General features: G+C 38.0%; 3 protein-coding genes and 1 long non-coding RNA gene across 4 annotated transcripts; 2 read left to right on the top strand and 2 right to left on the bottom strand.

Annotated features, from left to right (window-relative positions):
* Positions 1-28,743: 28,743 nt before the first annotated feature.
* Positions 28,744-29,948, bottom strand: LOC104092284 (uncharacterized). The gene is made up of 2 exons (XM_070181919.1): positions 29,825-29,948; positions 28,744-29,444 (listed from the first exon to the last, which is right to left on the bottom strand). Exons 1-2 carry the CDS (start codon positions 29,852-29,854, stop codon positions 28,776-28,778), a joined length of 699 nt encoding a protein of 232 aa, XP_070038020.1. The 5' UTR covers positions 29,855-29,948; the 3' UTR covers positions 28,744-28,775.
* Positions 29,949-38,234: 8,286 nt separating this feature from the next.
* LOC104092283 (uncharacterized) lies at positions 38,235-40,743 on the top strand. Its single transcript, XR_685411.4, has 8 exons — positions 38,235-38,415; positions 38,530-38,969; positions 39,052-39,296; positions 39,432-39,641; positions 39,728-39,820; positions 39,914-40,014; positions 40,104-40,502; positions 40,648-40,743. It is a non-coding gene; the product is annotated as an uncharacterized lncRNA (long non-coding RNA).
* A 2,454-nt stretch (positions 40,744-43,197) lies between these two features.
* LOC104092282 (bark storage protein A) lies at positions 43,198-46,707 on the bottom strand. The gene is made up of 5 exons (XM_009597827.4): positions 46,327-46,707; positions 46,129-46,196; positions 45,837-45,992; positions 44,684-44,935; positions 43,198-43,702 (listed from the first exon to the last, which is right to left on the bottom strand). Exons 1-5 carry the CDS (start codon positions 46,544-46,546, stop codon positions 43,346-43,348), a joined length of 1,053 nt encoding a protein of 350 aa, XP_009596122.1. The 5' UTR covers positions 46,547-46,707; the 3' UTR covers positions 43,198-43,345.
* A 13,317-nt stretch (positions 46,708-60,024) lies between these two features.
* LOC138897798 (uncharacterized) lies at positions 60,025-60,435 on the top strand. The gene has a single exon (XM_070183813.1). The coding sequence runs from the start codon at positions 60,025-60,027 to the stop codon at positions 60,433-60,435; it is 411 nt and encodes a 136-aa protein (XP_070039914.1).
* Positions 60,436-72,089: the final 11,654 nt, after the last annotated feature.

The raw sequence follows: 72,089 nt of genomic DNA, 5'->3' as shown, positions 1-72,089 counted from the left end.
AAATGGGAGAAATAGTAAAAGAAGGGCTTAAGTCAAGCAAGATCGTGAGATATTCTGCCTTAAAAGACACTACACAAGCAATTCAGAACGACACATGAAAAATGCTGGGTAGGAAGAAAAAGGATGATGCTGCCATGGTTTTCTCAGGACCACTACATGGCCCGAAAGGTCCACCTCACCAGTACACTCAGTCTCGACCCCAAATCCAAACCTACTCCTGAGTTTCACATAATCTACCCCCAATATTATTCTCCGTACAATGTCCAGTCCCAGTCGCCGAGTCACTTTCTATGGAGAGCGCCTATACCGCAAAAATTCTTGTTCTCCTTTACAACAATTTCAAGCACCCAATAATCCTAAAATATAGGGACATAGTGGGGAACAAAGTCAGAAAGATAATTTCACACCAATCGGGGAGTCCTACATAAGCTTTTTTGAAAAGTTAAAACATTCTAGCCTAATTGATCCGCTACTCAGCTATACTCCTGACCCATATGCAAAGGATTTTTATCCTACTATATGGTGCATGTACCACTCTAATATCCAAGGGCATAGCACGGAAGATTGTCATGCTTTGAAGAGGGAAATAGAAAGGATGATTCAAGAAGAGATAATTGTGGTCCAAGGTAGTAATACTCCAAGTGTCACACAGAATCCTCTACCAGCACATGATCACATTATTGGGATAATTTGGGACGACAAAGAATATGGGGATTCTTATAATTCCTTTGGTGAGTCATTTACTACAAAATCTCTCAGACGGCAAATTTTGAATATGACAGTCAGTACTGAGGAGGGGTTGGTCAAAGGAGTCAATAAGCCATTTGTGGAAGACAATATGATTGAAGTTGGTGAAGGTCCCAGTAATTTTGATGTGCAACTTAGTGGCTAAGATCTCGAGATTGGTAATTGGAAAGCACCTCCTTTACTCGCCGTGAGACAGCTGCATACCCTGGAGCCTGAGCGGTGGGGGTCTGTGCTCCCCTCTCCCGCCTGAGATGTGGCTAGGTCTGCTGGAAATAAACCAGCCTGAGTCATAGAATCCATGAACTGTAGCACACGGCCCATGACCTCTTGGAATCCCGGTGCAGACATGAAATCCACTGCGGCTAGCTCTGCTGCAAGAACTTCGCCCTGCTCCTCAATAATAGGATCCTCTATTGGATCCACTGGTGGAATAACTAGAGCAACACTAGGACATCCTCGTCCTCTACCACGAGCTGGTGCACTGCCTCAGCCTCTAGCGACGGGGGGAGCAGTTCCTCCATTATTGGGTACATCTGTTGCGCGCGTTCTCACCATCTGTGAGAGAATAAGAGAGAGATACTTAACACAACATCAACTGCATGATAGGAGATGAAGAAAGAGTAGTTTCCTTACACCCTATATCCTCTCGAAAATAAGTACGGACGTCTCCGCACCGATCTACAAGACTCTATGAGGCCTGCTCATAACTTGTGAGACCTACGTGAACCTAGTGCTCTGATACTATATTGTCACGGCCCAATTTTCTATAGGCCGTGATGGCGCCCAACGTCACCGCTAGGCAAGCCAACAGTGAACTAACCGTGTATCTACTCTTTTAACATTTTTGAAATAGTTGATTTTTAATTATTACATAAGTAAGAGATGAGATAATTTAATAAAATAGAATGCAACAAATTGTAATATCAAGTGTAGTGAAATAAATACTCAAAATTCATTAAGTGTCTGCTAGAAAATTTACAAGACCCGGTGTCATAAGTGTATGAGCTACTAGTAAACTACACAAAACACTAACCTGCTGTCTAAAATAAAGTAGACAGAAAGTAAATACAAAAGAAAGACTTCGGGTGCTGCAGAACGGCTCGGAAGGAAGCTCACAACTAAGTCTCATGTATCAGGAGTGCGCTCCGGGATGATGTATCAGGAGTGTAGCGTGAGTTCATAAACAATATGTACCCAGTAAGTATCTAGTCTAACCTCAAAGAAGTAGTGACGAGGGGTCGACTTCGATACTTACTATGGGCTAACAATAAAATATCGAAATTCTAAATAAGCACGAGTTATGTAAACAACCATAAATCTCCATAACAAGCGACAAACAAATATTTTTTTCACTAATCATAAATCCCAAGTCAATTTCCATCATTTAAATAATTGTAACCTCTCAAGCCAATAAAATCATAGCAAGAAGATTAGGCTCCAAGTATTATTACGCACGATTTATGCCGAGGTCGTATGACCCAATCCAAAATATATGTATATACTGTGTGCACTGCCGATGGTCGAATGGCACAAACCATAGATGTAACTATTAACCTGCCGAGGTGAATGACCCGCTCCCATGAGAGTAGATGAAATTTACCTCGCTCGCGAAAATACTTGCGACGCGAGTGAACATAGATTTCTCAAAGTTATTATAAAATTCTTCCATTTTTCCACCACACATAAGAAATTTAAACGGGAGACTTTAAATCTTAAAATCCTTACTCTCAGCTCTAATTAAGACAATTAATATGTATGACCAACATAATAGAGTGAACAAAGTATGATGTAAGCCTAAGACTACCCGGACATCACATAGAATATAACTACGCACAGACTCTCATCGCCTAGTGCGTATGTAGCTCCCCACACATATAATTCACAACAAAAATACGCCTAAGGGGATTAGTTCCCTCTTATAAGGTTAGGCAAGAGACTTACCTCATTCTCAAGCTCACTCCTGATCAAAAAATATGCTTTAAATCCTCAACTCATTGCCAAACTACCCGAAACTAGTCAAATGTTATATAAATTAATCAATACATGTTCAAAAGTTCATAATTTAATTATTAGAGTAATTACCCAACCAAAATGGGAAGAGTCCTAAAATTCACCCCTGACCCACGTGCCCAGATTTCAATAAATTTCGAAGAAAGTTGTTACCCATAACCTCACGTACTAAAATATATAGTTTTCACTCATTCCATAACCATTTTCATGGTGTGGTTAAATCTTATTTTTATCAAAATCTAGTTTTTTTATTTAAACCCATGATTTTTACAATATTTACATGTTAAAACCTACCCATAATCTATGTATTTAACTCATATTGTATAGAAATTACTTACCTCAAAGTGCTAAGTGAAAACCCCTCTCCAAGATCTCCAAAATCGCCCAAGAGATGAAATAAAGTGAGCCAAAATAGCCTAAGTCCCGCATTAAATGGAGCATTCTGCCTCCAGCGATTTCGCACCTGCGGTCACTGGGCCGTATCTGCGGTACCGCTTCTGTGGAACTAGGTCCCTTCTGCGGAATTCCCCAATCCAACACTGGCCGCTTCTACGGACGTGATCCCACTTCTACGGTCAGGGAACCGCATTTGCGGCCTTCTCGGCACATGCGACTCCTCATCACAGAAGCGAGTCCGCTTCTGCGCGCTCCCCTTCGCTTCTGTGGACCACTGGACAAATTTTCCCAAGCCACTTCTGCGGCCAAAATCACACACCTGCGGGCTCGCAGGGCACAGCAGAACTGGTGCACTAGCAGCCCTTTTTGAGTCCAAGTCCAATCCGTGCATCGCCCGGATTGCACCCGAGGCCCCCAAAGCCTCGCCCAAACATACCAACAAATCCGTAAACTTGATACGAACTTGCTCAAACCCTCAAAATGCGAAAAACAATATCAAAACTAAGAATCACACCCCAAACCAAATTGAATCAACTTATGAACTTCAAGTTCTTCCAACTTACTCCGAACGTGCCGAAACATACTTAAACTACTCGAAATGACTCCGAATTTTGTGTGCAAGTCTTAAATCACCATACGGAACTATTTCCAGGCTCGAAATACTAAACGAGCCTCGATAACACCAAAACCTACTCTAAACTAAATTTAAAGAACATTAAAACCTTCAAGGTGCCAACTATCAATATTAAGTGTCGAAACGCTCCCAGGTCATCCAAAACCCGATCCGGACATACGCCCAAGTCTAAAATTATCATACGAACCTATTAGAACTGTCAAATCCCAGTTACGAGGTTGTTTACTCAAAATGTTGACTCAAATAAAACTTAGCCATTTTTAGACAACCTTAAGGAACCAAGTATTTCGATTTTAACCCGAACCCTTCTAAATCCCGAACTAACCATCCCCGCAAGTCATAAAACAATAAAAGTACATACAAAGAGTCTTATTTAGGGAAATAGGGATCTAGAAAGTAAAACGACCGGTCGGGTTGTTACAGAAAAGATTCAGGCACTCTCGGGAGAGTGCTTGTTGAACAATGCCATACACAATGCCGCAGCGGTACATTCCTTTCTTCATTTGTTGTTTCTTCTATTTTTGCCTGAAAATATCCTGAGTTTTGACTTTCTTGCTTTGTAGACCAACTTTCTTGCTTTCGAGGGCCTTCAGAGGTTGATTCATGCGAAGGAAGAAATTACCTCCACACGGAATCAACTTTTGGCAGATCGGGAGCAAAGTGTCGCTCGTCTCTCAGAAATGGAAGCCAAAAACACTGAGGTCGTTGTATTGGAGGCTCGTTTGTAGGAAAACGGGAAAGAAGTGGAGACCCTTATCCAAGAGATTTCCCCACTAAGGGTTCAATTTGAAGAGGCTAAGGACAAATGGATTGAAGTTGATAACGTCGTTCTTGTTGCATCCGATCGTGAGTCTGCTTCCGCTGAAAGATTGACTAACTTAGGGCTAGTCTTGAACTCCAAAATTGAAGAACTTGCTATTGTAGGGGTGAAACATACCCAACTAGAAGAGAAGTAAAGGAAAACCATCGAGCATAATAGGCTCTTTGGTTCAACCGTCTGCGACCTTGATGTTAGCCTCAGATCCGTTAGATCCACCCGGGAAAGCCTTTCTACCGAGGTAACCTAACTCAAAGAAAATCTTAAGTGCCGAACGACTTCCCTCGTTGTTGAGAAAACTTACGCTATGTACATCATGAGGAGAAAAACCTTGGAAGAGGCCAAAGCTGGTATAATTGACTTTGATGCTGAAATTGCTAAGGCCCGTAAGCTTGAGTTGGCTGCTAAAAACGGTCTCCCGGCAGAGCCTGCTACTTCCGATTCTTCCAGTTCTGGTTCCAAAACTTTGGGAACTGAAGAGGAAACGGAAGACGAAGATGTTGAAGGTCGAACTGGCGAATGCCAAAATATTGAGCCATCGGCGGATCTATCCACTTCCCCTGGGGGTGCGGACACTTCTCTTCCTCTGGGTTCCGGAGATGCTGCAGTTTAGCTTTTCTTTTCTTTTTCCAATTCTTGTATCTATGCCATTTTGGCATGTTATTATAAATAAAAACATCTTTTTTCTCAAGTAGTGTTTGAGTCTTTCCTTCGTTTGAACATTTATGCAAGTTTTAATCTTCGCATTATCTTCTTTTTACTTAAGAGTTTTGCGCAAGTTTTATTGTTTGAGTCTTATTATGTGAAGCCTTGGGTGTATTTTTCCCGAAAGCATTTTGATTCCGGGCATGAGTTCTTCCAAAATCAACCCTTTAACGAGAGGGTTTTTATAAGAGATGGCCCTCTTATGTTTATGGTGATCTAGAAGAGGACGTCTCATGTTCATTACGGCACTAGCATTTGAAGTACTTGTTTAACTTTCAAATGACAAAGTTAATTTATCGTTCAGACAATAAACAAGATAAAAACAAAAGGACTTCATTTTATTCCTTCTATTTTCAAAAAGTACATAAGCTTTTGTTATGCTGAAAAATGAAATTGCCATTACTTGTGGCTAACTTGTACAACTTGTTTCTATGGCTGGTCGCGCAGTCCTCGATCCCGATGATACAACTATGTTTCCGGTTTTCGCTTCCTGGTCGACGTGGCATTCATTGTTGCCGTATCCTTATATCGTCCCCCCCCCCCCATCCAATGTTCAAATGCGAAGAATGCGAATTGGAACACTAGAAGCCTTGTGCCTTTGAGGATCCCACTAATGAATTGCTAGATAATCCTTAACTCGGTAACACACTTTACTTCCCCTCATGAATTCATTCTATCGAGCGAAGGACTATCTAACAACCTCCAGTGGTTTATACTTGTGAACGGTCGGGTAACATTTGCTCGATCGCAAATGTAGCTTCCCGGTGGGAATTTTGCTATAGAACAAAAAATTATCTAAACGTCCTAGAGTGGATCTTTTCTTTTGTGCCTTGCTATTAAATGTCTTATTGTTGCTGTTAGAGCTTTCTTCGTAGTATGCTTTCTGTTGATGCCTCGTTAAAAACCTTTCCAAAAAACCCAATTAGGACAAAAACTGGACGAAGGAAAAAGGAGTGCAGCACATACTTTCAGTTCAGGTGATGTTCATCAGCAATAATATTTTTTGAAGTGTGCCACGTTCCAGTTGTTGGGCAACTTTTCTCCATCTTGGTTTTCTAATTCATATGAACCATTCCTGGTGATAGCTGAAACCTGGTAGGGGCCTTCCCATGTTAGACCTAGCTTACCTGCGTTGAGCTCCCGGGTGCTTTGAGTTACTTTCCTTAAGACCAAGTCTCCTACTTTTAAATAACGGAGGTTAGTTCTTCGATTATAATACCACTCCATTCTCTGCTTTTGGGCTGCCATTCTTACATGCGCCAAGTCCCTGCGCTCATCGAGTATCTCCAAGTTGACTAACATTGCTTCATTATTTGATTCTTCATCTGCTTGGAAACATCTCAAGGTGGGTTCCCCTACTTCCACCGGGATTAAATCTTATGCCTCGTACACAAGAGAAAAGGGAGTTTCTCCTCTGCTCGATTTGGCCGTTGTTCGGTATGCCCATAAAACTCCGGGTAATACCTCGGGCCAATTACCTTTAGTCGCTTTCATCCTTTTCTTGAGGTTTTGTATAATCACTTTGTTCGTTGACTCCGCTTGACCATTTGCTCTCAGATGGTAGGGTGAAGATGTGATCCTTTTTATTTTTAAATATTCATGGAACTTTGTGATTTTTGCACCGATAAATTGTGGCCCATTATCGCATGCAATCTCTTTTGGTATTCCGAACCTGCAAATTATATTTTCCCATAAGAAATCCACAGCTCCGCGCTCGCCGATCTTTTGATAAGGACCTGCTTCCACCCACCTAGAAAACTAGTCAGTCAAAATCAAAAGAAATCTTACCTTTTCGAGGGCCGGCGGCAATGGCCCGACGATGTCCATCCCCCATTTTATGAACGGCCACGGGGACAGAACCGAATGCAACGGTTCTTCCGGTTGATGTACCAGTGGTGTGTAGCGTTGGCACTTATCACACTTTCGTACGAAGTCTTTGACATCTTGTTCTATGCGGGGCCAATAATATCCTGCCCTTACTAGTTTCAGCACTAAGGAATCTGCGCCCGAATGATTGCCGCATATCCCTTTATAGACTTCTCGCATAACATAGTTAGCTTCGGATTCCCCTAAGAATCCGACCAACAGGCCTTGGAAAGATTTTCTGTACAGTTGGCCTATCTTGAAGCTATATTGCGCTACTTTGGCGCGCAGCACTCGGGACACTTTGGAGTCTTTTGGCAACTTCCCGTGCTCGAGATAATCTATGATTTCATTCCTCCTGTCCCAGACCAAATTAGTCGCATTTACCTCATAGTAGCTATCTGTATCCAGGACCAAGTTCATCAGTTGTACTACCGTCCCAAACTCCAATCCCTTTATTTCTGTCAATGATCCAAGGTTAGCCAATGGGTACGCTTCTGTGTTATCTTCCCTCGGGATATGAGTAATCGACCACTCTTAAAATCGCGCCAACAGAGCTTAGACCTTTACCACATATTGTTTCATGCACTCCTCTTTGGTTTCGAATATCCCGTAGACCTTATTTATCACTAGTTGTGAGTCGCATTTGATTTCGATGACCTCAGAATCAAGTCCCCAGGCCAATTCGAGCCCCGCAATCAAAGACACATACTCTGCTTCATTGTTAGTTAAAGGGACCATTCTAATGGCTTGCCTTAGGGTTTCCCTCGAAGGCATGATTAATACTATATACCAAGCTTGGACACTTTTACGTTGGAATCTCCATCCGTAAATAAGGTTCAAACCCCCGATGTCGATTCCGACACCATTACTGCTTCTTTGGTTGCCAGAGGCAGTAATCCCGGACTAAAACCAGCCATATAGTCAGCCAAGACTTGTGACTTAATTACAGTCCTTGGTTTATATTCTATGCTGAAATCACTCATTTTGACGACCCATTTGTCCAATATTCCCGAGAGCTTGGGTTTGTGAAGGATGTTCCGCAAAGGGAAAGTGGTCACTACAACTATCGAGTGACATTGGAAGTAGGGTCTCAGCTTCCGAGCGGCGACTACGAGAGCTAAGGCCAGTTTCTCCAAGTGGGGGTAGCGAGTTTTCGCTCCCATTAAAATTTTACTTACGTAATAAATGGAAGATTGCATACCTTCGTCCTCACAGACTAAAACTGCACCTACTGTGACTTGCAAGACTACGAGGTAGACTAATAGTGTTTCACCTTCTTTTGGTTTCGAAATTGACGGAGTGCTTGACAAGTACTTTTTCAAATCTCTCAAAGCCTGCTGGCACTCTTGGGTCCATTCGAAATTATTTTTCTTTTTGATCAGTGCGAAGAAACGGTGACATTTTTCTGATGACTGGGAAATAAACTTGCTTAAAGCTGCCAATCTCCCCGTGAGCCTTTGTACTTCCTTCATGCTTGACAATTGGTCCGGGATGTCTTCGATGGCCTTGATCTTATCGGGGTTTACCTCAATTCCCCTTTGCGATACCAGAAATCCTAGAAACTTACCAGAGCTAACCCCAAACGCGCATTTCTCGGGGTTAAGTTTCATATTATGCTTCCTTAGGATGTCAAAAGTTTCTTGCAGATATTTAAGATCACCTACATTTAAATACTTAACTATCATATCGTCTATATAAACTTGCATAGTTTTTCCTATTTGTTTTCAAACATCTTATTCACGAGTCGTTGATAAGTGGCTCCGACGTTTTTAAATCTGAATGGCATCATATTATAGAAATATGTACCGAAATTCATTATAAACGAAGTCTTTTCCTGATCCTCTGGGTTTATCTTAATTTGATTGTACCCAGAATAAGCATCCACTAAACTCATTAACTCGTGCCCGGCCGTAGCATCAATCATTTGATCGATGTTTAGCAATGGGAACGAGTCTTTCGGGCATGCCTCATTCAAATCTTGATAATCTACACACATGCAAAATCTATTGTTCTTCTTAGGAACTACTACTACATTAGTTAGCCAGTCTGGACACTTTACCTTTCGGATCGAACCGATATTAAGTAAGCGAGTTACCTCTTCCTTGACAAATTTATTCCTGTCTTCGATAATAGGGCATTTCTTTTGTCTTACCGGAGGTACGTTGGGATCCAAACTTAACTTGTGTACGGCTTTCTCCGTCGGGATACCTGTCATATCCGCATGTGACCATGCAAAACAATCAGCATTATATTTAAGAAATTTAATAAAGCCAGACCTGAGCTAGGGATACAGTCTTGTCCCTAAGTGGAAATTCCTTTCTAAGAATTCTTTGAACAACGCAAATTGTTCAAGCTCTTTCGCTGTGGAATTTGTTGCATCCGTCTCTTCTGGAACCTAGAAATATCTTGGCACCTGATAAAATTCCGACATTTTTGCACCCGGGCTAACTTCATCTAGTTCGGGAGTGGACGTCGGTTCTTGTAATTGCTATGCCATATGTTCCTTTCCTTTGCTACTGGAGATCGAAATTGCATTCATCTCCCTTGTTGCCGGTTAGTCACACTTTATCTGTTTAACTCCTTCAGCATTGGAAACTTCAGCAATTGATAATATATTAATGGTACAACTTTTATTTCGTGTAACCATGGCCTTTCTAGAATAATGTTATATCCTATATCACCATCTACCACTTCGAAAAGAGTTGTTTTCATTACTCTTTCGGCATTTATGTGTAACAAAATTTCTCCTCGGGTTGTCATGTTCACGAGGTTGAACCAGTGCGCCGTTGTTCGGTAGCAGAAATCCATATGTGTCCTCCTCCGTGAAAGTGATATCGTCTTCGGTAACTTCTTGGAGCCTTTTGCAATGGGTTATTGATATTTTTGTCTTTTTGCTGCCGAAAAGGTGACCCCGTTGATCTCGTTCCCCCCGAAGATCATGTTGATCATTTGGCACGGGGGATCTTTTCCTGCTTTCGAGGGTTCTGCATTGTCCCGGTTACGACCATAATTGTTCTTGGCTCGGTCACTCAAGAATTCTCTGAGATGACCATTATTCAACAGTGTTGCCACTTCTTCCCGGAGGTGTCGGCACTACTCTGTTCAGTGGCCATTCGTCCCGTGGTATTCACACCATAAGTTGGAATCCCTCTGGTTGGGATCAGATCTCATTGGTTTCGGGAACCGTGCTTCTTTATTGTTTCTTATGGCTGAAACCAACTCCATTACACTAACGTTGAAATTGTATTCTGACACCTTGGGGTAGGAAAGATCTCGCGCCCCTAACGCTTCTTTATCCTGCAATGATCTATTGTTCCGACCGCGATTAGTCCTTTTATCGATGGTAAACTTGTCTGCTGACCAGAAACCTCTGTCGCGCCCTTCGGTCTGTTCGTAGGGCAAAAACCGGCCCCTCAAAGATTATTCGACCATGTCGAAGTCGTCTTTTGATTTTTCTCCATTATTTTCCCGTCCTTTTTTCGACGATGGAAAGCCAACCTGGTCATCTTCGATCCTTATCTTTGATTTGTACCGGTTGTGGACATCCGCCCAAGTCATTGCTTGAAACTCAGGCAGGCTTTCCTTCAATTTCTGGGAAGCGTCTGAACTTCTCGGATTCAGTCCCTTTGTGAATGCTTCGGCCGCCCATTCATCCGAAACATCCGGGACTAATATTCTCTCCTTCTGGAATCGGGTAACGAACTCTCGTAGCAACTCAGACTCTCATTGCGCAATCCTGAATTTGTCGGCCTTTAGAGCCTGTACTTTTCTAGCCCCGGTATGAGCCTTGATGAAAGAGTCCGCGAGCATCTCAAAGGAGTCTATGGAATGCTCGGGTAACAGTGAATACCACGTCAAGGTTCCCCTCATGAGAGTCTCTCTACATTTCTTCAGCAAAACAGATTCTATTTCGTGAGGAGTTAAATCATTTCCCTTCACTGCCGTTGTATAGGTGGTAATATGCTCATGAGGGTCCGATGTTCCGTCACACTTTGGCACATCAGGAATTTTAAACCACTTCGGGATTAATTCTGGTACCGCACTTGCCTTGTATGGAAATTGAGTATACTTCTTCGAGTCTGGAACTTTCAGCACTGGTGATGCATCCGGGATTTGGTCCATGTGGGCATTCACTTCCCTCATAAACCATAAGAGTTCATTCTTGAAGGGATCGTTTTCATTATTGGGGCCAGATCCGCTTCCCCCAGCCCCATTGGAGCCAACTTCGCCCCTCGGGGTGTTGTTGTCGACCCTTTGCGTTGTTTGATTCGCGGGAGCAATGGGAGGAACCAGACCTCGTCTATTCGCATTATTTGAAGCCCTTGACAATGCCTGCTTCAACTCCATCATAACCTTATCCTGTCGCATGAGGTAGCCTAGAATGATCATCTGTTATTCTTGTAGGACCCTTACCGCGTCAACGATATGTTCCTCCTCAGCAGCATCGGGAGTTTTCTCCCGAACATGTCGAGGATATTGCCTGTCATGCACCGGCATGGCATCATTCCCCTCATTGTGGGTGTCACTGATTGAATCCTCGAAATGAGGTCGATCCCCTCGAATCTTGGGATTGTGCATATTGTTAACACCGTTATCTGCCATTTCTTATGATTTCTTCTAAGACAAAATAATCAAAATACATTAGTAAAAACTGTAAGGATCAACTTAAAATATATACGTGGTTTCTAGACAAGTGGATTAATTTAATCCTGAAATAACAAGATAATTGAAGAAATATATCACATTTAGCCTTGATAGGAAGATGAAATGACAGAAATAAAGACTCCAATAGTGAAGCCTCCAGGCGCAATAGTAATAAGAACAAGAACAGAAAATAAGAAGGTAAAATTGCTTAAAGTTTTTAGTAGATTGTAGTATTAGTTTGCCAGAAAATTCATATCCTTACAATGATAACAGAGCTCAATATTTATAGCTATGTCTAGGAAAGGAGGTCCTAGGATCGTGCCCTTCTTTAATGTCAATTATGAGGACCATTGATGAAGATGTAACGGTGAGCACAAATACCAAATTTCTTGTAACGGGCAACATACTTAATGTTGTGAAATATTATCCATTAAATGCTACCGGGCGAAGAGTATTTATTGCATCCTTATGAGCGTTATTCTTTCCGGCGACAGACAGGACCGTTGCCTTAAGTTTTGGCTATCCCCCGTCTTAGGTTCCACGTGTCCCTCTTTTGGGCAGCCACGTAGCATAGCATATTTTACTCTATATAGTTTCCATTTCAGTCGCACGTCGAGGTACTATCGTTGGTTTCCGATTCGAGTTCCGTCCAGGGTTCTATCGGTTGTTAAGCTTCAGACGATCAAAGTTACATTCATTTGAGGTCCATTCTTTCCTCTGTTTCTTTTTAGATTTATCGCACATTTGGTACTTGTGTTTGGTTTGCAATTCATGCTTTAATTGTTATTTTATGAATGGTTTGCAATTTGTTTATTTCTGATCTGTTTGAGTTGGAATCTTTCATTGAGTGTCAAATAGTAGAAGAATGTTAAAATTTATAATTGTACTGGGTTGTGGGGTTAATTGATTAAAAATGATCTGAGCTTCAATCATGAACTTTGAATATAAATTTGGTTTAAAGACGATTTTGGGCTAATTAACATTTTTAATTCGATCGAGATTTGGTTTAGAAAGTTTGATTTATTTGACTATTTTGATTTTGCGTTTATAATGATATTTTGGGACCGCTAGGAGCATGCTTAGGCTGTCCTCACTTGGGTAGATAAATAGTAGGATATTTTCTTATTTTTAGTTTTAAGGCAAGAGGTTGTTTCCCTTAGTTTATTATTTTATCCGGAGAATGCCCCGAGGAACTTATAAATATTTTCAGGGGAATGCCCCGTAGTGAATGTAATTGGAGATCGTAATGGACATCGTGGAAGAAGCATTAGAATAAGCTAGCATATGACTTTTAGAACTTTTCTTTTTTCTTTTTCTTTTCTTTTCTTTTAATTTTCTTTTATTAGGTGGAGATAACCTCAAACCTCTTTTGTGTCTATTTTTATTTGTTGTGTGTTTACTTTAATTTGAGTATTCTTTAAAGCTAACTAGATCATGTATACAATCGTGACTTTCACGGGACTTGAGGAATGCCTAATACCTTCTCCCCGAGTCAAATGAACCCCCTTACTTGAAATTTTTGGTGCAAACTAGTTTGGAATCTAAATGTATTTTAGAAGGAAAAATCATTTTTAAAAACGGTTACTTAGCACATCAAAACCAAATGTCAAGTGGCGACTCTGAAAAATGCTTTGAAACACAACTTTTGTCACTTTTAAAATTAAAAAACCTTTGCTCTTAAAAATACTTTATCTTTTAAAGGGTAAGGTAAAACAAAAGGATGTGACTGTACTATTGCGTTGCAAGTTTCCCATTCCTCATGAAGAGAATCCTTGAACGATTCCTTAGCACACGTTCATGTAACAAACCCCAGATTTCGCTTAGCTTTGAGGGAATGTCACATCGATCTGCTCCACAATCCATTATATTCCGAACCGTTGAGCTAATTGGAATTAGAACCAAGCCAGACGTATCTGAAGGTTGAAAGAAAAGCATATGAATATGACCGATTTTCTCTGCCTCCATTGTCGCACAAATTCAAGCAAATGATCTTCATAATTGAAACAGAATTCTTTGAATTGAAGACTGGATAATCAAATTGAGTAAGAAATCAGTTGAGTTAGAATAGAAATCCTCATGAATCAGTCTCCATAGCTTTGATACCATGTTAGAATTCAACCATGGATGTCAGCTGGAAGCGTGAAGAAGACAAGTATTTTGGGAATTTTCTCTTCTGTTATTAACAACTATAATCACCCACATAAATACAAAATGGTTAAGAGAGAAACTAAAATAATAATAATAATAATAATAAGGACCGCTAACTTCTAGTAATTATATTTTAACCCCAATAACTGACTATGAACTAACTAACTTCCAATAAATGTAGAAATGATGTATGAGTTTTTAATGAATTTATATCTTTACGTTCATTTGGTCTGTTTTCCTCTGTATACCTTCTTCTTAAACTCTCACCACATTTTGTTTATTTTATAAATAGTCTAACATCGTTTCATTAATTTTTTACTAAATATGTTAGATAATAAGAAAAATAAAATATTGTATAAAATATAAAAATAATACTGCTTATCATTATAATTAATTTATTCATTTGATCAATTTTTCAAATGGTGATACCACTTACAAAATTTCATGCGTACACCACTGGTCTAACACAAGTCAACAGTGGCAATCCTTTTTGCGCTACTAATCATGATACCTATACTTCAATCTCCAATACTTGTATTAGTATTTTGAATTGAGTGGGATAAATAACACAATAACTAGGAGTGTGCTTTTTTCCACGTAGAAGGTAGAAATGATGTATGAGTTTCTGATGAATTTATTTCTTTATATTCATTTGCTCTGTGTTCCTCCATATACTTTCTCCTTGAACTCTCATCACATTTTGTTTCTTTTATAAAAATAGTCTAACACAAGTCAAAAATGTCAATCCTTTTGCACTATTGATCAAGTCAGCGTAATGTCTGTACTTCAATATCTAATACTTGCATTAGTATTTTGATTTGAGTAGAATAAATCTCATAATTACTAGGAACACGGTCTATAACTTTAGTTGTCAAGGTTGTAAAAGCTTAAACTCCACTATTTTGTATTGGGCTTGAAAAAGAGCGAAAAAGATGAAAAGTTGGGTCTCGGACACTTTTAAGGTTGGAAAAATTTATTTAAATATTACTTTCGCAAGAAAAAGTAGCTAAATTTTGATTACTTTTTGAATTGGGGTGATTTTCTGATTAGAACTCTATGAAATGGCTATTTTCGAATTTCATCCTAGAAACAAATCAAATTGAAGCCAAGATTATGAGGACTGAAAGCTAATTCATATTTGGTCTATTTCTCAGAGCACTATAAGCTTCAATCAATCTTATGATTTTATTGTTCATCTAGCCCAATAGAAAGATTCAAATTTGAGCCTAAGACTGTCTTCCTAAGCGGATTACAAATATTTATGGAAATGACACCAGGTAGTCATTTTTAAGTATACTGTTTAAAATATATTCATATTTTATAATATAGTTAAAGATTAGTCAATTTTTCTCAAACTTCAGGACACGACGTTCTAGAGTTTAAACTCAAAATTCAAACTTCAGGACATCGTATCCTAAAGTTTGAAAATTGTGTCTAGAAGTTCGAATCTTATGTCCTGAATTTTAAATTAGTAGTTCGAAAATTTAAGACACTTAGTCCTGAGTTTCAAATTAGCAGTTCAAAAATTCAGGACACTAAGTCCTGATTTTTCAAATTCAGAATACTTATTAGTCCTGAAGTTTGGGCGAATTGACTAATCTTTAAATATATTATAAATTGTGGATATATTTTAAATAGCAGGCTTAAAAGTGACTATTGCAGAACTTCGCCCTAAATATTTTATGTTCATAAATCATTTGGAATCGAAAAGTATTTATACATGTATTTTCTTAAAAATGATCTAATGTGAAAGTTTGACCTAATTGTAAAAGAAAATCTTATATGTGAACTTTCTATAGTATACTAACAATAAGATGTTAGATCTTTCCAACTACAAGGATCACTCTTTTAATGGGTCCCAAATATTTCATATTTATTATCGTGGAATATATCTTATCAAAACAAATTGATGCATGGCAGTTTTATAAAATTGGACATAATTATTAAAATCTTTGTACATGTAATTTTTTTTATATATATTATCGTATTGATATGTAGGTTTATGCAACTATACAACAACTGATCAGAATCATGTTGAGATAAAAAGGAAAAGGATTGAATAATTGTTTTAAGAAAAAAGTAAAGCAACAAAAACTGATCCTACGTCTTACTGATTTGAATATAAAATTTAGCAAATCGATATAATTAGTTTCAATTAAAAAATTAGGAAACGACTCAAACCAATAATAGAACCATCTCTACTAATAGCTAACGATTATTTATACACGTGAGCCATAGACACGTACAAAAGCTTTCACAAATACATTTGATTAGTTGATCCCAATATCAGCAGGAGAATATAAGGCCAATCCTTACTTATTAGAATAAAAGGATGACAGGATAAAGTTAGTACTCCATCCGTTTCAAATCTTTTCTTTTTAGTCGGTTCCAAATAAAAGATACGTTTCTAAATTTAAAAATAATTTAATTTTAAACTCTTCATTTTACCCAATTTATCCTTAATGAGAAGCTTTTATAACCACACAAATATCATGATCACACAAATATTTTACCCATTAAACTTTTAAGACCACAAATTTCAAGCTACCTCATCTAAATTGAAACGGATGGAGTAATTAATTTCAATTAAGAATATAATAAAAGCAAAGATTAATAATCTTGGTGACTTCAGGTTGCACTTTTAGAATTAATAACGACAAGAGGGGAAGTTCTGTATCCTATATTCATCTTCAAAAAATTTCTCGGTAAAGAAAAATTATTATATATAATTTTATATTGTAGAGTTACTACAATATAAGACTTTTCTTCTTAAGAATTTAATCCCATACCAACTAGGGACTCCTCTTGATTAATGTACCAACAATATATATTCATGCTAATTTGTGTAACGATCCGGCTGGTTTGTAGGAATTGACCGTAGGTTGATTTGTGTGAAGACGACTCCATGATGGAGTTATGACGGTTTCAATAGCACTGCAGGGTGATTGTGGTCTTAGGAGCGTGTCCGGATGTTGATTTGGAAGTTTGTAGGACATTTCGGCGTTAATTGGCGAAAGTTGGAAAATTGGATGATTTTAGGAAAGTTTGACCGGGAGTACTGGACTTTTTGATATCGGGGTCGGATTCCGATTCCGGAAGTTGGAGTAGGCACGTAATGTCAATTATGACATGTGTGTAAAATTTGAATTCAATCAAACTTGATTTGATAGGTTTCGGCATCGGATGTGGAAGTTTGAAGTTTTAAAGTTCATTAGGCTTGAATCGATGTGCAATTCATGTTGTCAGCATTGTTTGATGTGATTTAAAGGCTCGACTAAGTCCACATAATATTTTATGATTTATTGGTATATTCAAACGAGGTCCCGGGGGCCTCGGGATAGTTTCGAATGGTTAACAGATCGAGTTGAGGCTTACAGAATGGTTGAGGTGCACTAGTTCTAGTGCAGTCGCACCTGCGCAAGTTTGAACGCAGGTGCGAGCTCACAGAAGCGAGAGGGTGAACACAGATGCGGGGCTGGAGAAGGTGGCCAGTAGTCGCAGGTGCGACGAGGAGGTCGCAGAAGTGGTGTCGCTTCTATGGAAGGATGAGTGCAGAAACGGAAAGGCCAGGAAGGCCTAGTGATCACAAAAGCAGACTTGGTCCGCAGGAGAGCGTGTGCAGAAGCGGAAGCGCATATGCGCTTTTGGGTCCGCAGAAGCGGACATGTCTGGACTAAGTGAGAACCACACCTGCGATGGAGATTCCGCAGGTGTGGAGCCGCAGAAGCGGCTATGGGTTCGTAGGTGCAAATTCACTTGGCAGAAAAGACCTAAGTTCGAGAGTTTGAATTCATTCTCCACTTTTGGAACTAGAGAGCTCGTATGGAGGCGCAATTTCGAAGGTTTTTCAGATGAAACATTTGGGTAAGGATTTCTCACTTGTTTTTGATTAATTTTCACTAAGATATCATTTATTCTTCCTTTAATTAAGAATTTGGGTTGAGAAATTTGTGAAAAGGGTGGAAAAATCCTTAGGCCAAAATTTGAGGTTTTGATCGAGAATTTTGTATCGTATTTGACTAATTTTGGTATGGGTGAACTCGATATCGAATGGGTATTCGTATTTTGTGACTTTTACCTGATTCCGAGATGTGGACCTGGTCAATCTTTTGGGGTAATTTTTCGATTCGTTGCTAAAGTCGTAGATTTATTATTTAAATTAGTTTCTTATAGTTGTATTTATAGTATGTAGTTGCTTTTGGCTAGATTTGGGTCGTTCGGAGTCGTAAAGTCGAGGGAAAGGCAATCTTATAGATTGATTGAGCGAGATTTGAGGTAAGTGACTTGTCTAACCTTGCGTGTGGGAAACTCCCCTTAGGTTTTCGTACTGTTATGATATTTGAAATACGTGAAGGCCACGTACGCGAGGTGACGAGTGCATACTCGGGTTAAATGTTAAAATATCCGGTTCTTGCTGAGTAGTTTTCTTTTAATTCCTTAACTGAGTTGTTCTAGCCTGTGTAGTCATCATGTTTAGCCTAATGTCGCATGCATACGTATCTTAACTCTTACTTGCAACCTGTGCAACATGATTAGTTGAATTACTTGCTTCCTTGATCTTGTATTCAGTCCTTAACTGTATGATTCCTTGCTGTAAGTTCATTGTTCCATAGGTTATGAGGTGTGTATTTACTTTTGGGACTACGAGATGGTACCTCGGGAGCGCCCCTGTTGCATATTTTTACTTTTGGGACTATGAGGTGGTAGCTTGGGAGCTCCCCCTGTTATGTATTTACTTTTGGGACTATGAGACGATACATCGGGAGCTCCCCTGTTACATATTTACTTTTGGGACTATGAGGCGGTACCTCGGGAGTGCCCCTGCTGTTTACCTCTATTTGTTGTGTTGTACCTTTCGATAATTTCTCATTGTTCAATTCTCAGCCATTTCATTATATTATTATATCTTCCGCCTTGTTTTCTTTTTATTACAGTAGGGCCTTGACCTAACCTCGTCACTACTCTACCGAGATTAGGCTTGACACTTACTGGGTACCGTTGTGGTGTACTCATGCTACACTTCTGCACATCTTTTGTGTAGATTTAGGTACTGCTTACCAGACCGAGTATCAGTGAGCTAGCCGTACGTGAAGACTTCAAGGTACATTTGCCAGCGTCTGCAGACCTAGGAGTCTCCCTCTATCCTTACTATGTTATTTTCTTCTTTATTTTCCTTATACTCTAATGTATAGAGACACTTAATATTTCTCTTAGAACTTGTGACTTATTTCTACCGGATTTTGGGAGTTGTAATTATTTGAATCGTAATTTATATTTATATTTCATGTGTTGAGGTTTAAGTTCAGTTTATATTCTGTTATTCCATACAAACGTTAAGCTTACCTAGTCATAGAGACTAGGTGTCGTCACGACATCTTACAGAGGGAAATTTGGGTCGTGACAAGTTGGTATTAGAGCACTAGGTTCATAAGTGTTATGTGTCACAAGAAGGTTTAGTAGAGTCTTCGAGAGGCTATGGAACTGTTAGGAAAAGCTTCACTTATTTGATTCCTTATCGTGTGATATTTTGACTTCAGATTCTAAAGTTTTGTCTTTTTATTCTCTCACAGATTATGAGGACACGTATAGCGGGATCAGATGACTAGACACCCGCACTCCCTGCTAGAGCAGCGAGAGATCGGGGCTGGGGTAGAGGCCGAGGACGTCCTCGTGGTGCAGCCAGAGCACCCGCACGAGCTGAGATGCATGTTACTGCACCAGCCCTCTAGGAGACTCTCGCCCAGTTTCGGAGCATGTTCAGCACCTTGACTCAGGCAGGATTGATACCACTTGCTCCTGCCACATCTCAGGTCGGGGGAGGAGCACAGACTCCCACCGCCCGTACCCCAGAGCAGCGGGTCCAGGTCGAGCAGGTTCCTAAGGTCATACCGATGCAGCCGGTAGCTCTAGTTCAGCCCGAGGTTAGGGTAGCCGTTTCTGAGGGGGAGTGGCTTAGGCTCGAAAGGTACAAGAAGTACTACCCTCCTACTTTTAGGGGCTTGGCGTCAGAGGATGCCCAGGGTATTCATGAGAAGTGCCACCGTATCGTCCGTACTATGTGTGTTGCGGATTCTAGTGGGGTTTCTTTCACTACGTTCCAGCTTAGAGAAGTGGCCTATCAGTGGTGGCGAGCATATGATTTGGGTAGTCTGACCGAGGCAGCTTCACTCACTTGGGCTTAGTTCTCAGATATGTTATTGAGGGAGTATGTTCCCTAGAGTCTCAGAAATGCATGGCGCACAGAGTTTGACTAGTTGCGCCAGGGTTCTATGACCATGTCAGAGTATGCGGTCTGGTTCAGTGATTTGTCCAGGCATGCACCATCCTTGGTTGCTACTGTTCGGGAGCGGGTTCATCAATTTATTGAGAGGATCAACCCGAGTATCAGAATTAGCATAGCCCGAGAGTTAGATATGGACATCTCATACCAACAGGTGGTGGGGATCGCCAGGAGATTAGAGGGTATGTTGACTCGGAGAGAGAGGAGAGGGAGGCCAAGAGGTCTCGAGAGTCTGGCACTTATAGTGGTACTCGTTCCCCAGCTGCAACTCGTCAGAGTAGGGGCTATGTGGGTCGCCCTATTCATTCAACACTTCCAGTCGCCAGCGGTGCTCCGGCCACTCCTAGCCCCCAGGCTCCTTATTAAGAACCGCCATTATTTAGTGAACCTCTTGCATGGGGTGCTTTCAGCTGCTAGTCTAGCCGATCAGGCCTGAGCCAGTCGCAGTAGCCACGTCCTCCGAGAGCTTGTTTTGAGTGTGGTGACACTCGTCATGTGGTGAGGTATTGACCCAGATTCAGGAGGGGTGCACCTCCACATACCACTCAAGCACCGCGTACCCCACCGGGTCCGCAAGCTATGGTTACAACACCAGTTACCACTCCACCTACATAGCCAGCTCGAGGTGGAGGTCGCTCTAGAGGGGGAGGCCAGGCTGGATATTATGCCCTTCTTGCTAGGAAGGAGGCAGTTGCATCCGATTCTATCATCACATGTATTGTTCCAGTCTATCATAGAGATACATCAGTTTTATTTAATCCAGGATCCACTTATTCCGATGTGTCATCTTATTTTACCCCGTATTTAGGTGTATCTCGTGATTCTCTGAGTTCTCCTGTCTATGTGTCTACACCCTGGGTAATTCTATTGTTGTTGACCATGTATATCGTTCATGTTTGATTGATCTTAGTGGTTTTGAGACCAGAGCCGATTTATTATTACTCAGTATGGTGGATTTCAATGTTATTTTGGGCATGGACTAGTTATCGCCCTATCACACTATCCTTGATTGTCACTCCAAGATGGTGACGTTGGCTATGTCAGGTCTACCGTGGCTAGAGTGGAGAGGTACCTTAGATTATGGTCCTAGCAGATTTGTCTCATTTCTAAAGGCTCAGAGAATGGTTGAGAAGGTGTGTGATGCGTATATGGCATTTATGAGGGATGTTAGTGTTGATACTCCTACCGTCGAGTCAGTTCCGATAGTGAGGGACTATTCAGATGTATTTTCGACGGATCTTCCGGGCATACCGCCCGATAGGGATATTGATTTTGGCATTGATTTGTTATCGGGCACTCAGCCCATTTCTATTCCACCTTATCGTATGGCCCCAGTATAGTTGAAAGAATTATAGGAACAATTGCAAGAGTTCCTCGATAAGGGCTTCATTCGGCCCAGTGTCGCCTTGGGGTGCTCCTGTCTTATTTGTAAAGAAGAGTGATAGTTCTATGCGAATGTGTATTGATTATCGCCAGTTAAACAAGGTTATAGTGAACAAGTACCCATTGCCACGTATTGATGGCCTATTTGATCAACTTCAGGGTGCCAGAGTGTTCTCTAAGATCGACTTGCATTCAGGCTATCATCAGTTGAAGATTCAGGATCCAGATATCCTGAAGACTGCTTTCAGGACTCAGTATGGTCATTACGAGTTCCTTGTGATGCCTTTTGGGCTGACCAACGCCCCAACAACATTCATGCACTTGATGAACAGTGTATTTCAGCCCTATCTTGACTCTTTCGTCATTGTGTTTATTGACGACATTCTGGTGTACGCCTGGAGTCGGGAGAATCATGAGCAACACCTGAGGACTGTGCTTCAGACTTTGAGGGAAAAGAAGTTATATGTAAAATTTTCGAAGTGTGAATTCTAGCTAGAGTTAGTGGCATTTTTGGGTCATGTAGTATCGAGTGAGGGGATCAAGGTAGATCCGAAGAATATTAAAGCATTGCAGAGTTGGCCCAAACCGTCCGCAACTACAGAGATCTAGAGTTTTCTTGGCCTACCGTCGATTTATAGAGGGTTGCTCGTCTATTGATGCACCTATGACCAGATTGACCCAGAAGGGTGCTCCGTTTAGGTGGACCGAGGAGTGTGAGGGGAGCTTTCAAAAGCTCAAGACTGTTTTGACTACAGCCTAGTGTTAGTGTTGCCTACTGGATCGGGGTCCTATACGGTGTATTATGATGTGTCGCACTTTGGTCTCGGCGTGGTGTTAATGCATGACGGTAGGGTGATTACCTACGTGTCTAGACACCTGAAGGTGCATGAGAATAACTATCATGTCCACGACCTCGAGTTAGCAGCTATTGTTCATGACTTGAAGATCTGGCGGCACTATTTGTATGGTGTCCCTTGTAAGGTCTACACCGATCACCGGAGTCTACAACATCTGTTTAAACAGAAGGATCTTTACTTGCGGCAGCGGAGGTGGTTGGAATTGCTTAAGGATTATGATATCACCATCCTCTATCATCCCGGGAAACCCAATGTGGTGGCTGATGCCTTGAGTCGCAAGGCGGAGAGTTTGGGCAGTTTAGCATATCTACCAGTAGCGGAGAGGCCTTTAGCCTTAGATGTTCAGGCCTTGGCCAACCAGTTTGTCAGATTAGATATTTCCGAGCCGAGCATAGTTTTGGCTTGTGTGGTTTCTCAGTCCTCTCTTTATTATCATATCAGAGGGCGTTAATATGATGACCCCCATCTGCTTGTCCTTAAGGACATGGTTCAACACAGTGATGCGAAGGAGGTCACTATTGGAGATGACGGTGTATTACGGATGCATAGTAGGCTATGTGTGCCTAATGTAGATGGCTTGCATGAGTTGATTCTCCAGGAGGCTCACATTTTATGGTACTCTATTCATCCAAGTGCCGCGAAATGTATCAGGACCTGAGGCAACACTATTGGTGGAGGCAGATGAAGAAGGATATAGTGGAATATGTAGCTCGGTGCCTAAATTGTCAGCAGGTGAAGTATGAACATTAGCGACCAGGTGGATTGCTTCAGAAGCTAGAGATTCCGGAGTGGAAATGGTAGCGGTTCACTATGGATTTCGTTGTTGGGATCCCATAGACTCAGTGGAAGTTCGATGGAGTTTGGGTGATTGTGGATAGATTGACCAAGTCAACTCATTTCATTCTTGTGGTTACTACTTACTCTTAGGAGCAACTGGCTCAGGTTTACATTCGCGAGATTGTAAATCTGCATGGCGTACCGGTATCTATCATCTCTGATCAGGGTACGCAGTTTACATCGCGGTTCTGGAGAGCCGGTACATCATAAGTTGGGTACTCGGTTGGAGTTGAGCACAACATTTCACCCTCAGACGGACGAACAGTCTGAGCGCACTATTCAGATATTTGAGGATATACTTCGTGCGTGTGTGATGGATTTTGGGAGTGCTTGGGATTAGTTCTTGCCACTTACGGAGTTTGCCTATAACAACAGTAATCAGTCGAGCATTCAGATAGCACCGTATGAGGATTTTTATGGTAGGCGGTGTCGGTCTCCAGTGGGTTGGTTTGAGCCAGGTAAGGCTAGACTATTGGGTACAGATATGGTTCAAGATGCTTTAGAAAAGGTTAAATTGATTCAGGATCAACTTCGTACAGCTCAATCCAGGTAGAAGAGTTATACGAATCGGAAGGTTTGCAACGTTGCATTCATGGTTGAGGAGCGGGTCTTGCTCCGGGTTTCACCCATGAAGGGTGTTATGAGGTTCGGAAGGAAGGGCAAATTGAGCCCTAGGTATATCGGTCCTTTTGAGATTCTCAAGAGGGTTGGAGAGGTGGCTTACAGACTTGCAGTACCACCTAGCCTCTCTGTAGTTCATCCAATATTCCATGTTTCCATGCTCCGGAAGTATCACGAAGATCCGTCTCATGTGTTAGACTTCAGCTCAGTCTAGTTGGACAATGATCTATCTTATATTGAGGAGTCGGTGGCCATTTTGGACAGGCATGTCCGAAAGTTAAGGTTAAAGAACACCGCGTCAGTGAAGGTGCAGTGGAGGGGTGATCCTGTCGAGGAGGCGACTTGGGAGACCGATCATGATATGCGCATCCATTATCCTCATCTTTTAACCACTTAAGGTATGTCTCTATACCCGTTTGAGGATGAACATTTGTTTTAAGAGGGGGAGAATGTAACGACCCGACCAGTCTTTTTGAGAGTATAAGCCTTGAACCCCTATTTATTGCTCCCTCTATTGAATTATGTGGTTACATGACTCGCCAGGAGGTTTGATTTTTGGTTTCAGAGTGAAATGGGACATATAGTTCCTAAAATGGAACTTTAAGTTGTAGGAATTGACTGTAGATTGATTTGTATGAAGACGACTCCAGAATAGAGTTTTGATGGCTCCAATAGCTCCGTAGGATAATTTTGGTCTTAGGAGCCTATCTGGATGTTTATTTGGAGGTCCGTAGGTCATTTCGGCGTTAATTGGCGAAAGTTGAAAAATTGGATAATTTTTGGAAAGTTTGATCGGGAGTGAACCTTTTGATATCGGGGTTGGATTTTGATTCCGAAAGTTGGAGTGGGTCCGTAATATCACTTATGTCTTGTGTGAAAATTTGAGGTCAATCGGATTTGATTTGATAGATTTCGGCATCAGATGTTGAAGTTTGAAGTTTTAAAGTTCATTAGGCTTGAATTGATGTGCAAATTCGTGTTGGTAGCGTTGTTTGATGTGATTTAATGACTCAACTAAGTCCGTATAATATTTTAGGACTTGTTGGTATATTCGGACGCGGTTCCGGGAGCCTCGGGGTGGTTTCGGATAGTTAAAGGATCGAGTTGAGGCTTAGAGAATGGCTGAGGTGCACCAGTTCTGGTGCAATCGCACCTGCGGAAGTTTGACCGCAGGTGCGAGCTCGTAGAAGCGAGAGGGTGAACGCAGATGTGGGGATGGAGAAGGTGGCCAGTGAACGCAGTTGCGACAAGGAGGTCGCAGAAGCGGTGTCGCTTCTGCGGAAGGATGAGCACAGAAGCGGAAAGGCCAGGAAGGCCTGGTGATCGTAGAAGCCGACTTGGTCCGTAGGAGAATGTGCGCAGAAGCGCTCCTTGTCCGTAAGAGCGGAAGCGAAGATGCGCATTTGGGTCCGTAGAAGCGTACGTGTCTGGACTAAGTGAGAATCTCACATGCGATGGAAATTTAGGTGCGGAACTGCAGAAGTGGTTGTGGGTTCGCAGGTGCGAATTCACTGGGAAGAAAAGGACTAAGTTCGAGTGTTTGATTTCATTCTCCGCTTTTGGACCTACAGAGCTCGGATTGAGACAAAATTTTGAGGGTTTTTCAGCGGAAACATTTGGGTAAGGATTTCTCACTTGTTTTTGATTAATTTCTACTAAGATATCATTTATTCTTCCTTTAATTAAGAATTTGGGTTGAGAAATTTGTGAAAAGGGTGGAAAATTCCTTAGGCCGAATTTTGAGGTTTTGACTGAGAATTTTGTATCGGATTTGAGTAATTTTAGTATGGGTGAACTCGATATCGAATGTGTGTTCGTATTTTGTGATTTTTACCCGATTCTGAGATGTGGGCCTAGGTCAACGTTTTGGGGAGATTTTTCGATTCTTTGCTAAAGTCGTAGATTTATTATTTAAATTAGTTTCTTGTAGTTGTATTTATAGTATGTAATTATTTTTGGCTATATTTGGGCCGCTCGGAGTCGGAAAGTCGAGGGAAAGGCATTCTTATCGATGATTGAGCGAGATTTGAGGTACTTGACTTGTCTAACCTTGTGTGGGAAAAACTCCCCTTATAGGTTTTGGTACTGCTATGATACTTGAAATACGTGAAGGTCGCGTGCGCGAGGTGACGAGTGCGTACTCGGGTTAAATGTTGAAAAATCCGGTTCTTGCTGAATAGTTTTCTTTTAATTCCTTAACTGAGTTGCTCTAGCCTGTGTAGTCATCATGTTTAGCCTAATGTCGCATGCCTACGTGTCTTAACTCTTACTTGCAACTTGTGCAATATGCTTAGTTGAATTATTTGCTTCTTTGATCATGTATTCAGTCCTTAACTGTAGGATTCCTTGCTCTAAACTCGTTGTTCCATAGGTTATGAGTTGTGTATTTACTTTTGGGACTACGAGGCGGTACCTCGGGAGCGTTCCTATTGCATATTTACTTTTGGGACTACGAGGTGGTACCTCGGGAGAGTCCCCTGTTGTATATTTACTTTTGGGACTACAAGGCGGTAACTCGGGAGCTTCTCTTGTTGCATATTTACTTTTGGGACTACGTTGCGGTACCTCGAGAGCTTCCCCCGTTGTGTATTTACATTTGGAACTACAAAGCGGTACCTCGGGAGTGCCCCTGTTGTTTACATCTATTTGTTGTGTTGTACCTTTTCCGTAATTTCTCATTGTTCAATTCTCACTCATTTGATTATATTATTATATCTTTTACCTTGTTTCCTTTTTATTCCTGTAGGGCCCTAACCTTACCTCGTCACTACTCTACCATGGTTCGGCTTGGCACCTACTGGGTACCGTTGTGGTGTACTTATGTTATACTTTTGCACATCTTTTTATGCAGATCCAGGTACTGCTTACTAGACCGGGTACCAGTGAGCTAGCCGTACGTGGAGACTTCAAGGTACATCTACCAGTGTCCGCAGACCTCGGAGTCCCCCTCTATCGTTACTATGTTGTTTTCTTCCTTATTTTCCTTAGACTCTAATGTATAGAGACACTTAGTATTTCTTTTAGAGCTTGTGACTTATTTCTACCGGGTTTTGGGAGTTGTAATTATTTGAATCCACTACAACATTATGCATTTATAGCTACAGATTCTTAGCTACGAATTTAAAAAAAAGTGGCAAATTATCGAATATTAGCCACAAAAATTATAATTTGGTAGCTATTCACAATTTCATAAAATTTCTTAGCTACAAAAGTTAAACTGACAAAGCTAATTTTTTATTTTTGCTATAGTGTCTAACTTTCGTGGCAATAGCTGTCAAAATAGCTACAATAGCTATAAATTTATTGCTACACTAAAGATTTGTAGCTAATTGTTAGTTTTTGCCATGTGTTTGAAGTTGTTATAGCAACAAAGTATCTTTTGCCACAATAATTTATGTCAATCAAAATCTTGTAGCTAAATGAACATTTTTGCTTCAATTTATAAAATCTGTGGCAGCAGTTAGCTCAATAGCTACAACTAACTATAGTGACAAAATGATAAAGCCACGAATTTAAATAGCTAAAATAAGTGGTGTAGCTAATTCTAAGCTTTAACTATGAATTTAAAATCACTGTAGCAATTGTAACTTTTTAGCCATGATACATGTGTTTGAACATAATTTTATAGCTAAAAGAATGATGTTGCTTTAAAATGATATAACTACCAACTTTGAGACAAAAAAACTTTAGTAGAAAAGTATAAATTTTATCATGCACTTGCAGTAACTATAAAAATAGTACTAACATAACTAAAGTTTCATAGTTGGATGAATAATTGTGGCAATATTCATGTATATATGCTTCCCAAAAGATTTCTACTTTCATCAAATCAATACGGAACTTGTTTCGATAGTCTATTGATCTAACAAAAAAGAAATATAAGTTTCTCATAGATTTGGTTGAAACTTGAAAAATGAGTTTTTGAAATTCTATTGAAAAATAATTTGTGAAAGTTGAAATTGTATCTAGACATGCATTTTACTTAAAAATAATATTAAAGTTTTGTAAGTGGAGAAAAGTTCCACACAAAAATTGGTCAAAACTAGTTTTTGGAACTTTTCCTTCAATTCTTTTTTTCAAAAATTAATTAAATTTCATGAACAAATAATATTTTTAATTTTTTTTTGAAAAAGATTAATTATAATCTATGAAAACGAGAGTCTAATATTTAGAATGAAAATAAAATTTTCTGGTGATGCAGAAGTAGAAAAAGAAAGGAAATCACAATAACCAATTGTGTTGACTATGAAGAAGAAAGAAGTGTAAGGACAAGAGAGTGCACTCCTTCCCATTTCTCACGCGAAAAGTGTGCAGTTGTCGAATTATTTAGAGTATAAAATAATGGCCGTATACGGCCGAATTAACTGAGCGACAGTTTGGTTGCAAGGGAACACTCTAGGTCAAGTTTTCTCTCTTTTTTATCTCTATTCACCTCCCCAATCCTATTAAAAGATTTTCTAATAAGAAGCTATATAATGTAGAAAATACTGTTGAATGATGTTATCTCTCCGCTTATTAAGAGCACTCTTCCTAATAATACTTCATAAATAGTAGCGTATCACCATAATTTCATCAACCTTGTAAGTTGTAACTAGATAATCCATCAACATACACCCTATAGAAGAGAACATTTGAACTCATTCAAACTATAATTATCAACATAACACTATTAAATACTAATTCATATTCAATCAAAATAATTCAGTATATTGACGTAATTCATAAATTTAGTAAAATAATAAAGAATTAAACATCATCTCTTAAGTAAATAAGTAAGAGTTTTAACATTAACTGAGTATAAACAAATATGCATATAAGACTTCTAAATATTTAGAGTAACAAATCTTCATCATCAGTTTCAGGTTCTGATTCGATGTCTTCAATAATATCATCAGCTAAGGTAACATCAGTGCCGATAACACCAAGATCATTTCTTCTCCAATACATAAAGTCTTCATCTTCCTCAAATGTACAGGAGAAATCTTGAGCATCTTGTTGAAACATTTCTTCATTGACAGTACCATCAGTAAAATAAGCCGAATGACCATTCAAGACAACTGACCAATTGGAATGAAGATTATCCTTGACATAAAAAACTTGTTCTGCTTGAGATGCAAGCACAAATGGCTCATTTGTTGCTAACTTTCGGTTAGTATTGACACTAACAAAGTCATGCTTGTCTATTTTTACTCCTTTTCCAATGTGATCAACATCCCACCAATCACATTTAAATAATACAATTTGTTTACCTTCGAAGTATTGAAGTTCTACTATTTCGGTTAGAACACCATAGTAATTTGTATTTTGACCATTCGTTACTCCTCTTACTAAAGCACCACTATTTTGCCTCACCCTATTACCTTCGAGTTGTTTAGTATGAAATCGAAAACCATTTATTTCATACCCCTTGAATCTTTGAATTCCATCAAAAGGACCTCTAGCCAAAGAATACAACCCGCAACTTGCATGTAAATTTCCTTCCTTGTGCATTTGCATGATCTATACAAAAATAAATAATTAAATAATCTAATGATGCTAAAGTGGGATAGAGAAGATAACAAGAGGGATAATTTTGGCAAAGAACTTCCTAAAACTGACGGATTCAGTAACAAACACAACACTTAATATTAATAGGATAGTTTGGACTATGTAATGCAATGCCCATACAACTAAAGAAATGAGACTAGAGACAATCCAACATTAACGAAAAATTACCAATTTGATTCAGGTTATCACATAAAACAGTTAGGACTACAAAGATGGGAAGAACAATAAAATTCTTGCAGCAGCACCCACCATACAACCATAAACACTCAAAAGATAAACTAAATTAAATTATAAGTATGACAAATTGAATAAAGAATACAATAAAAACTTACTCGATGAAAAAACCAATCATCAAAGTTCATGTCACTATTACTCTGCTCGTACTCCCTGTTTAAAAATTAAAATAATAATTGAGAAAAAGCTAACAAAATCAAATTGCTATATACAATACCATAAGAAAGTATACCATAAAAATGGTTGAACTTCTTCACAATTTCTCAAAACATAAAGATGAGACTGTTTTTGCTCAAGCTCTTCAAGATTTCTAGATGTATCTCTTAACAAAGGGCCACCTTTTTGTTCAAATATTGACAATCCACAGTATGACTCAACATGATCATCTTCATCATTCTTTTCCACTCGATTATACCATTTTCCACTTTCATGTAAATATCTTGAACAAAATATTAGACTTTCTTCAATAATATACCCTTCTGCAATAGATCCTTCAGGTCGACTTCTATTGCGAACATAACATTTCAGTTTCCGCAAGAATCTACATAATATAACATTCAGTTAAATGCTTAGCATGAAAAATTAACAAGCCACATAAAATTAAATTGAAATTATAAAATACAAAAACATACCGCTTTATTAGGTACATCTATCTGTATTGTACAGGTCCAGCAAGCTTAGCCTCTCTTGAAAGATGAATGACCAAGTGCACCACAATATCAAAAAATGTTGGCAAAAATATTTTTTCTATTTTGCTCAACGTAATTGGAATTTGAGTTGCAAGTTGATCTAACACATCAACTCTTACAGATTTTGAACATAACTCTCTGAAGAAAATACTTAACTCGGTAATAGCATCATAGTCATGGTTCGGCAGGACTCCGCGGATTGCAAAAGGGAGCAGTTGTTCCAAAAGAACATGAGAGTCATGACTCTTTATTCCATAAATTTTACGATCCTCTAACTTTACACACCGTGATAAATTGGAAGAATATCTATCTGGAACCTTAATAGTTTTCAAGAACTTGCATACTTTAGACTTCTCATCTGGTGATAAAGTATAGCGTGCTGCTGGATAATACCACTTTCTATCTCTTTGAGTTGGATGCAAATCTTTTCTTATACCCATTTCCCTCAAATCACGACGAGCATTCAAATTATCTTTCATTTTTCCTTCCATATCTAATAACGTCCCAATAATATTGTCACACACATTTTTTTCAATATGCATGATGTCTAAATTGTGGCGTATTAGATTATTTTTCCAATAAGGAAGTTTGAAAAAGATGCTTTTCTTCCTCCAATTATGAATGTCTTTACTTTTTTTGTGTCTTTTTCTCTTTTGGGTCTTACCAAATTTATTATCTTCCAAGCTATCCAACTGGTTTAAAATATCATCTCCAGAGAGAATTTTTGGAGTAGGTCTTCTTTCTACTTCCCCATTAAAATTACGTTTATTTTCCCGCCACTTATGATTAGACGATAAAAACCTACGAGCACCCATGTAAGAGAACTTACGGCCATACTTTAATCGAGTAGACGGAGTCTCTTTGTTGCATGAAGGGCAAGCCAAAGCTCCATTTGTGCTCCATCCAGACAAGTAGGCATAGGCAGAAAAATCATTTAAAGTCCATAAGAGTGCTGCCCGCATACAGAAGTTCTCCTTTCTCGATGCATCATATGTATTGACTCCATTATACCACAATTCTTGCAACTCATCAACCAAAGGTTCTAAGTATACATCGATATCATTTCCAGGAGCTTTAGGACCAGGTATCAACAAAGACAAGAAGCAATATGGTTGTTTCATGCACATCCAAGGGGGTAGGTTATACACAGTAATAATTACTGGCCATGTGCTATAAGAAACACTTAAATTGCCGAAAGGATTTATCCCATCAGATTCTAATCCAAGTCTAACATTATGAGGATCTCTGGCAAAGCCCGGATTACATGTATCAAAATATTTCCATGCATCTGAGTCGGCTGGATGTCTAAGAACCCCATCTTTCAAACGTTGATCATGATGCCATGTCATGTCTGAAGCTATTCCAAATGACGTAAACAACCTTTGCAATCTTGGTTTCAAAGGAAAGTAACATAAAACTTTCCGAGGAATTTTGCTCCCACTCTTTTCTGTATTAGCCCCATTAGCTTTTTGACCTTCTCTTAATTTCCACCTAGACTCGCCACAAACCAAGCAAGATTCAGCTTTTGCATTATGTTTCCAAAATAGGCGGGCAACCCGGATCCACACTCATCCTCACAAATCAGGCAATCGGCCTCACTCAGCCATAAATATACTGCAAGCGAGCAGCCCCGATCCACACTCATCCTCACAAATAAGGCCCTCGGCTTCACTCAGTCATAAATCTCTCAAGCCACTCGGGCATTTCAGTAAAATAGGGCATTCAGTCCAAAATATTTATATGCATCAAAATAGAGTCATAAAACTGAGTTATGCGGTAAACAAGTATAAACATGACTGAGTATAGATTTTCAATCAAAAATAATGAGAGGATGGCAAGAAATAACCCCTAAGGGTCCAAACAGCATTGGTGCAAGGCCCAAACATGGCATTCAGCCCAATTTAAAGAAATTCTTTCTAAAATATATAAGTATCAAATGGTTTCAACAAAGTATGAAACTTTACAGTTGCTACGGGGCAGACCAAGTCATAATTTTCTAACAGTGCACTCCCACACGCCCGTCACCTAGCATGTGCGTCACTAAAAATAGTAGAATGATACAAAATCCGGGGTTTCATACCCTCAGGACCAGATTTACAATCGTTACTTACCTCAAAACGTGAAACTTTTTACTCTGCTATGCCTTTGCCTCGCAAATCAGCCTCTGAATGCCTCGAATCTAGTCACAAATAATTCGTTTCAGTCAATAAAATTTATTGAAAGTAATTCCATAAGAAAATATTAATTTTTCATAAAAATCCAAAATTTAGCTCAAAAATTGCCCGTGGGGCCCATATCTCGGAACCCGACGAAATTTATAAAATCCGAAAGCCCATTCAACCACGAGTCTAGCCATATCAATTTTACCAAAATCTGACCTCAACTCGACCCTCAAATCTACAAATCTTATTTCCAAATTTCTTAGTTCCAATCTCTGATTTACACCTCAAAATCATGTAATCTAGTCGGATTATTCGATGATAATTCAATATTATGGAGTATAAATGATCATAAGGGACTTACCTCAAGTTTTTCCTTGAAAATATATCAAAAATCGCCTCTCCTCAAGCTCCAATTTGTCAAAAATGGCAAATGGGACGAAGTCCCTGTTTTTATAATTCTGCCTAGACAACCTCGGTTCTACCTCGATCTTGGCCTTCGATCCTGGCCCTCGATCGAGGTCCTCGATCCTGGTCCTCGATCTTAGGCTTCGATCCTGGCCCTCGATCTTAGGCCTTCGATCCTGATTCTCGATCCTAGGCCTTCGATCCTGGCCCTCGATCCTGGTTCTCGATCCTAGGTCTTCGATCCTGGCCCTCGATCCTAGGCCTTCGATCATGTCTTTGACCCGGCCTTCGACCGTGACCCTCGACCCTGGGCTCGATCATGGCTTCGATCATGGTCCTCGACTCTGGCTCGATCATGGCTTCGATCGTGGCCCTCGACTCTGGGTTCGATTCTAAGAGATTTCTGGGCTCGAATCTGGCAGAAGAAATTTCCAACAGAAGGAAATTGCAGCAGCTGTTGTAGTTCAATTTTTGATCCGTTAACCATCCGAAACTCACCCGAGGCCCTCGGGACCTCAACCAAATATACCAACAAGTCCTAAAACATCATACGAACTTAGTCGAATCCTCAAATCATCTCAAACAATGCTAATACCATGAATTACGCCTCAATTCAAGCCTAATGAACTTTGAAATTTCTAATTTCTACAAACAACTCCGGAACCTATCAAATCACGTCCGATTGACCTCAAATTTTGTACACAAGTCCTAAATGACATAACAGAGGTATTTCAATTTTCAGAATAAGATTCTGACCCCGATATCAAAAAGTCAACCCCCCGGTCAAACTTCTCAAAAATAAAACTTTCGTCATTTCAAGCCTAATTCCTCTACGGACTTCCAAATAATATTCCGGACACGCATGTGCGTCACCTCAAAACCAATCATATAACACATAATTCAGGGTTTCATACCCTCAGGACCAAATTTAGAACTGTTACTTACCTCAACCCGTGTAATTCTTTATTCCGCTATGCCCTTGCCACGAGAATTGGTATCCGAAAGCCTCATGTCTAGCCACAATTAATTTGATTCAGTCATTACCAATTATTGTAATTAATTCCATAAGAAAATACAAATTATTTTCCAATAAAATCCAAAATTTAACTAAAAAATCGCATGTGGACCCCACATCTCGGAACCTGACAAAATTACAAAATATGAACTCCCATCCCACCACGAGTCCAATCATATAAATTTCACCAAAATTCGACATCAACTCGACCCTCAAATCTTCAATTAAAATCTTTGAAAATTTATACCATTTTCAACCAAATATTTACCCATTTGAACTCATAAATTTTTTCACAAACCTTATTGGTACAATAATATATAATTAATACTCTTACACCCAAGAATCATACTCATAATCAACCATCTTCTACCCAAATCCGAAATTGAAAAACTAGGGTATGAAACCTTACCTCTTAGATGAAGAACTTGAGAGATTTCTTGTTGGATTTCAAGGCTTGAGCAAGATTTGATGAACAAGACACTTGAGTTTCTTCCTCTCTCTAGAACACTCTCACTTCTCTCTAAAAATATTAGGTTTTAGCTCAAAAATAATTTAACCCCTCTCTCTACCCGGCCTTGGGGTATTAAATAAGCTCCTACGTGCGCGACCGCGCACCCGGGCAAGTGGCCGCACATCCGGCCACGCACACAAGGCAGAAACTCCCAAATATGCACGGCCGCACATCTGGGAGCGCATATGACATAGGTCCAGTAAAATGGCCATAACTTTCTGTATACATATCCAAATGACAAACGGCTTGATGCGTTGAAAACTAGACTCAAAGTTATTTAATTTGATAGGTTATACACCATATGATCATCTCTAGTTAATATTTATTAACTCCTATATCGAATTTAAATAAAACTTCTCTAAGTATCACTCAAGATTTATCCTGACAAATGCTCCGAGAATAGTTATTTTACTCGGACCTTTTATTTTATTTTATAAAAATAATACCTTTTAGCGTAATTAGAGGTGTTCATCATTCTATTCGGCTTAATTTCGCAGGAGCTTAATAACTTATTAGTAAATTTCACATATAACTAAAATAAATAGGGTGATCATTTCTAATTAATATTGATTAACTAATCTACCAAATTTTAATAAAACTTCACTAAGTATCTGTCACGACCCGAAATTCCCTCCTTCGGACCATGATGGCGCCTAACATTTCACTTGCTAGACAAGCCAACGTTAGAATAATATTAACCAATTTTTAAATAACTTTTAAATTATTAATAATCAAGGAAACAAAAGCGGAAGCAAAGTTTGAAATATAGTGAAATAATATATTAAAAAAAAACAGTGTCTAAATACAAATAGCATGTAACAATTAATGCAGAAATTCAATAATTAATATTTGACAAAGAATATGAGAGAAACAATTATTATAATAATTAATTTATGATTTAAAATAATTTATGATTTTTCAAGTAAGCATGCAAACAATTAATTTCACGACGTATAAACAATCGTCACCTCGCCTATACGTCGTTCACATGCTTTTTACATAACAAATAATTTAAGAGTTCTATTCCCTCAAGTCAAGGTTAACCACGACACTTACCTTGCTTTGCAAATTCCAATCAATTATTCAACTACAACTTTTTCTTTTAATTTTATCTCCGAAAGCTTCAAATCTATTCACAAACAATTTGATATATTTAATACTAATCATAGGAATTAATTTCATATGAATTTACAAATTTTCTGGATAAAAATCTGAAATTCATTAAAATATTTGACAGTGGAACCCACATCTCAAATCCTGAAAAAACTCGTGAAATCCGAATACCCGTTCCGATACGAGTTCAACCATACAAAAATTATCCAATTCCGATATCAAATGGACCTTCAAATCTTAATTTTTCGTTTTTGGAAGAATTTATAAAAATCTGATTTTTCTTTCATAAATTCACGGATTCATGATATAAATGAGTATGAAATCATGAAATATAATCAATATAGGATAAGGAACACTTATCCCAATATTTTTCCGTGAAAATTGCCCAAGAATCGCCTTACCCGAGCTCAAAAATGGAAAAGAGTTAAAAATGGGTCGAAACCCCATTTCCAGAACTTAAGTTCTGTTTCTGGGATTTTTACTCATCGCGATCGCGGAAATTCATTTGCGATCGCGTAGAACAACTTTTGCCCAGGTTCATTTTACTCTTCGTGATCGCGGGAATGGCTTCGCGATCGCGAAGCACATTTTGGCTGCCCAGACTTTTAACTTTACGCGATCGCGGAGTACATTTTTCCAGCCTTACGCGATCGCGTAAATGCTCATGCGATCGCGGGGCACAATTGACGTGCCTAGCTCTTGCCTTCCTTCCTTCCACGCGATCGCATCTGGTCCCTTGAGTTCGCAGTGCACTAGGAGTTTACCTTCCGCGATCGCGTGCCTATCTTCGCAAACGCGAAGGGTAAAACTCACTACTTACAATTTACTCTTCGCGATCGCAGGAATAGCTTTGCGATCGCGGAGCACAATGCACTAGATGACAACAGAAGCTCAAAAATCAGATTTTCTAAGTTCAAAATTATCCCGTAGCCTATCCGAAACTCACCCGAGCCTTCGGGGATCCAAACCAAACATGTACACAAGTCCTAAAATATCATACGAACTTGCTCGCGCAATCAAATCACCAAAATAACACCTAGAACTACGAATCGAACACCAAATCAAAGAAAATTTTTAAGAAAACTTTAAAACTTATATTTTTACAGTCGGACGTCCGAATCACGTCAAATCAACTCCGATTCACACTAAATTCGGCAGACAAGTCATAAATATTATAGTGGACCTATACCGGGCTCCTGAACCAAAATACGGACCCGAGGTCAATAAATCCAACATCAGTAATTTCTTAAAAATCATTAAGTTTTCAAGCTTTTAATTTTTCATCAAAATTCTATATCTCGGGCTAGGGACCTCGGAATTTGATTCCGGGCATACGCCCAAGTCCCAAATCATAATACGGACCTACCGAAATTGTCAAAACACTGATCCGGGTCCGTTTGGTAAAAATATTGACCAAAGTCAACTCAATTGAGTTTTAAAGCTCTATTTCACATTTTAATCCGTTTTTCACATGAGAACTTTCCGGGAAAAAATTCGGACTGTGCACATAAGTCGAGGAATGATAAATGATACTTTTTGAGGTCTTAGAACACAGAATTATTTATTAAATTTAAAGATAACATTTTGGGTCATCACAGTATCACTCAAGCTTTATCCTGATCAAGCGCTTCAAGAATAGTTATGTTAATAAAATATAATTATATTAATAAATTATATAACATATAAATATAATTAGATTATATGGAATAACAATGTGTTTATATTAATAATATTCTTATCTAACTTCTTTTGGACTGATTTTTACGAGGAGGGAAACATGAATTCACAATTTGAAAAATAAAATATGAGTTACCAAAAGAAACAAGTTCCCTCCAAAATATTTCCCTCTAATGTTTTTGTGCCTAAATCACAGTCTTCTTTTCCTATTAGAGCCAAAACATAAACTAAAAGAGGCAAAAACCCTAAAATACTAAAAGTCTCAAGATTTGGGGAGCAAAGGTACGCCTCTTCCCCTGCATCAAAGGTATGCCTCTTTTCCTTTAACTTTGATTAACTATTATCCACTAACTCTTTTGCTTTTATGGATGAATTACAAGATTTGAGTGTCTTACAAAATAAAATATTCTAGTTTCATTTTATGTTGAGAATTTAATATTCTTTTTTTTTTGTGTGTGTGTGTGAAAGGGAATATTATTATTAATGTTAGAGAAATATCACATGAGTACTAGTGCCGTTTGCGCTATGGTTATCTTTATTTTAAGAAAAACTTATGATCATTATACTAATTTAGTTATTTCATTCAGTTTATTTTTAATATTAAAAATTATAGTTTGATAAAACTGCATATTGAATTTCTACTTAATTATAAATAGTTATACATCTTGCTTCAATTACTGATGTGGAAATAGTTTGGGACTTAGTGAATAGTAAGCAGCCTTTTTTGTGGGTACGACCGGTTCCATTATTGAAAATGATTGAAAAAAAGGTTACGTTGTGGAATAGGCACCACAAAAGAAGTACTAAAATATTCTGCACTTGGAGCCAATGTGGTTTGATTCTACACGGAGAGCATTTGTGAAGGGGTTCCCTTGATAAGTAGGCCTTGAGCTTCTACTTAATCTCAGAGAACTACCATTTGCTTTTATACTTATTATACGAAATATATTGATGTCTTACAAATACTTGTTTATAATCAGACATGGGTAGAAACGGTCTTCGAAAAAGAAATAATCGATTGACTGATGATCATGAGAAGAACCTCCGAAAAGTTCCAAGAAGGCATTTGTTACAGAAGATTTAACCACACAACATATAGAAAAAGTTGTTTATTCGGGTAATTGCAATAAAGCTTTTATAAAATATAGAATTCTTTATCAATTCATTTTCAATTAGACAACATTTTGTGTTTGTTTAATCATCTAGCTAACCTATATTATAAATTTTCTAGGAAACATGAATATGACAAAAGAGTTGGAATTTAGCTTCCATTATGGTGGCCATTTTATATTTTCTCCTTCTAGAAAATATGTAAGTGGGCAGTTGGTGAAAGCAAGCATTGATATTGATTTTATAGCTTTCTTTGATCTGCTGGATGAAATAAAAAAGCTTTGTAATTTCAATATTCTCGAGGGAGATAAATTTATTTATTTGAGAGGTGATAGAGTTATCAGTGATTGTGATGGGTTAGTGGATGTCATGACGATTCACATATTAAGAATATGCTTCTCAATTATGAGAGGCATAAGGATAAGTCAATTGATATTTATACCCTCAGAAAAAATAATATTTTTATGAGTTCTTTTCTCGAAAAAAATAGTTCTAGGGAGAACTCGTCTGAACAAGTGAGTGAAATAGTTGTGGAAGAATATGAATCAGCAAATTCAATAGGTATTCCTTTTCTTTTATTGATCTTTGTCAATTCTTTCGATATTTTTTACGTGAAGTATATTTATGTAATCTTTAAATGTAGGTACTAACGTTGTGAAAAGAAAAATCAGAGGGCCTACACGATGCGTGAAGATAATCAATTTACAGGAATGACAAAAATTGATCGTCCGATTTGATGAGGATCATCAAGCTGTTGGCGAGAATGCAACCGATTTTACTTGGTTTTTGGGTCAAACAATTAGAAACCGAACTTGTTGCCCATTAAAAGTAAATGGTTGGAAAGAAATAGTGCAAGACAAGATCGACCACATGTGGGACATTATCTTGGTAAGAAAACTAGTAAACTATTAAAGTTTATAATTTTCTTTAATTTTTGGTGGGTTGACAATCTGAGATACTAAGCAAGTTTGATTTTAAATCAATAGTTCTAACTTTTATAATGGTATATTTTATTTTTTATAGGAAAAGTTTAATTTTGATGTCTCTGAGGGAAGAAAAGGTGCAATTCTTGGTCATATGAGTGACCTCTACAGAGACTATAAGCACAAGTTGAAAAATAAGTATTTTGATTCAAAAGCAACTTACCAACTTCGCTTACGGAATAAGCCTAAACTTCTAACTGTAGATGAATGAAAATATTTGGTCAACCTTTGGAGCGGTGATGACTTTCAGGTATTTTATTTAATCTGTTTGGTCTTTTTAAATTATTATATGCTGTAGAAACTAATATTATTAATTTTTTTTAAACTTTCGTGCAGAAGAAAAGCACGCAAAACAAGACAAATAGATCGAAACGTTCCTTGCCTCCATATAGTGGGACCAAAAGTTATGCAAGACTTAGATATGAAATGGTATGAACAACATGATAATTTTTTAGAATAAAGTTATAAGAATTATATTAACGTATCTTATTCAATTAATGAAAATGATTAATATTTTCACAGGAGAAAAAAAATGGAAAAGCTCCATCCCGTGTTGAAGTTTTTTGGAATCTCGCAAGAGAAAAAAAGGAAAACAAGTTGATGCTTTCCAACAAGATGTCATTGTAATGTCAATGTGTTCTATTTTATCTTTATCTCCTTTTAGAGTATACATTTGCTCTTATGTATGATTAATTTGCATTATTAATTGTAGGTTCAATTTGACCAATTAAAAGAGCAGCAAAAAGAAGGAGAAATTTCTTTAAATGATGATGATATCTTTGAAAAAGTACTTGGGGCAGAAAAATATGGATATCTTCGAGCATATGGTCCCGAAAAGAATATCAGTGAATATTTTGGAGGTAGACCAACAAAGATACAACTTATAAAGCAAATAGAATTGACCAGAAAAGAAGCAAATGAGCATGTGGAAGAAGTTAAAAGGGAAGCTAAGAAACAAGTCGAAGAAGTTAAAAGGGAAGTTGATGAAAAAGTTGAAGAAATCAAGAAAGACACTGATAATAAGCTAGTGGAGATGGAAAAACGATGAGAATTTTTTTTTTAAATAATGCTTGCTGCTCGAAATCGACGGCCAAATGATGCAAATCAGATCGTAAGTAACTTATTATACTACTTACTAATATCTTTTTATGTTATCATTTCAAAAAATTATTCTTATTAACAAGTAAAGTTTATCTTTTTCAGCGAAAACACTTTGTTGTACTATTTTCTTATATATTTTTTAATTATTGTTGCAGGTTATGGAATAGTGATAGAAGTATCAAGATTGAGGGGGAGATGAATAAAAAAATTTTGTTTGTAAAAGCGTACTGATATGTTTGAATAACGTAATATTCCACTGTTTTGAATGATATTATTAAATATTTATTAATTTTTTTTAATATTGCATTTATTAAATAATTACAATTGAAGGTATATTTCATGCCAAAAAATGATTCTTATCTACGTTATATGAATTATTGTGGCTAACAGTATTTGAGGTAAAATTCTCAATTAGTAGCTATGAATTTTTGAATCGTAGCAAAACATATGTACAATTGTCACATAGTATAAACATGGCTATACGTTTTTATTTTCATAGCAAATAAAGAATCTTTTGCAACAATTTTATGCTTTGTGGCAAAAAAGAATGAAATTTTAGCTATGCACTTTTGAATTTGTAGCTAAACATGGTTACGTTTTTTAACTTTTCGTAGCAAATAAAGAAAATATTTTGCTTTAATAAGATATATTACATAGCTAAAAGTATGATTTTTAGCTGCAATAAGAAAATATTTGTGGCTGATACTTCAATTCATTGCTATGAATTTTTGATCCGTAGTTGAATACGAGTACTATTGCTACGAAACTAAGCTATAGAAATAGCAACAAAATATAAAGTTACGTGGCAAACAAATCAAATCTTTTGCTACAATACAACACTTTGTAGCTACAAAATAAAGATAGCTATACATTTTATTTGTCATGGCAAAAGAATAAAATTATTGCTATAATCTTCTTTTTCGTGGCAAGAATGTATTATCATCACAGCTAGAACATATAAAATTTCCATAGCAATAAGTATTAGTCCTTAGCCATGAACCATATAAAGTTTGTAGCTAACTTTTAGTTATGCCACTTCTTGCTACGAAAAAAATATTTGTGGCTAAAGTGTTTAGCTACATAAATTTTTATATTTAGCTACAATATATTTTATAACTATATATACATAATGTTGCAGTGATCGCAGTTTTTATTTATATTTCATGTGTTGAGGTTTGAGTTCAGTTTATATTATGTTATTTCGTACAAATGTTACGCTTACCTAGTCATAGAGATTAGGTGCCGTCACCACAAAAAAATTGGGTGGTAGACAATTTGACTCTCTCTTGATTAACGCACGTATTTGTGATCTGTCGATCTTTCATCTCTCTCTCTAGTTTATTACTTATATAAATCACCACGTGATTTCGTACATTTTCTTTCTTACGGTTGATGGCTCGTTTTTGTAGAATATATTCTGACACTTGAATGGATTAAACAACAGAGAAAATAGTATATATATGGACCCTCCACATGGGCTGCTTTGGTAACGTACGCAGTTTCTTTAGTTCAAGTGGCTTTTTCGAAAAGTTAGGTCTAGGGATTTATAACTTGATGTGTTTAATTTGGTAATGATCTGAATTTTATTTTAGTTTAAAAGAGAGAATATCCCATGCTTCAGTAAAAAAATCGGAGATACATATATTATTTAGATTTTTTCTCTTTTGGGGTAACGAAGAATGTTATAGGTAGAGTGAATCAGTAGAGATTGCAACATATATACTAAGACTCTTCTTAAGAAAAGTCCCATTCCAATCAGTGACAGAAAAAGACTAACAAAATAAGGGTTGTAACAATACGTAAAATTGTCACAACAAATTTCATGATAATTAGTTTGACTATCACGTGATAAGTTAAATATAGGGATTAGGGATAATACATACAGACCCGTCAATTATTGCAATGTCTGTTCTTATCGGTAGACAGTAAAGTCATATATGTACGATCTTTATCGCAAAAGTATCTAACATCTGTATGATTGAACGATGCTTATCGAATATGATTCCACGAAATATTTATCCAGACAATGATTGGACCATTTGATAAATTTTTCGAAGATTCTCAAGGCATAGAAGTGCTTAATTAGGAAAGTTTTTGTGGTTGAGGTTTTTGAAAGATTGGAGAAGATAATCTGTCGGATTGGTTTTGCTCATCTTGCCGGAGATGCCATTTTTCCGGTGGAACAATCGCCGGAGTTAGGAAGTCTGGCCTTTGTTGTTAAAACTGGTGTTTTGTCGAACAAAACCTGAATATGAGCCTTTGTATGCAGTGGTAGTTTGGTGGTAATTTAATTTGGGAAGACGACGGTGGAAAATAACTGAAAAAGAAAACAAAAAATAGTAAAATAAAAGAAAAATAACGTGGAAAAGAAAATCGTGAATTGAATTGCTCCCACTTAAATCTGGTTTTGATCTCTCGAGATGATAATTATCGGCATCGAATCGAAGTATGTAGCTGAAAAAATAGAATAATTAAGTTGGAAGGGGTTGCTTTGGTTATCAGGATCGATGGACAGACAAGGATATTTCATGAGTTGGATATTAGTCGGGATAATTAATCTAACATTTTAGTATAAAATGGTTCTCGAGATTGACTAATACTACCTATAATCAAATGCGGAATAAAATAATCTGCATTTTATCACGGAATTGTTAACTTTTATCCCACCAACCAAACTCGACGGCTTTGGGTTTAAGCACAGTGCATGAGGTCATGAACAAAGTTCCATTATTAGGGGATGCAATACTAGTACACATTAAAGTTCACTTAAGAAAAATTAAACTTAGCTAACTACTCCTCATCTGACGATGAAGAAGAATTAGTAGCTGCGAAATACTTTAGTTAATTCCAAAATCAAGCATCTTGATATTTGGTCAAAGACAACTGCTTGATGAATTGCACGACAACTTCAACAGAGTTGTTAGCAGCAAGGGTGATGAAGGTGGCGGCCTCATTGTCGGCGTCGCCACCGCCGGCCAAGTCGGAGAGGGCGCGGATAACGATGTAAGGTGTCTTCTGCTGGTAGCAAATGAGAGCCACTGCTGCACTTTCCATTTCCACAGGACTCACATCAAATTTGTTGTAGATGAAGCTCCTGTAAGCTGCATTGTCTAAGTATATGCTTGCACTTGTTCCTCTGTGTACTCTTGCTACCTTTGGTGTATGACTCAAGCATGTTTTTGCGTCTATACACTCTTCTAATTTCAATCCCTATATAGTTTTACATTACAATATGTCTTGTTAAGCTTTTTTTTTTCTGGAATAAAAGAGGAAAACATGCAGTCTACTTACACACATCAACAAATATTCAGTATTTACTAGCTAGCTATTACTTCCTTACAAGATAAGTGTGCTTTTACTTTTTTAGTGATAATTTGACTAATTTTCAAAAGTTAAATTGACTCAAAAACTATACTAGAAAAACTGTAAATTGCCATCCTTGTCAATATAATAAAAAAATACATTCTAATATGTTTGTCAAAGTTCTTATAAAGTAACGTAATTTGAGACGGATGGGTATCTTATAGCAAACACGAGTTACTTTATAAAGACGATGAAATAGGGTTGTATATCTTCACGTCCACTTCAAATTTATCTAACGTATCTAGAAAAAAGGGTCAGCAATAAAAATTATTTCCTATATATTGAGAGGAGGGTCGTCGGTGTTTGTGCTTTGGAGGGGGGGGGGGTTGATTTTTCATTACTCTCTAATATTTAACGAATACAGAATCCTTTCAGATTTTTTCTACGCTACAACGAATTAACAAACGCTAAGTGTCTAGCTAGTTTTGTCTTTGTCTAGCTAGTTTTGTCTTGAACCAAGCAATTTAAAACTTGTATTATGACCCTCCCAACTAATTATTACGACCATCAAAATATTTAAATTAAATTATCGTACGACATACTCCACTACAACTTGATATTGTAAATGCTTTAGATTTAAAAAAAATATGCGATCCATCCGCCTACTGACACGGTTCGGATTACGAGGGTCAACCTTTTCAACTTTTGGTGTCACGGGCATACGATCTTTAAAATTTTGAAATAAAGTCTATATATTTAGAAACATCATAAAGATTATTACTATAAATCACAGTAATTAATATTTTAAAATAGTTAAAAGGCAAATAAAAAAATCACAATTAAGAAAAACTTATTTGACTTAACTGGTCAGGGAATATAATTTATTACCTCGAGTTTCTTGGCGATTGCAAAGTACTGAGGGTCAACAGGAACCCAAAAGATATGTTGTCTTTCCTCAGGAGTGCCAAATACAGGGAATACTTCTTCCGGTTGGTACCAAACATTGTTAAGAAGATTGTTATGTGAGTTGCAATTTGTCACATTCACAGAGTATTTGGAAATTTTCAAGTATCCAATATCTCTCGTGTAGTCTCCATTCACCTCAAGGGGTAGTTCATTCTGAGGGCCATCTCCATATTTCTGCAGTTTTTTTTATATAAGTTTGTCTTTTGTCAAATTCAGCAGTAATAAAATGGAATTAAGAACAAAAGATTATTTTTTTCTATTTTAACTTAATTGTTCTTCTATCGTTGTTGTTATTTTATTTTGCATAATTCCGATAAGAGTAACTTAAAATTAAAAAAAAATTATCTTCAATTTTAACATGAAAATGACGTAGCTTTATCAGTTTTATTTTATTAAATTTATCAAAAACTTATTTTGTATCAAATATATACACAACAAACACTAGTCCGTTTGTTTAGAAAATTCTTATACGAACGTAACTTCTACGAAAACTGTTGGATCTTGGTCAAGAATTTGGTTCAAGAACGTTAAACTTTTTTTCTACTACTTATAACTTGTTTGACCAAGTTTCCGGAAAGTCAATGGTTTTTTTTGGGGGTTAAAAAAGTGTTTATTTTAGAGATTTTAGGTGTTTAGTCAAACTTTTAGGTAAAAAAAAAGTATGAAAATACTTTTTTATAGTTGCATAAGCTATTTTTAAAGAAGATTTCCCTCTAGAAAACTTGGTCAAGCGCAAATTGCTGCTCTAATATTAGCAAAAGTGCTTTTATAAATTGATTAAACAAACACAAATGACTATTTTTCAAAAGTATTTTTTTAAAAAATAATTATAACAAAAAAAAAAAAAGCACTTTCTATAATAAGCAAATTTTGGAAGCTTGGACAAACAAGAACTTAATAAGTATATTTTTGCTATCCCAAGCTTTGACATAGTTCAAAGTTACTTGTAATGGAGATTAGATGGTTTGACTTTAATTTGTTCAAAGAAGCACCTTTTTTGGAAATAGACGTTTTGTGTGTGTGTGTGTATTGTCACGATAACTCCATTAAAATGTATGGAAAAGTAGCCAAAAACCTGCCAATTCCAAAGAGCAGTATGTGCCCAGTACTGAGGAATAGCAACATCTCCAATATGGAGAGAGGGATTTGCATTTCCTGCAATTCCATAGTGCACCACACCTTTAACCTTGAACAATGCTAGCAACAGTTGTGTTGTTATGCCTGCATTTAGCTGAAAGTAATGCAAAAAGAAAATTCAAAAGCTCAAAATTAGAACGTACGTACATCGTACAACTTCAAATCCATATATATTACTTATAAGGAGTAATTAGTATCACATAAAAAAAGGAAAGAGAAAATACACACACCATGGCAAGTCCAGTCATAACAAGAACAACAGGCTGGTTATCAATATATCCAAACCGAAATCTCCTCCCTTCCATGATTAAAGAAGGAAACAATCAATAAGCAAGTGAATAAAAGAAACATATATTTAAGATTTTGTGTTGTAGAACATTAATTAACTAATTAACTCAGTAGTATAATATGCTTTTATATTATGTTACCTGCATAGTCAATGGTAAGGTTAGTAGGTTTGTAACTAGGGTGTTGAAGAAGAGGATTCATCTCAAACAGGTTAGGAATGACTAATCCCAAGTAAGGTCCTCTTCTGTTAGCCATATCAATCAATTTTTTCGTCTTTCCAGTTGCTGCACCATTTGCTTCTTCTAGGGTTAGTACCACGAAAACAAGAAACAGTGCAAGAAAAAGTTTGGAAACTGCCATATTGGTAGACAGTTTGACAAGTTAATTGGGAGAAGAAGAGAGTATTAAGATTGAAGGTTGAGAAGGGAAGCCAAACAACCCTATGTATTTATAATTACATGTCGCATCCTGACAGCTCCACTACGTTTTTATATTTGAATTTTGTATTACAACACTAGTATTATCCTATCAATATCCAATTTCTTATTATATACTCCTTTTGTCACATTGCTGTATTTAAAAAACTCTATATAATTTCTCATTTTACTCTTAATGAGATAATTTATACACTACTAGAAATTCGCTAAAAACTAACCAAATATTTCCGACCAACGTTGGTCGGTCAAAAAAAGCGACCAAAAACCTTCCAGCTTGGACGGAAACTGAATTTTTTTTTTTATATTTTTTTAAAACTAAATACCGACTAACGTTGGTCGGTAATTGGTCAACGAATTGACCCAACTGGTCAGACTTGCTTAGTCAAGGAAAATTTTGGATTACCGACCAACGTTGGTCGGTAATCTGGACCCAATTTTTTAAATTTTAATAATTATTTTATTATTTAAAATATTTTATAATATTTAAGAATTTATATTTAAAATTACCGACCAACGTTGGTCGGTTAATGAGGGAAAGCATTTATCGACCAACTTTGGTCGGTAATTGTTATTTTCTGCAAAATAACCAACCAAAGTTGGTCGGTTATTACATCAACATTGGTCAAACTTTTGAATTACTTTTATACTTACTATCTAAATAATATAAATGTAGTCCGTTAACACTTTTGTAATACAAATAATGAATACACTAACATATACTATATATAACATGCTGTATATGTAGTTAAAGTAGTACAACGAAGCGTGTGTTTCACACACACAAACATATACTATAACAAGATATATATATATAGTTAAAGTATTACAATGAAGTGTAAGTGTGTGTGTGTGTGTGTGTGTGTGTATATATATACATACACACACACACACACACACACAAAAACATACTTCACTGTAATACTTTAACTATTTATATAGCTTGTTATAGTATATGTTAGTGTGTATATATATAGCTTGTTAAAGTTTGACAATGTTTGACCTATTAATTTAACTCGTTTACTTAATACTAATAACTTCTTTCGTTTATTTAATTTGTGATCTATATATATATATATATATACTAATAATGTGATCCATATATATATATATATACATCTCAAAGATGTTTAGTATTAATTCTTCTATTTTTCATTCATCACTAATAATGCATGACATAGATTAATCGATATAGGTCGAGACGTTTTGTTTTTACTATTAGTCGATATAGGTCAAACGTTTTGTTTTTAATAATCATTGATGCATCTAAGTAAGTTATAAGTCGATGAATCAATTTACAAATAGATATATTTGATGATAAATTATATATACTAATTAGGATCTTCACAAGTCTATCCCTAAAAGCGCTAAGACCACATGGTCGGGTTCTTTTAGGGATAGACTTGTGAAGATCCTAATTAGTATATATACTTTATCATCAAATATATCTATTTGTAAATTGATTCATCGACTTATAATTACTTAGATGCATTGATGAATATTAATCGATGACTCATCAAAACGTCTCGACCTATATATCGATTAATCTATGTCATGCATTATTAGTGATGAACGAATGAAAAATGAAGTTATTAGCATCAATTACTATATAGTGTATGTGTGTGTGTGAGAAATTACTCACATACTTAATTATAACTTAGAAAATTTACTTAGATAGATGCTATTATAATTTATTAAAAGTAAATAGTTAATATAATTATTTATAAAGATTATGCTTATAGTTTATAATTATTTATAATAATTATATAGTTAAATAAAATAGATGCTTATAGTTTATAATATTTTTTTTATAGTTTATAATATTTTAAGAAAAAAAACACAAAATAAATGAATTTATTTTTTTTAAAACGGTCAACACTTATGTAATGTACCGACCAAAATTACCGACCAACTTTGGTCGGTAATTCTGAAATCAGAATTGAAATAACAGGGTAACCCCCATTTCTCTTACCTTCCCCTCTCCTTCTCTATTTCCCTCACTCAATACCTTCCCCTCTCCTTCTCTATTTCCCTCACACAAATTCCATTTCCCACCCCGCGTCGCCACCGCCCAGCACCCGCCGTCGCCACTTCCACCGCCGCCCCTCTCCTTCTCCACCTCCTAAAAATCCTAGGTTTGAAGTACAACCCGTTTATTTATTATTTCTAGGTTTTGTTAATTAGTTATGAATTAGTTTCAATTGATTAGTGTTTCAATTATTTGAACAGTGCATTTTATCGAGGATTAGGGTTTAGGTCTTGTTTTAATTAGTTTTATTAATTAATTAGTTTTGTTAATTAGTCAATTAGTTATGAATTAGTTTTAATTGATGAGTGTTTCAATTTTGAGTTTGTATTGTCTTGAATAGTTTAGTTAGAATTGAATTATTAACTTTGTATTGTCTTGAATAGTTTAGTTAGAATTGAATTATTAACTACGTATTGTCTTGAATAGTTTAGTTAGAATCTAGGGTTTAGGATTTATTCTTGGGAATCGAACTTTTAGGGTATGGGTTGAATTTCTTTAGTTTAGTTAGTTTATGTTTAAACTCGTAGGACATGAATTGAAATTTTAGTTTTTAGGATTTGTTCTTGTGAATTGAACTTTTAGGATATGAATTGAACTTTTAGGATATGAATTGGACCTTTTGGAGATGAATTGAACTTTTAGGATATAAATTGGTATAATTAGGAAAAAATAATTATCTTGAATTAACTAAAAAAGATATAATTAATTTATAATTGTAGAATAAATTAATTTGTTCTTGTGAATCGAACTTTTAGGGTATGGGTTGAATTTCTTTAGTTTAGTTAGTTTATGTTTAAACTTGTAAGATATGGATTGAAATTTTAGTTTTTAGGATTTGTTCTTGTGAATTGAACTTTTAGGATATGAATTGGACCTTTTGGACATGAATTAAACTTTTAGGATATAAATTGGTGTAATTAGAAAAAAATAATTATCTTGAATTAACTAAAAAAGATATAATTAATTTATAATTGTAGAATAAATTAATTTGTTTTTGTGAATCAAACTTTTAGGGTATGGGTTGAATTTCTTTAGTTTAGTTAGTTTATGTTTAAACTCGTAGGATATGAATTGAAATTTTAGTTTTTAGGATTTGTTCTTGTGAATTGAACTTCTAGGATATGAATTGAACTTTTACGATATAAATTGGTGTAATTAGGAAAAAATAATTATCTTGAATTAACTAAAAAGATATAATTAATTTATAATTGTAGAATAAATTATTTTTTTCTTGTGAATCGAACTTTTAGAGTATGGGTTGAATTTCTTTAGTTTAGTTAGTTTATGTTTAAACTCGTAGGATATGAATTAAAATTTTAGTTTTTAGGATTTGTTCTTGTGAATTGAACTTTTAGGATATGAATTGAACTTTTAGGAAATGAATTGGAACTTTTAGGATATGAATTGAACTTTTAGGATATGAAATAAACTTTTAGGATATAAATTGGTATAATTAGAAAAAAATAATTATCTTGAATTAACTAAAAAGATATAATTAATTTATAATTGTAGAATAAATTAATTTGTTCTTGTTTTATTTGTATAGATAGAACATTGTACTTGGATGTACAATGAGAATTATCCAAATCGGCTGGGATTGCGGGAGGATTTTGTAGAAGGGGTTGATGACTTTATTAGACATGCAATGTCACTTCCACCATACCAAAGTGAAGGAGTAATTAGGTGCCCTTGTGTCAGGTACGATTGTATGAAGTTTAAAAAATCGGAGGAAGTTAAGCTTCATCTTTATAAGAAGGGGTTTATAGAGAATTACTTTGTGTGGACTAATCATGGAGAGATCGATGGTAGCCGTGGGATATTTCATAACATGGTTGTTGGTGAAAGTAGTAGGTCGGTGGAGAATACAAATCTTGATTCTAGAATTCAGGATATGGTTGCGGATGCTTTTGGGATGCACTTCGGGGGTGAGCCCAATGAAAATGTTGAACAAACTCCTAATGATGACGCAAAATATTTTTATGAACAGTTAGAGGAAGCTAGTCGTCCACTACGTGAAGGAAGTCCGCACTCTGAGCTGTTTGTTGCAGTTAGATTACTAAGTATCAAATCTGATTGGAATATTTCTCAAGCAGCCATGGACTCTTTCATTGACCTTATGAGTGAACTAGTTGACCATATTATCAACTTACCTGGTGATTTCTATAAGGTAAAGAGATTGGTTTCTAAGTTAGGACTTTCGTCAATGAGAATTGATTGTTGTGAAGATGGTTGCATGTTATATTATAAAGATGGTACAACTTTAGACAGTTGTAAATTTTGCGAAAAGCCTCATTTCAAGAGGCTTTCCAGCGGGAATATGGTCGTTGTCAAGGTGATGCATTATTTACCTCTTATACCTAGGTTAAAGAGGTTATATGCGTCGATGAGTTCTGCTCCTCATATGAGATGGCACTTTGAAAATAGAAGACCACCTGGTGTTATGTGTCATCCTTCATATGGAAAAGCTTGGAAGCACTTTGATAGGACATATCCAGATTTTGCTAGTGAACCAAGGAACATTCGGTTAGGTCTGTGTGCGGATGGCTTCACGCCTTTTTCTATATCTGTGACACCATATTCGTGTTGGCCTATCTTTCTTACACCTTATAATCTACCACCTGAGTTGTATATGACTAGTCCATATATATTCTTAAATTGTATTATCCCCAATCCACGTAATTCGAAAAGTTTGATTGATGTATATTTGCAACCTTTAATTTGTGAGCTAAAACAATTGTGGTATGATGGTCTTGAAACATATGACATATCAACCAAGCAGAATTTCAATTTGCGTGCTAATTTAATGTGGACTATTAACAAATTTCCTGCGTATGGAATGTTGTCTGGGTGGATGACTGTTGGGAAGCTAGCTTGTCCTTACTGCATGGAAAATAGTAAAGCGTTCACTTTGAAACATGGCCGAAAGCAATCATGGTTTGATTGTCACCGTCAATTCTTGCTTGATGATCATGAGTTTAGAAGAATGAAAAATGCATTCAAAAAGAATAAAGTGGAATATAATTCTCCACCTCCGATACTTTCAGGTGAGGAAATTTGGGAGAGGGTCTAGAACTTCAGTAAAGTTACTGATGCTCCACCTTATAGATTCCTCGGATATGGTGTTAATCATAATTGGACGAAACAGAGTATATTTTGGGAGTTGCCTTATTGGAAGGATAATCTTCTCCGACACAACCTTGATGTAATGCATATTGAGAAGAATTATTTTGACAATTTGTTCAACACAGTGATGGATGTTAAAGGTAAGACAAAAGATAACCCGGAGGCTAGAATGGACTTACAAGAATATTGTAGGTAGCCTGAATTATACTTGCAGACAGCAAACAATGGTAAGGTGTTCAAGCCCAAAGCAAGTTACACATTCACTTTGGAGGAAAGACGACAAATTTGTGATTGGGTTACAAAACTGAAGATGCCTGAGGGTTATGCATCGAATCTTGGAAAAAAAGTAGATATGGAGGTAGGGAAGTTGAGCCATTTGAAAAGTCATGACTGCCATGTTTTCATGAAGACCTTAGTGCTTATTGCATTTTGTGGTTTGCTTGAAAGAATCTGGAAACCCATCACAGAGGTTAGTTTATTTTTTAAAGACTTGTGTTCTACCACATTAAGGGAAGAAAACCTACTTCGGATGGATCAGAACATTCGTGTAATTTCTAGCAAGATGGAAAAAATATTTTCATGTGGTTTCTTTGATGTGATGGAACACCTTCCAATACACCTTGTACACGAGGCACGACTTGGAGGGCCTGTTCAATGCAGATGGATGTATCCCTTTGAGAGGTAATATTATAAGTTTGATATAATATTCTATTTTATTTGAATGTTCTTGGCTAACATGACATTATGTAGGACAATTGGCAAATGCAAACAATTTGTTAAGCAGAGGAATAGGATTGAAGGATCTATATGCGAAGCCTATCTTGCAAAGAAAACTGCACATTTTTGTTCTTATTATTTTGAGAGAAACGTGTCATGTTCTAGGAATAGGCCCAATAGGCACACGGTCGAATGTGTGAATGATCCATTATATCTACCAATGTCCATATTCAATAAACCAGGCCGATGTTCTAAGGATGTTAGAAAGAGAAGTTTGAGTGATATGGAGTACAAGTCAGCTACACTTCATGTGTTGCTAAATTGTCCCGAAGTTTTACTATTTCTCAAGTAAGTATTGATTTATTAGTTATCAAAATGTAAAATTTACTGTGACTACATATTGATGTTTGATGTGTCATAGTCACTTCGTGGGTCAATTTGGCCATGATGTTGTATATACGAGATTTAATACGTGGTTCAAACAGTTTGTAAGTGTGTGTGTGTGTGTGTGTGTGTATATATATACACATAGTGAATGTATAAAAATTGATTCATAAGTTGTGCTAACTTATGAATTTTTTAACACTATGTAGGTAAATAATCCAAATAATGGTGTAAATCAATTTTTGAAAGATATATCTTGGGGACCTGGGCTTCAGGTCACAACAATGTCTAAGTACATAGTAAATGGTTATAAGTTTCATACAGAGGATTGCTCTAAAAATAAAAATAGCAACAACAGCGGGGTGTGGGGTCAAGGTGATGATGGTAACCAAGTTGGAGATATTGATTATTATGGTGTGGTCAAAGAAATATTACAACTAGAATATACAGGTTGGCCATATAAGAAATTGATACTCTTTAGTTGCAAGTGGTTTGACCCAAATCCAACAAGAGGTACAAGAGTACACCACCAAAATAACATAATTGAGGTTAATCATACGAGGGAGTATGATCGCTATGATCCTTGTATAATTGCACATAACGTTAGGCAAGTGTATTATGCTCCTTATCCATTGCGGCGGAATAAGTCTGATTGGTGGGTTGTAATAAAAACTAAGCATGTAGGTAGGGTGGAAGTTGAGAATGTGTTAGATGTTGCATATCAAAACGATATCTCCAGTATTCACCAAATAGTGGACGATCAGTTAGAAGATGATTTGGAACATCCTGAACGTATATTGGAAGAAGTTGATATAAATGAAGTAACAATTATAGAAAATGAGGACGAAGAATCAACTGATGAAGCTCAAACAAGTGAGGACGAAGAATTCTCTGACGAGGAACAATACGTCGATGGGGATTAAAAAGTTGGTTTTTTAAAGCACTCTCGTTTTATAGCTAGTTTCTTATATGTTTCAATCTAAATGTGTATTATATTATGCAGATAGCAAGCAAGGGTCAATGTAACAATGACCCTACTAGTTCTCGGGGTCGAGAAAAGGGTAGGAAGGGAAAGAGGAGGGTAGAAAATAATAGTCCCTCTTGTCCACCCTTTTCAGAGATGTCTATGTCTTATCCTCCACCACACGGCTATACTGAGCTGCCACATCAACACGAGCTGTACACCTTCATTCAGACACCAGGTCTTCCATCATAGGACGTAAGACTATACGTTTGACAGACAGTCCAACTGCCTCACAGCCATCTGCATCGCAGCCATCTACATCACATCTACGTGGATCACATCCCTACATATCACAGTCACATGGATCGCATCCATCCATGTCACAGCCACTCGGGTCACAGCCATCAGTATCATATCCACTTGGGTCGCATCCAACTATGTCGCAGTCACAGAGATCGCAACCATCTTCATTATCGACTCTATCTATTGCAGGCCTTCGCCTGCGAGGCAGTAGCTCTGATCGGCCTACACCGTCTTCACATGCCTCTGATACACATGCTTCGGATGGTGATGACGAGGTAGTGCATTATGATCGATATGGCAGGATCATCATAGTCCCTGAGGGTGATGGGTAAGTGTTATTCATTATTTTTGCGTCTATTGATTTGTAACATTTTTACTAAGATATTAATATGTTTTTATTGTTAAATTGCAGGTTCAGGCCGGGTAATACGACTAAGAAGATAATCACCAATGCCATCAGAAAGCTTTATGATGGCCCTTATGCAACTTGGACTGATTGCCCATTCTCGCTTAAGGAGCAAATTTTCAATCAATTTAAGGTACAAATGTTCTTTTAAACAGTTTAATAATTTATATTTATGATGTTTCTATCTAATATTTAACTTTTGAAATACAGAGCAAGTGTGTATGGGAAGACCACTATAGCGCGAAAGTGGCTGCAAATTTTCATCATAAAGCTCGCAAGAGATTGGCGGATGCTTTCTCGGATGCTAGAAAGAAGAACAAGAGGCCTAGCTAGTTACTTGAGAATTTGTGGAATGATTTGCAAAGGCAATGGCTTACCGCGGAGTTCTTAGAGAGGAGCGAAAAAGGAAAGAAAGCTCTCGCATCCGAGAAGGGAGGCTCCTTGCACACTGGAGGTGCGATCAGCCTAGGGACAATAAAAAGAAGATTAGTACGTAATTTCTTAAATTATTTTATTTTTCTAAGTATATCTATTCTGTTTATTAACTAAATTAATTTATTTTCAGGAAAAGAAGAATGAGCGTCCAATGAGTCATGATGAGCTATTCATGGAGATGCATATTGTGAAGAAGAAGAAAGAGGGGGATCAAGATAGGTGGGTCGAGGACCGAGCCTCGACTGTATATGTAAGCTTTCAATTTTATTTAAGTATTATAATTTACTTTTATAAAAAAATTGAAATACTGATTTAATTTAAAATAATATAGGGTCGCTATCAAAGTAACGTGGAGGAATTCATCCGTAGTCATCCAGCTGGTGAATCGGGTGAGCCAACCTAACCTTCGGACGAGGATGCTGAAAGAATATGGTTGGAGTCTGTTGGCGGTCCAAAATGGGGGAAGGTATACGGGCTTCCTACTAAAAACTTTCATCGCTATAAGTGTGGAATGCGAGGAATAGGGACTTCCTCGCAAGGCGAGCAACATAATAGGGAGAGCCTATATGCTATGCGAGAGACAGTAGCAAAGCTCACATCCGAGCTAGAAACGGCCAAGGAAAGAGAAAGGCTTAGATATGCTCAATTCCTTGGCATGCAAGCTCAGATCAGAACTCTCCTATATAATGGAGCTTTTCCGTTGCCCCGATCTCGTGAGTCATCTCCAGAGGGTCGACCTCCATGTGATCGTTCCTCCCGTCCTGCTCGTGATCGTTCTTCCCGTCCTCCACAAGACCGTTCTTTATACTGTCTTGTAAATGAAAGTTCATTAGACGGTGATGATGATATTGTAGAAAATACCCCTTGACTTTTATATACTTTGAACTAGACAAATAGAACCAGTTTTGAATTAGTTGTAATTAGTTTTAACTTGGTTTTAGATTTTTATGTTCAATTGAACTTTAATTTGTTAGTTTTAAAGTATTTATTGAATGTTTTGGTTGTTGTTGTTGTGTTGTTGTTGTTGTTATTGTTATTAGGTGTATTGGTATGCTGGCAGGTGGGTGTAGCTGCCAAAACAGGCATTTTATGCCAAAATTAAACCCAGAAAAACCGACCAAAGTTGGTCGGTTTTTAATAAAAAAAAAGTTATTCCAAAATACCGACCAAAGTTGGTCGGTTAATGAACATTAAATTCCTAGAATTCAGCATTACCGACTAACTTTGGTCGGTATTTTGCCTGCGCTACTGAGGTTACCGACCATAGTTGGTCGGTAATATTTAATTTTAATTATTTTTAAAAAAATATATATTTTCAATTACCGACCAAAGTTGGTCGTTTTTTTTTAAATTTTAATAATTAATAAAAAATATAATTTATTTAAACCGACCAACTTTGGTCTGTAAAATTAAATTAATAAAATATGTTTCCGACCAAAGTTGGTCGGTAAGTACTTAAACTTGTCAGATAGTCGTTTTAAGCTACCGACCAACGTTGGTTGGTAATTTCCAACCAACTTTGGTCGGTAAGCCATTCCGACCATCAAAACACCGTCCACACCCTAATAGTCGCATTTTGGTCGGTAATTGGCCATAACCGACCAACTTTTGTCGGTTTTTTTGGTCAGTTTTTAGCTGATTTCTAGTAGTGATAGTTACACCGTCCATGGCGTATTTTATATCACAAGCATCAAAAGTCTTACTCAAACACAACAAATTAGGACAGAAGGAGTATCAAATAGAGGTGCATATAGTTGAACTGTATATATTATTCTATCGTTGTTTACCCGAAAAATGGATAGAGTTGAATTATACGTAGTTCTAAGGATACGTGGTATAACTTGGCACAAATCGGAAAGTAAGTAGAAATATATTTCGTATTGACTGTATAAAGAATAAAATACAAACCAAACTGAGTGAAAAATGGTTCATGAACAAGCAAGACGAATCAATATACAAAACCCAAAAAAGGATAATCTCTATATGAATAGCAGTATGTTTTTCTCTGTGAATATCAATAATATGAGAGTGTATGAATGCCTTAATGTTGGATCCTTCTATAAAAATAGTAGCTATCCTTCTTATAGTGGAGGAATCCTACTTTAGATATAATTAAAATACATAGTGGGGATCCCATGATAGATTAGCCTTCCAAATTCTCGCCGAGATTCTCTTCCTTAGTGCGGCTGTAACGACTCTTGTCTCCTGGCTCAATCTTGGTCGGATTTGGTATTGGTCAATTTCCAGACATAGAGCTCGATATTAACTCAAGCTCGATATTGACTCGGGGCTCAGTATCGAATCGGGCTAGATATTGGTCGGTCTCTGGCTCTTAAGCTCGATGACACCGCTTCACTTCATAGTTCGATTTGAACTCGAACTCGGTAATGACTTCGAGCTCGGTATTTGATCGGTCCTAAAAATTTGAGTTTGGTAATCTGGATTCAGATCTCATCTTGATATTATGAAGATGACCTTCGGTCCATTATGTTCCAATCTTGACTAACCATACGAAGGTCGAAACCGGTTTTGACCGTATACAGATAGTCCTCTCGTTTCTCGGGAAGAATGTGGCGAGAAATGACATGATTTTCCAACGGTATAACTAGATTACACTGACGTTTGCATCGAGCCCGACCATGACGTACGTGATAGATGTCCCGTCGGTTCAGTTACCAAGGCATTAAATGCATGTCATACGATGGTCGGCCATTGCCGATATTGAACTATCATTGCCGACCCTATAAATAGCTCTTCTTTTTACCATTTTTTTACTTTTACATCTCCAATTTCCAAATCTTCTAAATTTGTTTTCATATCTTCTGAGTTCTTCATCTGTAAATCTATGATTTTCACTGCAAAATCCCTCTTCAGAACACCAAATCTTGTAATCTTCCTCTATCTTCAATCTTCAAACCCAAATGGCGAAAACGTCAAAAACCGTTCCTCAAAAAGAAAAAGCTTCTTCTTCGCGGATCGCCGGCAATAAAACACCGGTGGAGCCACGACCTGAGGAGTGTGTTCCCGGGGGTGTGTTCTTACCTATGATTTTTAAGATCGACAAATCCTCGCCGGTTCCAGTTTGATGCGAGCCAGTATCGAGGTATATGTGCTTGATAACCGAGGGACATCTTAAATAGTTAAGGAAAGATTGCAACTGGGACAACAAAGAAGTGATAATCCAGGCTCCCGAAGAAGATATTACTACTCATGTGAAAAGGTTTTTAAGTGTTTATACTTACCTTTCCACATTGAGCACACTCGACCCAGTTGTCATCGATTTTTGCCGCCAATACCAAATAACCCTAGGCCAAATCCATCCTTCTTTTGGGGGGATCGTTATTCTGATCCGCTTCTTTGGAACAAAGTCGAGAGGATGCCTTTCACCCTCGACCACCTCATTAGATTATACAGCCCCCGCCTCTATCAAGGTGGGTTAATAAAATCCAGCGTCGGGCTAACAAAGTTTTGTTTTTTTAGCATAGACGAGGACAAGGACCGAGGCTGGAGGGGCATGTTCGTTTGAGTGGAGACTTCCGACCTAATCCCGGCCGAGAAGATGCCAAATTCCGAGGAATGGAATATGAAGCGTAAGTATAATTCTACTGTTAGATCTTATTATTTTGCTCCTTCGTTTCTTTCTCACCGATATCCTTTTCCATGATGTAGTGGTTGCTTGGATGCTCGGTGCTATTCCTAACCTTGAGAGCTGGGTATGAGACCTGGCTTCGACCTCCACATATGCCAAGCGTTCGTGGCGTGACTTATCAAAGGGCTGATGGGAGGCTAAAACTCATGGTAAGCCTCTTTCCTATGTCTTCAATGATTCGAACAAAATGACTTTTTTATACTTAACCAATTTTCTTGTGTGGAGGCCTGGGCAAATATGCGGTCATGAGGCCCTCGTCTGGCGAGGAAGAGACTCTGGCCCCGATTCTGAAATCGGCGAAGGACAACAAGAGAAAAAGGGCCTCTACTTTCGAGGATCCAAAACTTAAGACAAAGACGGCTCGTCAACCGAGGAGGAATACCATCCTTTGACCAAAGTATCAGTTCGGCCTCTAAGGGATGAAGAAGAAGAAGAAGAAGAAGAAGAAGAAGAAAATGACGGGTCCATACTGGTGGCCCGAGTGAAGAAAACCATCGATGCCCCAAAGGCATCTGGGTCGATGGCGGTTGATGAGGCTCCATCTCGAACTGAGGGGATATCGGAGAAGGACTCGGACAAAGTCCCTGAGTCATTGGAGATCAAAGATGCCTCCCACCGAAGTTAACAAACGGTGGGTATATATGAAGGGTCCGACCCTGAAGCTCTTCAAACTAAGGAGAACGCCCCAAGCGACTCGCTTGGGGGCAACAGTAATTGGAGACTCGCCTACTCTCCCTGCTTTTTTCGAAGGGGCAATTCCGGAAGCCCGAGCTTTGGGGACCCTCGAGGTAGATAGGGCCCATGAGGGAGAGGACCCCTTTCGTGATTTGTTTATCGGTATCGAGGATGCTAACGTCCCGAGTGATGCGTCGGGTCTTTTCTTCGAGGTTCAATGATCCTTGAATCGGGTAAGTCTCGATTCCCTTTGTTGATGTCATATTTTTCCATTTTCTGCCTAACTTTTTCTCTTTTTCGTATAGCCTTTAGCTCTTCATCAAGAGGAGTTTTCCAAGTCTTGGGCAGAGCTGAGCCGACGTGAGGCCGACTTCCGAGGGCTTTTGAAGGAGAGAAATGCCCTCAAACTTCTTAGTGGGCAGAAAGTGGAAGAGATCAAAGATCTTCGAGCCGAGTTGGCCAAGGCTCACCAAGATCAGACATACCTGATCGAGCAGGTAATGAAAATTTTAAAAGATCATGGGCTCGACTCGGGAATGGTGGCTAACATTTCAATCTCACAGCTGCAGCAGAAGATTGAGAGGATCGAGCAATTTCGTGAGGAGGTCGACACGATAAATGCGGAGTCCTTGGGATGGAAAGAAGGTATGGACCGTCTTGCTGCAGAGAAAGAGACCGCTTGAGCTCAATTATCATTGGTCGAAAGTCAACTTCAAGGCATGAAGGAAAAGAGCTCGGCTCAAGCAAGAAAAATAGAGGAGCTCGAAGCTCGGTTGGCTTCCGCATTTGCCAAGGCCGAGAAAGCAAAGGCTGATATAGATGCAATCGTGGCCGTCTATCTGGCCGATGCTGAAGCCGTTCAAGCACAAGCGAGAGAGGCAGCCGAGACCGCTCAAACTCGAGCACATTGGGTTGTTGAACTCGCCAAATGCCAATCTCGGAGGGAAACCCTCGAGGAGATCCATGCTCGAGGTTTTGATCTTACCGAAGAGATACTAAAGGCTAAAGAACTTGAAGCTGATGTTGGAGCCCTGGCTTTCGATGATGATGATGAGAGCAAGAGTAGGTCTGAGAGCGGGGAGGAGCCCGATGGAGAAGAGACTGCCCCCGGAGATAATCAGGAAACTTAGGGTTTTTTCTATTTTGATCTTTTTGTGTAGGGTCCTGAACGGACCTTGTAAATACTTTTATATATATATATATAAAGAGCTTTTTCCTTTTCCGACTTGTCTTTGTCTTATTCTCTGCCTTGTGAAGATTTTGTTTCATTCATGCCTTATGGAAGTTTTCATAAGTTCGAGGCTTTAGGCAATTTGATCGAAGTCAGACCTTGTAGTCTTTATAACCGAGTGAGTGTTTGCTTGAGCTCGAAGTAAGAGTGGCCCTTAGGCTTAATAGTCGAGTGGGTGTTTGCTCGAACTCGAAGTATGAGTGGCCCTTAGGCTTTATGGTTGAGTGAGTGATTGCTCGAACTCGAAGTGAGAGTAGCCCTTAGGCTTTACGGTCGAGTGAGAGTTTTGCTCGAACTCGAAGTGATGCAGCCCTTAGGCTTAATAGTTGAGTGAGTGTTTGCTCGAAATCGAAGTAAGAGTAGCCCTTAGGCTTAATAGTCGAGTGAGTGTTTGCTCGAACTTGAAGTAATGTAGCCCGTAGGCTTAGTAGTCGAGTGAGTATTTGCTCGAACTCGAAGTAATGTGGCCCGTAGGCTTTATGGTCGAGTGAGTGTTTTGCTCGAACTCGAAGTGATGTAGCCCTTAGGATTAATAGTCGAGTGAGTATTTGCTCGAACTCGGAGTAATGCAGCCCGTAGGCTTAGTAGTCGAGTGAGTGTTTGCTCGAACTTGAAGTAAGAGTAGCCCTTAGGCTTAATAGTCGAGGGAGTGTTTGCTCGAACTTGAAGTAATGTAGCCTGTAGGCTTAGTAGTAAAGTGAGTGTTTGCTCGAACTTGAAGTAATGTAGCCCGTAGACTTTATGGTCGAGTGAGAGTTTTGCTCGAACTCGAAGTGATGCAGTCCTTAGGCTTAATAGTCGAGTGAGTGTTTGCTCGAACTCGAAGTAATGTAGCCCATAGGATTAGTAGTCGAGTGAGTGTTTGCTCGAACTCGAAGTAATGTATCACTTAGGCTTAATAGTCGAGTGAGTGTTTGCTCGAACTCGAAGTAATGTAGCCTGTATGCTTAGTAGTCGAGTGAATGTTTGCTCGAACTCGAAGTAATGTAGCCCGTAGGCTTTATGGTCGAGTGAGAGTTTTACTCGAACTCAAACTACACGAGCATGGTTCGTTTTGACCATTTGGCTCTTACAATTTTTCCTATCGAAACCCTGTCGTCATGAAGTAACTTCCTTGCATAGAACTTTATAATTGAATTTGTTTTGTTATACTCTAGGGTAATGCCCCCCCCCCAGTATTCGAGGTTGATTGTAAAGAGGCCTCGGATACTGTTGAATTGTTCTAAGTTAGCATGATCAATGGTTGCCTCATTAAAAACCTTGCCGAAAAACCCATTTGTGACAAAACCAATCTAAGGGAAAAAGAGTGCAACGTGTGCTTTCAGGCCTAAAGGCTTCGAGTTGAATACTCTATCCCAGTTTCTGGTTGAACACCTGCAAGGGTTAATTTCTAAATATAAATGAAAATAGGAGGGCCGTACCTTAACAGTAGTATCATTTTAGGTGCGACACGTTCCAATTGCTTGGTAGTTGTTTGTCGTTTATTACACCTAGCTTGTAGGATCCTTTTTCGACGATTTCGAGAACCTGATACGGTCCTTCCCAGTTCGGACCCAGTTTTCCTTCATTTGAATTTAGGGTATTGAGGGTGACTTTCCTTAGCACTAAGTCCCCGATTTTAAAATATTGAAGATTAGTTCTTCGATTATAATACCTTTCGATCCGCTGTTTTTGGGCGGCTAATCGGACGAGAGCTGCTTCTCGTTTTTCGTCCAATAATTCTAGGCTTATGTTCATTGTCTCATTATTTGACTCATTTATCGCATACCGGGATAAGAGCTTTGGCGCCATAAACCAACGAGAATTGTGTTGCTATGGTACTGGATTTTGATGTCGTGCGGTATGCCCATAGGACTTCAGGTAGTATTTCTCTTCATTTTTCTTTAGCGTTGGTTAATCGTTTCTTAAGATTTTGGATGATGGTTTTGTTGGTTGATTCGGCCTATCCGTTCCCACTGGGATGATAAGGTGTTGATAGGATCCTTTTGATTTTGTGGTCCTCGAGAAATTTAGTTACTTTACTGCCGATGAATTTCTTTCCATTATCACATACAATTTCAGATGGCATCCCGAACCGACATATGATGTGGTCCCAAATCAAGTATATCACTTCCTTTTCTCTGACTTTCTCGAAAGCCTGTGCTTCAAACCATTTAGAGAAATAATCAGTCATAAACAAAATAAACTGAGCCTTACCTTGGGCCGATGGGAGGGGGCAGATGATGTCCATTCCTCATTTCATGAAGGGCCATGGAGATAGGACCGAGTGGAGAAGTTCCCCGGGTTGATGAATCATGGGCGTATGTCTTTGGCATTTGTCACATTTTCGAATGAACTCCCTTGCATCCTTGTTCATATCGGTCCAATAATACCCTGCTCTGATTATTTTGTGGACTAATGAATCGGCACCGAAATGATTCCCACAAGTTCCCTCGTGAATCTCACGTAGGATGTAGTTGGTATCTCCCGGTCCCAAACATATTGCCAATGGACCATCGAAGCTCCTTCTAAACAGTGTTCCATCATTGGATAAGGTGATCCGTGCAGCTTTTGTGCATAGAGCTCTCGATTCCTTTGGATCCGATGGAAGTTTCCCGTTCTTGAAGTACTCTATATATTTGTTTCTCCAATCCCAGGTTAGACTTGTGGAGTTTATCTCGGCATCACCTTCTTCGATTACCGATTTCATGAGTTGTACGACAGTCCCCGAGTTGAGTTCGTCATCCTCGACCGACGAACCTAAGTTCACATGAGCGTCGGCGTCACTGTTCTGCTCTCGAAGTATATGTTGCAAAGTCCATTCTTTGAATCGATGTAGAGTCACTTGTAATTTATCCAAGTACCTCTGCATTCGATTTTTTCAGACTTCAAAAGTCTCATTGACTTGATTTACCATGAAGAGGGAATCACATTTAGCCTCCACGACCTCGGCCCAAACTTTTAGCTAGTTCGAGACCTGTAATCATGGCCTCATACTCGACCTCATTGTTAGTCAATTTTGTTGTTTTAATAGACTGTCTAACTACATTACCTGTGGGCGATTTCAGTACGATGCCCAGTCCGGACCCCTTTGTGTTCGAGGCACCATCCGTAAAGAGGGTCCAGACTCCCGAAGAGGTACCCGATTTTATCAGTAATTCTTTTTCAATCTCGGGTACGAAAGACGGCGTAAAGTCAGCCATGAAGTTCGGTAAGATTTGAGATTTGATAGCGGTTCAAGGTTGATACTCGATGTAGTACCCGCCGATCTTTATGGCCTATTTGGTTAATCAACCTGAAAGCTCAGGTTTGTGTAAAATATTTCGTAGAGGATAAGTTATTACAACATGTATCAGATGGCACTGGAAATATGGTTTTAGTTTCCTAGAGGCACTTATTAAAGCAAGCGCTAATTTTTCTAAGTGTGGATATCTAGTTTCGGCCTCACCTAAAGTTCGACTAAGATAATAAATAGGGAATTGCTTACCTCGTTCTTCTCGAATTAGAACTCCACTTACCGCTATCTCCGAGATAGCTAGATATAGATAACGTTGTTCGTCTGCCTTCGGGGTATGAAGCAACGGAGGGCTCGATAAATACCGTTTTAGCTCTTCCAAAGCCTGCTGACATTCCGGAGTCCATGAAAATTTGCTTTTCTTTTTAAGCAAAGAGAACAATCGGTGGCTCCTATCCGAGGATCTCGAAATGAATCGTCCCAGGGCAGCTATCCATCCCGTTAGCCTTTGCATGGCCTTTATATTATCTACCATTGTGATGTCCTCGATTTCTTTGATTTTATCGGGTTAATCTTGATTCCTCGATTGAACATCATGAAACCAAGAAACTTGCCCGAGCCAACCCCGACACATTTTTCGGGATTGAGCTTCATATTGTACTCCCTTAGTATGTCGAAAGTTTCCTGCAAATGCTTTAAATGGTCCTCTGCTCGCAGGGATTTAACTAATATGTCATCAATATAAACCTCCATTGATTTTTCTATTTGGTTTTCGAACATTCTGTTTACTAGACGTTGATAAGTTGTACCAGCATTTTTTAGGTCGAATGGAGTTACATTATAACAGTAAGTCCCGTACTTAGTGATAAATAAGGTCTTTTCCTGATCCTCCGGGTTCATCTGTTTTTGGTTGTACCCGGAATAGGCATCGAGAAAGCTAAGAGTCTCGTGGCCGGCCGTGGCGTCGATCATACGATCGATATTAGGCAAAGGAAAAAAATCCTTAGGGCATTCTTTATTCAGGTTTTTATAATCTATACACATTCTAAGCTTGTTCCCCTTTTTAGGGACTACCACCATATTTGCTAGTCACTCGGGGTATTTTACTTCCCGAATGGACCCTATTTTAAGAAGTTTGGTTACCTCGTCTTTGATGAAGGCATGTTTGACCTCGAACTAGGGCCTTATTTTTTGTTTTATCGGGTGGAACTTTGGGTCCAAGCTTAGCCTATGAGTGGTGATTCCGGTGGGATCCATGTCATGTCAATATGGGACCAAGCAAAATAGTCTATGTTAGCTATAAGAAATTGAATAAGCTTTCTCCTGAGCTCGGGATCTAACCCATGTCCAGGTATACCTTTCGTTCGGGCAGATATTCGACTAGTATGACTTGCTCCAGTTCTTCGACCGTTGATTGGGTAGCGTCGGAATCATCGGGGACCATGAAGGATCGAGGAACCTCATGCTCATCATCTTTGTTAGTCTTTTGATACTCTAATTGGGTCAAAGATGACGTTTGTGATTGCTATTTGGTATTCCGTTCCTCCTTCGAACCCGATCCTTTTGTTGATGATATCAGAATCACTTTCATCGACGGCAAACATTTCTTTTGCGGCCGGTTGCTCTACGTAGACCATTTTGATTTCCTACGATGTTGGGAACTTCAAAATCTGGTGGAGGGTCGAGGGTACAACCCTCATATTGTGGATCTACGGTCTTCCGAATAGGGCGTTGTATCTTATATCGCCTTCGATCACGTGGAATTTCATTTCTTGGATGGTCCCGACCACGTTAACTGGAAGGATTATTTCGCCCTTAGTAGTTTCACATGCCATAGTGAATCCATTTAGTACCAAGGTTGCGGGCACGACCTGGTCCGGTAGACCGAGTTGCTCTACGACCTTCGATCGAATGATGTTGTCCAAACTAACTGGATCAATTAACACACGTTTAACTTGAGTTTTATTCATAAGTACAGATATTACTAGTGCATCGTTATGTGGTTGCATGATTCATTCCACGTCTTTGTTATTAAAGGACAAGGTTCCTTCAGGGGTGTAATTCTGAGTCCGGGATCGCTTTTCTCTTACAATCGACATCTTAGTGCATTTAAGCACCGACCCCTAGGGGTATCGATCCCACCTGTGATCATGTGGATGATGTGTTGTGGCTCTTCGTGTTCATTTTGTCTACTGAAATCCCTGTTTTTGAAATGGCTTTTGGCCCTGTCACTTAAAAATTCTCGAAGGTTCCCTTTATTGAATAATCGGGCTACCTCATCTCTCAATTGCATGCAATCTTCCGTTATGTGGCCATGAGTGCCATGATATTTGCACATTTGATTGGGATTCCTCTGGGCAGGATCGGTCTGCAGAGGTCTAGGCCATTTAGTATCTTTGATGAGTCTGATAGCTAACACGATGGCGGATGCATCGATGCTGAACTTATACTCTGATAACTATGGTGCTTCCTTAGGTCCGGTATGCCTGTCGAACCTATTCCTATTCATCAGCCCCCGAGACCCTTGGCCTCAATTATTTCTCCTTTTGCCTCGTACGGGGTTGCGTAAAGGTTCGCTAGCCCTACGATCTCTGTTATACGGCCAATATTGATCCTCGTTTGACCTTGGTTCTCGGTCGATATCCCTTTTAATAACGTACCTAGACCCCAAATTGTCGTCTTCAACTCTAATCTTCGATTGATATTGATTATGTACATCGTTCTAAGTAATAGCCGGGTACTCGATCAAATTCGGCTTCAACTGTCGTGAAGACATCGAGCTCCGCTCGTTCAGTTCTTGAGTGAAAGCTTGTACAGCCCAATCGTCAGTGACCGGTGGTAGATCCATTCGTTCCGTTTGTAAACGAGATACGAACTCTCTCAGCATCTCATTATCCTCCTGCCTTACCTTGAAAAGGTCCGACTTCCTGGTCTCAACCTTTATGGCTCCGGCGTGTGCTTTTACAAAAGAATCTGTAAGTATAACAAAAGAATCGATAAGACGGTAAATTATGATACCATATCATTGCTCTTTTTCACAGGGTTTCACCGAATGTTTTCAATAATATAGATTCGATCTCATCGTCCTCCAGATCATTCCCTTTAATGGCACATGTGTAAGAGGTGACATATTCGTTGGGGTCGGTCGTTCCATTATATTTAGGAATTTCGGGCATGCGAAACTTCTTTGGGATTGGTTTAGGAGTCGCGCTCGGGGGGAAAGGCTTTTGTACAATTTTTTTGGAATCTAAGCTCTTCAATATCGGCGGTGCCTCTGGGATCTGATCAACCCTGGAGTTATACGTTTCCATTTTTTGTCGTTTTCTTCGATCTTCCTTTCTTTGGACTCTATTCGTTTTGTCAGTTCTTCGAACATCTTAACAATTTCGGGATTAGTCCCCGATTCTTGCTCATTTGTCCTTACTATAGTTGGCCCCATTTTGTGGGTGACTTCTTGGGGTGGACTGGGCTCGTGTCTGGTCGGTGCCTGGGTTTGGCTCTGCAACTGGGCTATTCCTCAGTGTTTTGGGTATTTCGAGCTGCAGACCGAGTTTCACCATGAATGCTATTTTTAGGGTCGGAACGTTGGTTCACCTCGATGGCCGCATGTGAATTAACGTCTATTGGCTCTTCAACCCGAGCTCCAACGGGATCGACGAGTGACCTTCCACCCCCGGGGGTTAAGTTGTTGTTCTCATCTTGAAGGCCAGCTTCGTTGTCGATAAATAGGGCCATTAATTGAGAATTCATCGTTTTCAACCTGAAATCAAAGATATTTTCAAGAGCAAGTATAAAATGGTGTGTTTTGCATAGATTCGTACCAAATAACCATTGTTATCCTTAACCCCACGGTGGGCGCCAGACTGTTTACCCGAAAAATGGATAGAGTTGAATTTATACGTAGTTCTAAGGATACGTGGTATAACTTGGCACAAATCGGAAAGTAAGTAGAAATATATTGCGTATTGACTGTATACAACAACAACAACAACAACAACAACAACAACAACAACAACAACAACAACAACAACAACCCAGTATAATTTCACTAGTGGAGTCTGGAGAGAGTAGTGTGTACGCAGACCTTACCCCTACCCTGTGTATTGACTGTATAAAGAATGAAATACAAACCAAACTGAGTGGAAAACGGTTTATGAACAAGCAAGACGAATCAATATACAAAACCCAAAAAAAGGAGAATCTCTATATGAATATCAGTATGCTTTTCTCTATGAATATCAATAATATGAGAGTGTATGAATGCCTTAATGTTGGATCCTTCTACAAAAATAGTAGCTATCCCTCTTATAGTGGAGGAATCCTAATTTACATATAATTAAAAATATATAGTGGGGATCCCATAATAGATTAGCCTTTCCCTAATTCCCGCCGAGATTCTCTCCCTTAGTGCGGCTGTAACAGCTCTTGTCTCGTGGCTCGATCTTGGTCGGATTTGGTATTGGTCGATTTCCAGATTTAGAGCTCGATATTAACTCGAGCTCGATATTGACTTGAGCTCGATATTGACTCGGGGCTCGGTATCGAATTGGGCTTGATATTGGTCGGTCTCTGGCTCTTAAGCTCTATAACACCGCTTTACTTCATAGTTCGATTTGGACTCGAGCGGTAATGACTTTGAGCTCGGTATTTGATCGGTCCCAGAAATTCGAGCTTGGTAACCTGGATTCAGATCTCATCATGATATTATAAAGATAACCTTCAGTCCATTATATTTCAATCTTGACTAACCATACGAAAGTCGAAATCAATTTTAACCGTATACAATGATAAATGATCATTTCAAGCATATTGATATTATGCACGTGTACACTTGAGTTACTTTAGACCTGATTTGCAAAACAAACTTGCATTATAATACAAGGTATATATAGATACCTATGTGGAAAAGATTTCCTATGGTGATTATATGAATATGTATAATACCTAATATAGATACCTATCTGGAAAAGATTTCGGGATGATCAAACCTAGATAAATCACTGTAGCTAATGGCAGTAGTACTTGTTAAACCAGGTATACACCTTTTATATTTAGCCTTTGCTAGTTGTGTATAGGGTAACATACTTGTAGACTTCCATAAGGGAAACAATTAACCGGGGTAGCTAGACGGCTGTGATGGTTTAAATTCATTACTTTCAATATGGAGCAAATTTATATATAAAATTCATTAAAATAAAAATAAATAGTAGATATAATTTTATATATAACTTTAAAAATATAATTGGTTCAAGACTAAGAATCTCAAATGTTTAAACGATAAAGCTTAAATTTTGGATTTACGGGTGAATCATTATCAACTAGAGAGACTTGCTAGGATGGCCCTGCCGTTTTATGCTGTCGGTCACAGTCAGTTTTTGGTTGTTTGATTATTGTGTATGCTGAAACTACGAATATGATACTGTGAACAGTTATATGATCGACGGAGAATGTATGTAAAGAGGGCTGTGACAAATTCAACTCTGTGATTTCAACCCTAAAAAAGATTTCGTTTAATGTTGATATCAAAAAGTGACTTGTTATCACCATTATGTCTATTACTCCACCAACCTTTATTGTATAGTACTAGCTAACCATTATGTCTGTTACTCCACCAACCTTTATTGTATGAATAAATTGAAACGGATGGAGTAATTATTATCGCTAATCACCACACCTAACACTAGAGTACAATCATTAGCACCAGTTACCTCTAGCCACCACTTTACAACCACCATTATCCCAAGGGCAGCTCAATCACGTAGCTGTCATTATCAGCCACAAGTAGTACTGTTAATCACCACCTCATAGAACTGCATAGAGATGCTGTGGCCCATACATACTTGATAAAATTCAAATGCCTAATTAATTTGAGACATAAACGAAGAACATATTCTCGGGGCCACAAACAAGATGAGGATTAGAGACATGATAAATGCCCTACTTTGAGACATAGACAAATGAATGTACATCTTCTCAGTGATTTCAACCACAAAAGAGATGTTGACAATTCAAAGACAGATTATATATACTAAAACATAAACATTTAAAGTCTAACACGTGCAACATGAGGTCGAAACATTAAAAAATCTCTCCGCTATTTTTTATATTAATAATTACTAGTTACTAGTGCTTATACAAAAGCATATTGTACCCTGATTTACGAAACCAAAGAGTAGCTCCATTGTAGGTCTCATTTGTTTCCATTTGATCAATTCATAGAAACCATTTTTATCTTTTACTGTTTTATAGTCATTTTTTATCTTTTAGAATAGGTTTGACTAATGATTAAAATCTTATATAACATCGTAAAAGCATTAAGAATTGTTCATTTAAATATTAAGTGACCTTTTATTACTACACAACTATTATTACCAACTACCACATCAATCACTATCGCATAGTTATGTACATTCATGGCCATATGAAGAACATATTCTCATGGCCACAAACAAGGTGAGGATTAGACACATGATAGGTGCTAGGAAGTTCTCTTTTGAAAGGTTTGTTCTTCATTATATTGTAAATGGTGGGGTTAAGGTGTAAAAATGGTACAAGTTCGTGTTTTGGAATTTCTTTTAAATATGTCTATTCTTGAAGGGCCCTTATCTTTGTTGTACTCTTCTTCTTCTTCTCTATATGTATAGAGAGAAGGTCCCCACTATCATAAAGCGAGAAAAAAAAAAAAACAGCATCGCTGTCCATTGATTATCACCACCTGTTGGTTTTTTCCATATAGAATCCAGTACAGATAAAATACTACCACACTTCTTCTGATAACTACTTCCGCACTTACCTAGCATGTCCCCACGCTACGAACAATTACAGCGCTAGTTTGTCGAGGAAATATTTTACTAGTAATTTTTTTTATACTTCCCTTAAGAAATTATTTATTTTAGTAAATTATTTTATTAATAATAATATTTTTCCGAAAAATAGATAGAGTTGAATTCATATGCAGTTTCAAAAATATGTGGTACAACTTAACACAGAATGTTAGGATAAATAAAAGGGATGAATATAGGTTGGAAAAAACGTAATCCAGGCGAATCAATTATGAACAGTGAATTTAGGATTTTACGAAATAGAATCAATCTCATAAACTAGAAAGATCACTCTTTTTCTTATAGAGGAAATAATACGGTTTGTGATAGTCTATGGCCCCTGAAAAAGATGTCCTACAAGAATGATAAACAAGCTCTTTTATAGTGAAGGAGTTTGGCTACAAGTAAAATAAAATAAACATTCAGTAGGAGACCCATGATAAATCAGCTTTTCCATAATTTCTGCCAAGATTTCCTCTAGTGGGATTACAACGGCTTTTGCCTGCGAGCTCGATCTTGCTTAGAAACCTCGATTTTGGTTCGAGCTTGATTTCGGCTCGAACTCGTGATCTTGGTTCGAGCCCGATCCTGGTTCGAGCCCTCGGATGGATTCCAGGTCGATGTAGGTTGGTTTTTGGATTATCAGCACGATAGATCTACCCGCGTTATGGTTCGATTCTTGTTCGAGTTTGATTATGATATCGATCTCAACACGGACCGGTCTCCCCGGACTCTAGGTTAGTTAGTTCGCGCCCCCCTTCGGGATCTTACTTCGATATACCACCCTTCGAACCGTACCGGACATGCCAAGGCTAAAATTTATTTCGGCCGTATACAGATAGTCTCCTCGTTTCTCAGAAAGAAATATGAGGAGAAACGATATGATTTTCAACGGCTCAATCGGATTATATCTTGTCGATTCCATCAAGTTCGACCATGACGCATATGATAGCTGTCCTATCGGTTTAGTCTTTCAAGGCATTTAATGCATGTCAGGTGGTGGTCGGCCACTGCTGGTAATGAACTGCCGTCGCTTTGAACCTATAAATAATTCTCACCTTTATATTTTACCATTTTGTATCTTCTATCTTCTAAAATTTCTCAATTTCTTCTTTATACTCTCCAGCCTACCAAAAAAGCTGTGATTTCTTTCCGAAAAGACCCCTCAATTCTACCAAATCTCTATCACTTTCTTCTACTCCTTATTTTTGAATTCAAAAATGGCGAAAACATCGCAAACCATTCCTCAGAAAGAGAAAGCTTCATCTTCACATTGTGTCGCCGATGAGACACCGGCGGAGCCACGGCCAGAGGAGTGTATCACCGAGGCGTGCGTCCTTACTTCAGATTTTAAAGTTGATAAAGGTTCATCGGTCCCTGGCCGGTGTGAGCCGGTATCAAGGTACATGTGTTCGATTACCGAGAAGCACCTCGATCTGTTAAAGAAGGACTGCAATTGGGGGAAAAAATAAGTGATAATACCTACCCCTGACGAAGACATCACTTCTCACGTGAAAG

Source organism: Nicotiana tomentosiformis, chromosome 8, assembly GCF_000390325.3.
Source record: "Nicotiana tomentosiformis chromosome 8, ASM39032v3, whole genome shotgun sequence".
In the NCBI taxonomy this organism is placed as follows: domain Eukaryota; kingdom Viridiplantae; phylum Streptophyta; class Magnoliopsida; order Solanales; family Solanaceae; genus Nicotiana; species Nicotiana tomentosiformis.
Note: the sequence above shows the minus strand (reverse complement) of the source record. Positions and strands in the feature narration are given on the sequence as shown.

What these genes read in the sequence shown, in the direction of transcription:
- LOC138897798 (XM_070183813.1), top strand. Translation starts at nt 60,025, where the DNA reads ATGAAGGAAAAGAGCTCGGCTCAAGCAAGAAAAATAGAGGAGCTCGAA.
- LOC104092282 (XM_009597827.4), bottom strand. Translation starts at nt 46,546, where the DNA reads ATGGCAGTTTCCAAACTTTTTCTTGCACTGTTTCTTGTTTTCGTGGTA. An exon ending in CCTTACCATTGACTATGCAG is followed by an intron (nt 46,197 to 46,326) that starts GTAACATAATAT and finishes TAATCATGGAAG; the next exon opens with GGAGGAGATTTCGGTTTGGA. An exon ending in TTATGACTGGACTTGCCATG is followed by an intron (nt 45,993 to 46,128) that starts GTGTGTGTATTT and finishes CATTACTTTCAG; the next exon opens with CTAAATGCAGGCATAACAAC.
- LOC104092284 (XM_070181919.1), bottom strand. Translation starts at nt 29,854, where the DNA reads ATGAACTTTGATGATTGGTTTTTTCATCGA. An exon ending in ATGATTGGTTTTTTCATCGA is followed by an intron (nt 29,445 to 29,824) that starts GTAAGTTTTTAT and finishes ATTTTTGTATAG; the next exon opens with ATCATGCAAATGCACAAGGA.